Source organism: Delphinus delphis, chromosome 11 (genome assembly GCF_949987515.2).
Source record: "Delphinus delphis chromosome 11, mDelDel1.2, whole genome shotgun sequence".
Taxonomy (NCBI): domain Eukaryota; kingdom Metazoa; phylum Chordata; class Mammalia; order Artiodactyla; family Delphinidae; genus Delphinus; species Delphinus delphis.
Window position 1 is genome coordinate 5,266,794 of NC_082693.1, and position 70,668 is coordinate 5,337,461.

The following is a 70,668-nucleotide window of genomic DNA, read 5'->3' on the forward strand; positions in this document are numbered from 1 at the left end:
TCCTCCATTGCCCTGTTAGTACAGACATTTTCTCCACAGAGCTACATATATCGTGCCTTCCCCCAGTTCTCTGTTGTCTAGCCACCGAGTCAGAACTAACAGTGAGAGGATGGAAGTGGATGAGAATTGGGGCTCTGAGCTATACCAGTCTGACTTTGCTATTAGAGCACTGGGAACAACAACAAAAACAAAAACAACAACTCTTGGAACAGCCACACATGAATAGGAAAAGTCAGCACACAGTCAAGCTTCCAGTCACATCACGAAATTGGAAAGCAGACAGTAAGACACCCTCATGTACCCAAAAGTATGGCCAAGGAGATCTGATCAATCTGCAACAAAATTAAAACTTCAACAGCAAAGATGGTACATTCAGCTATCATGGTACTGAGGGAGAGGCTCATTTATTTCCAGAAGATTCTGATGTGAAACTAAAATTGACCGGGCAAAGAGGGAGGCGAGGTTGAACATTAAAAGTTAGCCCAGCACTTATCACTGAATTCTCCCTTTTAACCACAGAGGATCAGAAAATGGGCTGTCTTCTCAGTCCAGTGGGATTTCCTACCTCTGTAGAGCTGGAATAGTGAACCACAGAAGACTCCAGAATATACTTTTAAAGTCAATGAAGTTGCTGGGATGTTCGTGCTCAGCTCAAGATCTTGTTTCCTCCCCTCAGCCTTCCGTGTACCTCCCCCTTGTTGGGAATGGAGAGTGACATCAGAATCACAACTGGTGATATCACTGTCTCCATGGCAACAGTGCTGAGGCTGCCAGAAACTGAGTGATCAAAGGCCAAGGGGAGGGGTGAAGATACATTCCAAGGCTCGGATGCTTAGTTTGGAAGGACTGGCCTTGCTTTCTCCAGATTAATTTTCTCATTTAAGTGTCTAATTTTGGTAGGGGATATGGGAGGCGGAAGTTATGCCAATGGATTCCATTTAAAAGAACAAAGAAAGTATTACACATGAACAACTCCAGATGGGTGCAGAGAATAAGAAATTAAGGAATTGAGGGTCTACTAAATTTTTTTATGCAAAGCCCATGGAATCACTTCATTTTGTGGGGTCCAGCCTGGACTCTTCTTGACTATAAGCATCTTAACTTTTATATAAAAAAAAATTCTGAGATATTTTGCCTAAACTGACCATCTCTGGGTTATAATAAATCTTAGATGGTCAGATGCAGTAGCACTACTCCATCCTCTGCAATTCTCGACCTGAGGAACCATACTGAGATTGATCAGACCAAGAGCGTTTGGTTGGCCATTTCTAGGCTTGAGGAGACTTTAATAGCAGTACACTCTCTTTGGAATGTTACCTTAGGTACTCTTAATGACTCTCTGAACACCGCTACAGGATAAAGATTACAATTGTTAATGAATTCAAAAACGACTTACTGGTTTACAAGCTTCCTTCAACAAGGTTATTTATCTACTGATAATCTTTTATATTGTTTCAGTTTCTTCATCTTTAAAATAAAGAAATTGAGCTTGCTGATCTCTTAAGATCCCCTCCAGCTCTAACATTCTGTGATTTTGACACTTGAGTGCGATGTGAACAGAACACACGTACACTCATACAGCACTTTGCAGCTGACAAAGCGCCTTCACGTCCATGTCACTTGATCCTTCCGGTAGCATTCTGAGGAAACAGGACAAGTGTTCTCTTCCCTGTTAGACAGATGTAGAAGCTTACCCAGCTCACAACAGATACCTGGTAGACTAGAACTGGGCTCTAACGTTCTGAGTTTTTGAGTTTTAAGTCGATGCTGTTTCAGCAATATCATGCCACCTTGAAAGTAGTATTGAGAACGTGAAGCACTCTTTGACGTGGAGATGAAACATAACTGGCAATATTACACAGGTGTTAGGATGCGGCCAATGATAATGGGATCTATCAATTCATCAGAATCAGGAAGGTATGTTTTTATTCATATCGACTCCAGAATCAAATATTAGCAAAATGTAAGTGCTGAGTGAACATAGGATGAGACCAAGAAATGTGATAGTGTAGCATTAGTAAACTTCTCTGATAAAATTTCTTCAAGAGTTTCTTTCCTCTTCCAATTCACTGTGGAAGATGACGTTTCAGTAAGCGGAGGGGGTGGGGTAGAGTGGGACCAACCAACCTTACAAGCCTAATAACAGGCCACTTCTGATCACTACATGTCTTTTGTCTATCCCAGCAACGCACATTCCTTTCTTCCTGAAAACACAAAGCACTGAAGAAATGACCGAGCCTAGAAAGATTCCCCCGAACGAGTCTGTTTTCTGATAAGCCCTAGGGAGATGTCTCACGACAGGTTGCTGATCGCTGTTCCTACTCAGGGAGCTTGGGAGGTTGCCCCGAAGAAAGTATTCAAAAATGCAAATCTTTCTGGAATTTCCATAAGCTCTGGATACTATTATACTTTCTGGAACAATGTAGACTCCCAACGGATCCACAGTTTAAAAAAAAAATTGCAAACCTTTGCCCTAGAGAGAGCCATCTTAAGTTTCTTCCTAGAAAAATGTGCAGATGGCATACACGCCCACTAACTCTTACATGACACTTCAGGAAGTTCGCAGACTTCCTGAAGCCCACTCCTTTTTCTTTGGCCACTCTATGCGGCCTGCAGGACCTTAGTTCCCAGAACAGTGTTCGAACGGGCACCGCCTGTGGGTGGCTGTGTTGGGTCCTTCCGTGGAAGCACGGAATCTTAACCAATGGACCACCAGGGAAGTCCCCTGAAGCCCACTCCTGGGTGGCAGTCCAAGTTAAGAATCCCTGGATTCATGTCAGGTGGTGAGATAAAGGCTATGATAAATCAGAGTAATTAAAGGACAGGTGGAATGATAGAAGACGTCAGACAAGTCGTCTCCGAAGTCACCAACCCGCAAAGACTTGAGCTGGTGACACGCCAGGAAAAAGGAACAGCAAGAGCCAAGGCTCCGGACGGAACCTGCTCCGGTTCCACGACGGCATCCTTTCTCATCCTCACTTTTTCTTAGTCCCCGCCCCCTCCAGTCCCCTGGGTCCGAGTTTTCTCCTTGAAGAGCGTCCCGAGCGCAGGGGCCACGCCTCCTCCTTCCCCACCTCACCGGGGCCGCCCCATTTGACACTTTCAGGGCACGGTGAACTGAGAGTCGCGAGAGCTGCGGTGCTGCCATTTTGCCCTTGAGTCAGTCCCCGGTCCACTGTGAACTTCAGGTTCCTCGACAATACGAGGTTATCTTTACGGTGCACTCCAGACCGGGGATTCCGACACCAAGACTCCTTTCTTTCTACTTCCCCTCCTCCCCGTCTCCCTCGCGTCCCCCCAGCCCCTCCAGCTCTCTCCCCAACACTCTTCCCGCCCACTCTTCACCCTCACCTCGGACCCGCCCCTTCCGTTCCCGGTTAGCGCCTGCGCAGACAGCAGGGAAAGATACCTTTTGACCCAGCTTAGTGGCCGTAGGCGGCCGAGCGCCGGCGGCGGGGCATTGTGGGAGAAGATGGCAGCCGCCGTTCACCCCCGAGTTGTCAGGGCCCTGCCAATGTCACGTAAGTGTCACCGGGAACGGCGTCCCCGGATCGGGAGTCCAAGATGCGGATCTAAAGTTTCGGGAGTGGCTCCGTGGTGCACCGGTCACGCTGAGTCCCTGGGCACCCTGGTTTTTCTAGGTCCGGAGCTGCCTCTGTCCAGTTCCTCTTTTTTCTCCCCTTCCCCGGCTCACGTATTAAATTGTGCGCCTGGGAAGGGGTCTTCGCTGGGAGAACGTGAGCAACGCGAAGGGGAGAGGAAAAAGGGGGACATGTGAAAGACCGAGAAAGTACTGATAGGGTTGTAAGCGTTTGGGATTATAAGAAATATTGGGGGGAAGGCGGGGGAGGAATCTGAAAATGATGGGGGGAAAAAAGGGTAGTGGAGAAAAGGTTCTTCATGAATTGACTTTATGACGTTGCGCAAGCTCTTAATCGGCCTCAACTTCAGATTCTGCGCATCACAGTGGAAATGATCATACTACAACGTCAGGGAGTTTCCGAGAAGATTCAGTGAAGTAGTATTTATAAAAGCACTTTCTAAATCAAAACCATTCCTACAAATGTGCAGGCGTTGAGGCCTCGGGGAGCGAGGGATGCTCAGGACAGAGAAGAATCAGGACATTGGTGGAAAAAAAGGAAGAAGAATAAAAGAATATCTTAGGATTTGTCTAAGTGTAGTTTATTTTCCCTTCTACTCTGATCGGATCTGCTGTGGTCCTCAAGTTGAAAACACGCATTTGCTCTTACACTCACTAAGAGAGGCTAGAAAAGCAAGGAAATTGGGAATATAGTTACACTTCATCATCATTATTTCACCCTCCTCTCCTTCACAAACATGCCCTGCATCAACCTCCAGAAACTGCATTTTTCCATAGTGCATTTTAGTTATTACAGAATATCATTTGCTCTCAAAATTAGGTGCATGTCAGAATCATTCTTAGAGCTTTATAAAAAAATAGAAATGGAGGGCTTCCCTGGTGGCGCAGTGGTTGAGAGTCCGCCTGCCGATCCAGGGGACGCGGGTTCGTGCCCCGGTCCGGGAAGATCCCACATGCCGCGGAGTGGCTGGGCCCGTGAGCCATGGCCGCTGAACCTGCGCGTCCGGAGCCTGTGCTCCGCAGCGGGAGAGGCCACAGTAGTGAGAGACCCGAGCGCTACCAAAAAAAAAAAAAAAAAAAAAAAAAAGAAATGTAGACTCATTGAAGAGCTATTCAATCAGAATTTTTGAGACTGGCTCCTTGTACCTTAAATTTTAAAAAGCTCCACAGGTACTTCTAATGTTCAGCCAGAGGTGAGAGTCAGGAGTATTTGGAGGATTCTTTTTTTTCCATCTTGGGTAGAGCGCCTCCACGCCTCTGGGCAGGTGGTTGGTGCACATCACTTATAATGGATGGTTTCGTAGCGCTCACTTCTTTGCAAAGACATTTGCTGGTTCTTGTTAAACTGTTACATTGGTGCCACATAGTGTAGGTTGTGAATGGTAATAACGACAATTTACTGAGTTCCTGCTGTCGGCTAACCACAGTTCTAGACATTTTCATAAAATTTTTTCCTTTAACATTTTTTTTTTAACTTGACACGGTAGCTTGTGCTCTTTACCACCCTGCTTTACACTCTCTGGTAAAGTAAGCTTTTGAGTAAACTCGGGAGAGGCAAGTCTAGTGTGTAACATAATCAAAACACTACAGAACTGTATAAAACATATATAGTGAAATGTGGCGAGACTATTAAGTACCACAGGAAATCAGAAAAGGGAAAAAGTAGATCATCTGAAGTAGGGAGGGAAGATTGAAAGGGCAGTGGAGAATTGCAGCGCTTCCATTGATTTAAAAAAAATTTTTTTTTAGGGTTGTTATGATCTGGAAAGTCAGAGGGGTTGGACATTTTCCTGGCACTAGCAAGGACAAGGGGGTGAGAATGGAGGCAGTGAGATGACTACCTGAAGATCTGGAATAGTAGGAAAGGAGGTCGAATACGTTAGATGGGGTCAAATAATGGAGGCCTTTGAAAGCCAAGCAGAGTTTAGACCAGTGGTTTTCCAAGTGGATTTTGCAAGAGGAACCAATGGTGTATAAAAATACAGCATTAGAACTTAAAGAAAAAAAGTTTTCTGTAGTAGTAACAATAGCTAACACATGGTTCAAACTATATAGCAGACACTGTTCTAAGGGCTTTCATGTGTGTTGCAAAATGTGTATAACATTTTCGTACTACATAGAACGTGCATGTAATTCACAAATAAATACTTTAAAAAAAAACCCTTACGCGGTGTGGAAGCAAATATGTTTGGAGGCTATTGGTTTAGATACTAACAGTAGGAAACCAAAGTAGGTTTAATGAATAAAGGATATTATTTTCCTAATGGTGTTCCTAATAAATGGAAGAAAATGGAGAGGCTGGAGCCAAAGAGGGTAATAACATATTTATTGAGAACCTACAGTGTGCAAGGCACCGTGACGTACTTACCCATTTATTATTATTATTATTTTTAATTAATTAATTTATTTATGGCTGTGTTGGGTCTTTGTTGCTGTGCGCAGGCTTTCTCTAGTGGCGGTGAGCGGAGGCTACTCTTCGTTGTGGTGTGCGGGCTTCTCATTGTGGTGGCTTCTCTTGTTGTGGAGCATGGGCTCTAGGCGCGCAGGCTTCAGTAGTTGTGGCACGTGGGCTCAGTAGTTGTGGCTCGCGGGCTGTAGAGCTCAGGCTCAGTAGTTGTGGTGCACGGGCTTAGTTCCTCCGCGGCATGTGGGATCTTCCTGGACCAGGGCTCGAACCCATGTCCCCTGCATTGGCAGGCGGATTCTTAAACACTTAGCCACCAGGGAAGCCCTTACCCATTTATTATTAATTTTCGTATCAGCCCTCTAAAATGTAACTTTCATGAGGCCAGGGACTTTGTCTTTTTTACTATGTTAGTCACAGTTTCTAGAATAATGCTTGGCTGGTAATTGTTGCAAAAACAAATAACCACGTGAGGTTAGTGTAATATTACTTTCTGAGGAATTTCAAAGTAATAGTAAAATACTCCTGGAATTCTTAGTGTGTGCTTTACACACATTGACTCCAATCCTCATAACAGTCCTTGCAGATGTTCATACCTAGACTCCAGTAATTCTTCTCATTTTATTTGCTCTGTCCTTTATCCTGTGCCCTAACTTCCTTACTCATCATTCTAATCATTCCCTTTCATACATTCTCAACTCCCCAGCCCTTATCCCTTTGACATAAAAAAATCAATGCTGATTAGAGCAAGCTTTCCACATATGCTTTCCACGTATTTCCTGCCTGCCCCTGAGCGGCTGAGGGCTAAGCTAAGGAAAACTCCAAACGAATTGAGTGTCCTTATTTTAAATCCATGAATGCAAATCTCAAGTGGATTTTCAGCACATTTTTTCTAGGAAATTTGCTTTCCCTTTCTCTATATGACTAGTTAACACTGCCAGTCTCCTAAAACTTTTAACACGTGCTTCTGTCTTATTCTTAGCTTTACAGAGAACGGAAAGGAATCAGATGGGAACAATCTTTTTCCCACCATGAAAATCTAATAGCTGAGCTGGGATGATTCTCTGCTTTCCCCCCTCTTACAGTGTATGAGCTTCTCCTGGTCTGATGGAAGGCCAGTTCCCTCATTTGGCCTTTGATCCCATCCTCCCTTCCCTCTTCCTCCCCTCTCCTGAGTCATTAACATTTCCCCTCTACTGGGTCGTTCCCATCAACATCTAAATATGTTATAATATTTCAAATTAAAAGAACCCTTCCTTGTCTTTCTGTTCCTCTAGTCCCATTTTTCTTTGTCCCTTTACATCGTATCCCCAGAGAAGAATTTTCGATACTCCTCTTAGGACCTCCCTGCCGCACTCTCCTAATCCAATCAAATTGCTCTTGTTCAGGCCATTTACAGCCAACATTTTCTAGATCCTAGGGTCCTCTGCCCTCCTCTTACTTCACTTTTCAGCAGCATTTGATAGAGTTGACTATTCTCTCCATCAATCACTTTCTTCTTTTGGCTTCTAGACACCATTTTCTTTTGTTTCTTTCCTCTCACCTCACTGGGCCACTTTTCAGTTTCCTTTGCAGGCTCTTTGGGTTAGTCATGTAACCCCTCTGAGCCTTGGTTTCCTCATCTGTAAAGTGGCAATAAAGATAGTGTGAAATAAAATAATATCTATTAAGCGCTAAGAACGATGCCAGGTGCCTTTGTAAGTTTAGCTGTTATTTATACATTATTATTTTGTTACTATTATGTGTCTGATCTGCATTGTTTGTTTCTAGTCTCTATGGTTGCAGTAACTATTCGGTAAGCTAGGCTTTTTCTCCAATTCCATACTTTTAGATGGGAAAATCAGTGGTTTCTGGGCATAGTGCCACTGGAAAGTCAGCTCTAGAAAGCAGAACAGACTTATTGATACTTTCTTAGTTACTTACTTATCTACTTTTGATGATTTTCATTAGTTTTTTATTAAGTCTGAAGTGTACTCTTATTTTTATTTTTTTAAAACTAATTAATTAATTTATTTATTTTTGGCTGTGTTGGGTCTTTGTTGCTGTACGTGGGCTTTTCTCTGGTTGCAGTGAGCAGGGGCTACTCTTTGTTGCCATGCGCTGGCTTCTCATTGCTGTGGCTTCTCTTGTTGCGGAGCATGGGCTCTAGGCCTGCGGGCTTCGGTAGTTGTGGCGCACAGGCTCAGTAGTTGTGGCTCGCAGAGTTAGTTGCTCCACGGCATGTGGCTTCCCCCCAGGGAAGCCCCTGAACTGTACTCTTTTAAAAAAATAATCTCTAGGCTTCCCTGGTAGCGCAGTGGTTGAGAGTCCGCCTGCCGATGCAGGGGACATGGGTTCGTGCCCCAGTCCGGGAAGATCCCACATGCCGTGGAGTGGCTGGGCCCGTGAGCCATGGCCGCTGAGTCTGCGTGTCCAGATCCTGTGCTCCGCAATGGGAGAGGCCACGACAGTGAGAGGCCCGCGTACCTCAAAAAATAAAAATAATAATAATAATAATAATCTCTTACCTCTACCTCCAACCCATATCATCAACTCTGTTTTTCATTCATCATCAGTTTTACAGTCTGTTCCAGGTACGTCTTTTGCTGTTCCCTGTGCTGGGCTTATTCATTCCCACCCCTACGTTGTTAGATGTGTTATGTGTTTCACGTGCAAATCTATCTTTCCTGTTATTACTCTTTCAGATCTTTCTCAAAACCCTTTATTCAGGAGTCCTTCCTCATGATTCTCTAACTTATGGCACGTTTACTTTGCATTCTCTCTGCTCCTTTCATGTAGAGATTTATACTCTCTTAATTTGTAACTGTTTATTATTACCTTTCTCAACGTGATTTATCTTTTTAGGTAAACTATATCCTATGGGGCAGGGAGTTTGCTTTCTAACTTTTATACATTTCCTTATGTCCTATTGATTGTTTGTTGCAATAATTTGGTTTATTATTGCTGTTGTTACTTAAATTATAAAAGTTAAATTTAAACTGTAACCTAAGTAAATGAAAATACTGATAGCAAAATAATGTCGTGTTTCTAGGAAAAGAAGCTGTTTGAATTCATGGTCAATTTTATGTATATTCTGGGGTTCTCTTTAAGGTTCTTCTGTTACTACAATAGCCACATCTGTGTTTCGTGGCCCACCCCAGCGCCAGCTTCATCCTGCACTCACACCTCATGGGAAAGGTGGGCGTTCCTCAGTCAGTGGGATTGTGGCCACTGTGTTTGGAGCAACGGGATTCCTGGGCCGCTATGTTGTCAACCACCTTGGTAAAGTTCCTTGCGTTCAACGTACTCCAAAGCCATTTATTACAGTTGCCTAATGAGAACTGTTTCTTTTCATTGTAACGGTGTTTTGAATTACTCCTATCTTGGATTTATGTGATTTTGGTCTGCTGTATGTTATGAACAGGCCCAGACTTCCTATATCGGACGTTAATACAGGAAAGGGGGCTCTGAAAAGTTATGACATCTCTAGCATGGCAAAATATGTTTCTTACTAAAAATAGAATCAGTTCACCTATCATACTAGAATTTAAATGTCACAAAATCACTGTTGTATAATGTAACCATATTATGTTAACGTTGACCCTTGTTCCAATCCATTCTTTTTTAGGTCGCATGGGGTCACAGGTGATCGTCCCCTACCGGTGTGAGCCATATGATACCATGCACCTTCGCCCAATGGGTGACCTGGGCCAGATTATCTTTCTGGTAAGAGCCCCTGTTACTGACTATTGGAGTTGATAAATGTAAATTACTGAGGTCATTTTTAGCATAGAGAGGCAGTATAATAAAGCAGCAACTTCATCCCGGAGTGGACGAAGGGCATCCTCCATTCACAGGCCATTCTTGTAAACCCTAGTCCAGCAGTTAGCAAACATTTTCTCTAAAGGGCCAGATAGGAAATATTTTAGGCTTTGCAGGTCATAGGCTCTTTGTCATGTTTACTCAGCCCTGCCCTTGTAGCCTAAAAGCAGCTACAGGTAATATATAAACAAATGGCTGTGTTCCAATAAAACTTTGTTTACAAAGCTAGATTGCAGGCTAGATTTGCCTGTGGGCCATAGTCTGCCACCCTCTGCTCTAAACCTATGCTGGCCAGTAGCCATCAGCCATGTGTGGCTCTTGAGCCCTTGAAATGTGGCTGGTGTGGATGGAGGTGCGCTGTAAGTGTGAATTACACGTCAGATTTCAAAGACTTGGTTCGAAGAAGATAATATTCAATATATTGCTAATAATTTTTTACATTTATTACATATTGAAATAGTATTTTGGATAAATTGGGTCAAATAAAATATTATTAAAATGAATTTCACCTGTTTCTTTTTATTCTTTTAAAAGTGGCTAAGAGGAAATTTAGAATTACATATGTGCCGCGTGTTATGTTTCTCTTGGGCAGTGCTTCGACAGAGAAAATCACAAGTAGGGTGTTTTATAACTTGGTTGGCTTGGATAGACTTGACTTCCAGCACTTCTTCCTGAGCATTCACTGTCGTTATTCTTCAACCTGCAGGTTCTTCCTTTAGGCCAATAGTTAGTTGCCAGCAGGGTAGGGGGAATTGTGTGGGGAGAACCTTCAAGGGAGTGATGAGAAATGTGTGGGCCCTTTTGGCTGTCCCAGTGACCGGAGACCATACTGGTTTATTAGGCAGGGGCCAGGGATGCAGAGCACCCTACAGTGCGCAGGTCCTTTCCACAGAGAATGACGCTGTCCCAGTGCCTGCAGTTTCCTGTGGAGAAACAATCTATTTTATGCACACAGATTATTTGTGACCTCATTAAATTTTGACTTATTTTTAATGGCATTTTCATTTATTCTTTACTGAAGGTTCACAAGCTAAATATAATATTTATATTGGAAATTTCTTATTTCTGAAGTGTTTTTCTTTTCCACAATCTTCTTTCTCAAGTATCTGCTTGGTGTTACAGTTAGAGGAGCCTAGCCTTTTCCTAGTTCTCTGTGACTGAAGATCATCAGTCATCCTGTCAATCCTCAAAACTGACGTATCTCACAAGTGATGGATGAAAACTTTTACCGGCTTGCAAATGTGGAGTCATGGAATTAAGCTGAATGACATGTATTCCATGCTTTCCATGGGTGTTTATTGTGTCTGCTCCCTTCCTGGCGTTGAGCTAAGCTCTGAGTGTGTCTTGTTGAACAAGACCACAGGGAACTCAGTCTTAACAGGGCGTACAGACACAAAGTGCATAACTTTGAATACGGTCATGTTTATGAAAGGGGAAGCCCAGGAAAGTTGTAACAGGGGGGACGCCTCAGTATATTGTTGTTGTTTATTTTTGAGAAGGAGGGACCACATGGGGTGTGGGGTGCCGATCTCCCCACTTTAGTCTCTGTTGGAAACTGCCGTCTGAACAGCCGTTTGGTTCACCAGCCTGATCGTGCCCCTGGGCCTTTATTCCTGGGAACTTGGTTTCCTTTTGACTGCTCCTCTCCGGGCATCACTCTTGGGCCATTCACGCAGTTATGCCGCAAGCTCTTCCCCTCTGAGTCTTCTTGGGTTCACCCTTTCCCGCCTGTGTCGTCTTCTCTGAAAAGGCCGTGTTAAGCTCATTATGTGCAGAGCGCTTTTCTCGTTGAGCGTGTTGCTCGCTGTGCTGCAGATTTTCTGTATATTTCACTTACTCGTCATAGCAACCCCGTGGGGTAGGTCGTATTTTCAAGTTTTGCATGGCGTCTGGAGAGAGCACTTGTACACTGATAGTAAATGGCACGGTGGAATCTGCGTTCCGTCTCTCGTACTGCGTCCTCCACAGTCAGTTGTCACCAGCGCTGCCTGGCGAGGGCTTCATCTTTTTGCTCTTGAATCTGACTCCCGTAGCCCTCCCTCTCTTTTCTAAATTGCACAGGCATTCTGTTGCTCGCTGTCTCTCCTTCTCCCCCAGCCCCCCGCTTCTCTTCCGTTCTCCCCTCTTTTCTCACTCTCCCTCCCACCCCCCTCACTCACAGATACAGCTAAGAAATCCATACTACTTATTATCTTCCTTCAAAATGCTTTCAAATTTTATTTTCATTTTAACATAGAAGATGCTCTGCCTTTGTCTGGGGGTCTTTAGTCCCTTGTCACTGTTTTGGACGAGACACGTTGATCTGACCTAAGTCCTAAACGCCTGCTCACAAGTGCAGGTCTCCACCGAAGTCTGCCATCAGCTCACCCGGAGCTGATAGGCAGGTCACTTCTCTCTGAGTGCTGTTTTCATGTCTTTAAAGCAAAAATGACCAGATCTGGGATTATAAAGAGTAAAGAGTTAAAAAGAAATAAGAAAATAGTCATGAGGATTCCCAATTTAACGTTAACCTTTGAGAGACACCCCTCCTATCTTCCGTCTGACTGGTTGGTGCTAACAAGGGAAAGTCAGTTTGCCTCCCAAATGATCCTCGGTTCTTTGGCTGTATTTCATTCAGGAAGGGAGACTGGATTGCTAGATTCCTTTACAGGCTTCTGCGGGGCAGTTGGGAGGACAAAAACTGCTCTGCCCCGTGAAAATGAATAGTGTCTTTTCTAGTTCTGTCACCTGCTATTACCTGAATAAAATGTGCTTTGACCTCTTTGTTTCCGGAAGAGCCAGAGACTCAGCAGCGTTTCTGTTGTAGTCAGTGGAGCCGGTGTGAAAGGGCACCGTCTCGCGACGACAACAGAGGGCCCGTTGTGAGTCTTGCTGATGGGGGGAGCTACAGACGTGTTTTGTGCCAGGGCGCACCCCTGATGTTTTCATGTGGCTGGCTCCTGCTGTTATAGGAATGGAACGGGAGAGACAAGGACTCGATCCGAAGAGCTGTGGAGCACAGCAACGTGGTCATCAATCTCGTTGGGCGAGAATGGGAAACCAAGTAAGTCTTTGACCCTCGTTTCTCCTTTGCAAAGCTGGCTTAAGGTTCAGTAGACATTTGTTGGGCACGTAACATGCCAGGGATTGTAGTTGTGACATTTTTCATTAGTTCACCAATGAGTATTGACTGAACAACCTTTCCACAGCCAGTGACCACCCTCCCCACCTAACCCCAGTCCTCCCCCAGCCGGGGATTCAGTTGGTGGTAAGTCTGGTATACGAAGCAATAAAAAGCCACTGCGATTGTGCCAGTGATTATGCCAGTCATCACCGGCTGGGGTGGGGTCAGGAAGGAGGGTTTTCCTGTCCCACTGACCGGCAAGCTGAACACTGGGTTTTCTCGCGTGAACAGCGTTCTCGATCTATTCTCCACGTTGTTAATCAAAGATGGCATGAGTACCAGTTTGAGCAGTTCTTTTTAGCCCTTGTGTGGGTCGTTTATCAACAAATAATGTTGGAATCCTGTGCTTCCGCAGCACTCTGTTCACGCCTCTTTCTTCACATTTATGAGAGTTTGACTGAGACTCATTTAAGGACGTCTGCCTCATCACATATTTTTAAGTTCTTTGATGACTTGGAGGGTCTTATCCAACTTTATAGCCCCCGTGATGACCAGCAGTGCTTTGTACAGGGCAGACACTTCGTTCGTGTTGTTGGATCTAATTGGTGACTGATGCGTTTTTTTTCTTTTTTTAACATGGAACGCTCCATGAATTTGCGTGTCATCCTTGCCCAGGGGCCATGCTAATCTTCTCTGTATCGTTCCAATTTTAGTATATGTGCTGCCGAAGCAAGCACTGATGTATTTTTTTAGTTTCCTTGTTTTCCCCTGAGGAGAGCAAAGGCCTGGGGGTGAGCAGCGATTTCCCCTCCAGCACCCAGCGCTTCTCCCCTCCCCGCCCAGTCAGTGCAGCCAGATGTTTTTAAAGGGCCTCAGCCTTGGGATTCCTTGAGGACAGAGAATAGTATGCATGCTGATTTATGACTTACAGTAAGCCTTACATTATGTGTGGTAATGGCAGTGAGGAGGCCTGTAAAATGTTTTTAAAATATTAGTTTTGACTTTGGGTGAAATCGTTGCTACTTAAAAGTGTAACTGTTGATATTATGAATTCCAGCAATAGTATGAAAACCGGCTTATCACAGTATGCTTTGGAGTCCTGAGTCAGGTGTTCTTAACCGATCCCTATTTTTTCCTGCTAGAAACTTTGGTTTTGAGGATGTTTTTGTAAAGATTCCCCAAGCAATCGCTCAAGTGTCCAAGGAAGCTGGAGTTGAAAAATTTATTCACGTTTCACATCTGAATGCCGATATTAAAAGCTCTTCTAAATATCTGAGAAATAAGGTAAGTAACAAGTTGATTTGGGAAGTGGTTCACAGAGCTAGAGTTTCTTAGCCCGTTGGAAACGTGAGTTTAAGTGCGAAAGGTTTCTCACTGATGTACCCAGAATCAAGGGGGATTTCTGATTCTCCATATCCAGGATGTGATTTTTGTGTGGCTGAGTTGTAGTGAGTGCCTTCTGTTGCAGGGAACTGTGCTAAGCGGCCTCAAAGATGGCTAGATCATACTATTACCCACCCTCCAGGGTGTAAAGTTTCTTGGCACATCATAGAATTACAGAGTAAACACAAAAGGTAGAGTATGCTTCCTGCATAAGAGTCATACCTGTGTCAGCCACCAAAGTTAAAGGACCATCCTTCTTTCTCTGACCCCTTGCATAGTCATGATCTTATGCCATGCTTGGAGGGGTAATGTGAAGGCTGGGGGTGACAGGGTAAGTATTTGCCAGGGAAAATGGCTGTTCACATTGTAGTCAGGCTTCTTGGACTCCCAGAAACCCCACTGCGGTCCAGATTGTGCCTAGGGATTGAGCAGCCTGGTTTGGAGTCGGTCTGTAACCTGCAATGTTTTATCATCAGGGACTCAGTAGGGATTGTGGTGCCCGGGAATGCCTTCAGCAGTTGGTTCCTGCCGTAAGGAGCCTGCTTTGGGTCAGGTTGATAAGGACCGCAGAGCTCCTTGACACTGGCTCCAGCTTTTGGTTCCACTGCATTCTTTAGTTGACCAAATTATTTGTTAAGCACCTACTGTGTGCTCCATGTTGTAGTAGGCGCTGGGGATACAGGGTAAATAAAACACACATGGTCTTAGCCCACATCTAGTTTCTAGTCCATTGAGGAAAATAATTCCAGATGCACTAGGTGTTGCAAAGTAGCCTTGGGGAATCTTTACAAAAACAACCTCAAAATCAAAGTTCCTGGAAGGAAAAAATAGGAATTGGTTAAGAACACCTGGCTCGGAATTTCAAAGCGTTCTGTGATAAGCTGGTTTTCTTACTATTGCTGGAATTCATAATATCAATAGTTACACTTTTAAGTAGCAATGATTTAACCTGAAGTCAAAATTAATACTTTTTAAAAATTTTACAGGCCTGCTCACCGTCATTACCGTACTTAACGTAAGGCTTACTATAAGTCATAAATCAGCGTACACACTATTCTCTGTATGAGAGCGAGGGAGAGGGAGTGAGAGAGTGAAGCCCGTGCCTGCCTCTGCCCTAGCTTTCAGAGAATCACCCGCATTCGCAGTTGTCTGGAGGGGGCGGAGGTGGGGTAGTCAGTGGTGAGGGTGAGGGAGGGGTCGGTGCCCAGCCCGCAGGCTTAAACCCCTGCGTGGATGGCGCTCCTGTTGAACAAAATGAGGAACCCTTGAGAAGGACCGGGTGCTGGGGACGGGGTTCTCAGCCTTAGTGGCCCATTAGAATCATGGAGGGGACTGAAAAATCCTGATGCCCAGGGCACCCAGACCAACGGAAATCACAGCTCTGGGGGTAGAACTCGGACATCAGTATTTACACCTCCCCCTGTGTAATCCCAGCGTGTAGCACAAATTGAGAGGTGTTATTTGTGGAGAATGGAAGAGGATGACCCAGTTTTGGACTCAGGTTGCAGCTCAAGTGCATGTCAGTCACCCAGGTCCCAGTGGAGAATGGGGTTTAAGATCCTGGAGCTCCGAAGAAAGAGCGTGCTTGGGGATATGAACGTGGGAGTCCCCACTGTTTGTTGTTAACTGAAGCAACACGAGGGGACCAGGTGGCCTCGTGGGGATGAATCGAGAGCAGAGAGCTGTGGACAGCACCCAGAGGAGCACTGACGGGGGGGTGTGGGGGAGGAGGAGAAGGGTGCTCCTGCAAAAAGCAAACAAGAGGACTGAGCAGGGCAGACGGAGGGGCAGGAGGGACGCCAGGAGAGTCTGAGGTTACAGAAGCAGGGAGAAGATGAAGAGGTGAGTCAGAGCTGCAGGGTCAGCCGGGGTCTACACCGCAGGTCCTCGGTGGGCTTATCAAGAGCAGTTTGAGCAGGTGTCGGGGCAGCAGTGAGTGAAGAGCAGGCAGGGGCGGAGGCAGCAGGGACAGTAAGACAGCACTGTTCTCAGGTGGTTTACTAAGAGGAAGGAGGGGGCAGGAGGCTGGAGGGGCATGTGGAGTTGGAATTTCTTTTTTCTTTTAAGGTAGACGATCTTGACGTTGAAATGCTGGTGGGAAGGTGCAGGTAAGGGGAGCCTGACTGCAGATATGTAGGCTGGAGTAATGGGCAGGTTTCTGAGAAAGTGACAGGAGGTGAGTTCCTCCACTCTGGTCAGGAAGGAGGAGAGAATGTTGCTTCGTGCCCCTGGCTTTGTAGATTCAGCACTGGGAACACCAGGTGGTTTTTCTCTGCTGCTGTACTTTCTCCTTGAATTAGAAGATGAAGTCATTTACTGGAAGGAAGAGGGGAAAGTAAGGGAGAAATTTGAATAGAACAGAAAAGGTTTGAAATTTGTCAACTGGAAATGTAAACTAATTAGAAGGAAACCCTATTTCTGGGAAATGTTACGAGCCCGGTTAAAACTGGGGACAGGAATTTATGTGTTACCAATTGATGATTTGTACTTGTTTATTTTCCTGTAGCTCTGAAGGCAGCAGGAGTGCATGGCTTAAAGAAGGAGGCTAGTGGGTTCTTCCAGGACTGGGATTTTGCCTGGTGGGTGGAGTAGAGGACAAGGGGACAGGTAGTCTACAGTATCGCTAAGAGAGTGATGGACAAGTTGGGCCATGGAATCTAATGTGGGGCAAGGGACGTTCGGAGGGATTGGTGTGGAGGAGGGCAGACCCAGTGGAATGGGGTCCCCGAGAAGCTGAAGGAACACATCTCAGGAGCAGAGGAGCAGAGAACAGGCTGGCGGCCCAGGAGCTGGTCCTCTGAAAGCGGCACGTCTTCATGTAGGGCTCAGAGGAGGGGCACTTGGGTTGTTCTGGTCTGAGGCCTCCAGGTGGAGAGTGGCTGAAGTGGGGTGAAGACGAGGTCCCTGGAGTTGAGAAGCTCAAGAAACGGAGGTCCAAGTCCACCGGGGCTCTGATGTCACCCCCAGCGGGTGCGGGTAGGCAGGATGGCTGAACCAGGTGCTGGTATCTGCACCTTGTCTAGGAAGTGAGTCTACTCTGATTTTTCTTCTTTCTTCTTCCACATAAACTTCCTTAGAATAAATATGGGAAGAAACCCAGCAAGAGCTATAAGAGGTGGAGCGTTTTTATGTGTTAGTATTTTTTAAAAAATTTCCGTGTAGACTTGTCTCCTCCTTACCATGAGGAATGTATTCCAAATCCCCCAGTGGATGCCTGACACCGAAGATGGTACCAAACCCCATATATACTTCGCTTTTTCCTGTATGCACATACCTGTGATAAAGCTTCGTGTATGAATTAGGTACAGTAAGAGAGTAACAACAATAACTACTAATAAAGTAAACAGCTATAACAATAGACTATAATAAAAATTTCACGAATGTCTATGAATGTTTCATGAATGGCCCCCCGTTCTCTCACTCAATGTCTGCTGACTGTACTCCCCCTTCTTCTTGTGACGATGTGAGATTCACGTGCCAGCAGGCCTGAGCAGGATGACATGAGATTTCATCACGCCGCTCAGAACAGCACACAATTTAAAACTTACGAACTATTTCTGGAATTTTCTGTTTAATATTTTTGGACCGCAGTTGACCGCGGGTAACTGAAATTGTGGAAAGCGAAACTGAATATAAGGGCGGGGGCGGGGGGTGACTGTAGCTGAGTGTTATGAATAATATGATTCCCTTAACCTGGAGGAAACACGACCTTGAAATATGCGTAGCGTCCCCGTAGTGGAAGGAGTGGGAGCTTCGTTAACTCACCGCAGAACTCTGCTGTGTTTGGTTGTTAAGGCTGCTGGAGAGAAAGAAGTGAGAGACGCATTTCCAGAAGCTACCATCATAAAGCCATCGGACATCTTTGGAAGAGAGGATAGATTCCTCAATTATTTTGCAAGTAGGTCTTCTTCCTTAATAGTAGGAGGGGGAATGCTGGTTAACCAGGTTGAAGTTAATCACAAGCAAACTATGTTCTCTGACTGGAAGATGGAGGTTGAATTTTTTTCTCCTCGAGTTGCCTTTTTCTCCCCAAAGGTTCTCTTTTTCCAGTCAGCATGGTCCCTCTCTTGATCTTCGTCACTCTGTATCAAAAGAAGCAGCTTAGATGCCTGGAAGGAGCGTGGACTTGGGAGTTCGAGACCTGACTATGAATTGGGTCCTGGGACTGACCAGCTCTGGGACTCTGGCAGGTCTTTGAATTCCGCAGCTTCTTCATCTGTTAAGATGAACATGATGATGTCCCCCTGAGGACCAGTGTGCTGGTTAATGGAGTAGCTAGCTTATGTTACAGCACCTGGCATGGGGTCAGTGCCTCATTTGTACTTGACCTACGAAGCCCCGGTTTTCTTAGTGCTGCCTCACTTTCAGTCTGTTTTCCAAGTCACTTAGGTGTTGGTTTTGAAAGACAAAGAGGTAGCATCCTACTTTGTCAGACACATGTGATAGGTCATAAGAGTGGGGTCCTAACCCGCAGGATTAGTGGCCTTAGAAAAAGAGGAAGAGAGAGATCATCCTCTCCCTCCCTGTGTGCGCTGAGGAAAAGCCATGTGAGAACGCAGCCGGCTGCCTGTAAGCCAGGAAGAGCGCTCTCACCAGAAACCAGATCAGCCGATACCTTGATCTTGGACTTTCCTGCATCCAGAGCTATGAGAAAATAAATTTCTCTTGTTTAAATAAGCCACTCAGTCTGTGGTATTTTATTGTGGCAGCCCGAGCAGACCACACAGTCTTAACCATTTCTAAGTGTAGAGTTCAGTACCGTTATGTATATTCACGTTGTACTGCAAACAATCTCCAGAACTCTTCTCATCATGCAAAACTGAAGCTCTGTATCCATCAAAAACTTCCCGTTCCCCCCTCCCCACAGCCCCTGGCAACACCATTCTACTTTCTGTCTATGAATTTGACTACTCTAGGTACTTCATATAAGTGGAATCAGACAGTGTTTGTCTTTTTTTGTGACTAGCTTATTTCACTTAGTATAATGTCTTCAAGGTCCATCCATGTTGTAGCATGTGACAGGATTTCCTTCCTTTTAAGCTGAATAATAATCCATTGTATGTATAGACCACATTTTGTTTATCCATTCATCTGTCAGTGGATACTTGGGTTGCTTCCACCTTTGCATTATTTTATCTGATTAATGCTGATGAACACGGGTGTACAGATATCTCTTTGAGACTCTACTTTCAGTTCTTTGGGATGTATATCCAGAAGTGAAAATGCTGGAGCATATCATTCTATTTTTAATTTTTGGAACTACCATGTGTTTTTCCTTAATGTCTGTACCATTTTACACTTCCACCAACAGTGCACAAGGTTCCAATTTTTCCATATCCCCGTCAACACTTGTTATTTTCTGTTTTTTGATAGTAGCCATCCTAATGGGTATGAGGTAATATCTGATGGTTTTGCCCTAATGATTAGTGATGTTGAGCATCTTTTCACGTGCTTGTTGTCCATTTGTATATCTTATTTGGAGAAATGTCTATTCATGTCCTTTGCTCATATTTTAATTGGGTGGTTCTTTGTTATTGTTGAATTGTAGGAGTTCTTTATACATTTTGGATAGTAACCCCCTTCCTGTCAGACATATGATTTGCAAACATTTTTTCATTCTGTAGGTTGCATTTTTACACTGTTAATTGTGTCCTTTGTTTCACAGAAGTTTTTAATTCTGATGTAGTTCAGTTTATCTATTTTTACTTTTGTTGCCTATGCTTTTGGTGTCCTAGCCAAGAAGTCATTGCTAAATCTGTTGTCATGAAGCTTTTCCCCTGTGTTTTCTTCTAAGGGTTTTGTACTTTTAGCTCTTAGATCCATTTTGAGTTAATTTTTGTGTATGGTGTGAGGTAATGTTCACTTTCATTCTTTAGCCTGTGGATATTCAGTTTTCCCAACGTCATTTGTTGAAAAGACTATCATTTCTCCTTTGAATGGTGCTGGCACCTTGTCAAAAATTTTTTGGCCAGATGTGCAATGATTATATCTCTCTATTCCATTCCATTGGTCTATGTCTGTCGTTATGCCACTGTTTTGATCACTACACACTGTTCTGATTACTGTAGCTTTGCAGTAAGTTTTGAAATCGGGAAGTGTGAAACCTCCAACTCTTTTTCTTTTCTTTTTCAAGATTATTTTGGCCATTTGGGATGTCTTAATAGTCCATATGAATTTTAGAATGGAGTTTCCTGTCTTTCTGCCAAAAACGCCATTGGGATTTGGATAGGGATTGCATTAAAGCTGTAGGCTGCTTTGGGTAGTACTGACATCTTGACAATATTAAGTTTTCCAATCCATGAACGTGGGATGTCTTTCCATTTGTGTCTTTTTAAATTTCTTTCAGCAATGTTTTGTAGTTTTCAGTGTGCAAGTCTTTAACCAACTTGGTTTAGTCTCTCCCTAAGTATTTTGTTCTTTTGGATGCTCTTATAAATAATTTCTACTTTTAAAAGTTTTTTTTAAGGGACTTCCCTGGTGGTCCAGTGGTGGGGACTCCACACTTCCACTGCAGGGGGCACAGGTTCAATCCCTTGTCTGGGAACTAAGATCCCAGAATCCGCATGGCGTGGCCAAAAACAAAAAGAAGAAAGTTTTTTTGAGAAAATCTTTTTTTACCTTTACATTTAAGCCACTTGGGATTTTGTTTTGGCTTATGGCACAATGTGAGCCATTTCTTTCTTTTTTTTTTTTTTCCTTCAAAGAGTAGAATGATTATCTCAGCGTCATCTATTAAATACTTCCATTCTCTACGTATTTGTGGTACTGCGTTCATCATACACTGAATTCCTATTTTCACCTGCATCTTTCTCTGGGTTAGTTGTATTGCTGATCCGTTGATTAGAATAGGGTGCAGGTAGAGTGCAGTCTTGGGAGTGGCCATGTGCTTAGCACTGCAGAGTGGAAGACAGGTAGACAAGCCACCTGACTACTTTCCCTTGTTCTTTGTGTCCCTAAGTATTTGGCCCTTTTACTTTCTATGTTTGTTGTGTGAAAAACAAATGGCTGCCCCTTGTAGGACCATTAACTGCCTCAGAGTCAGCTACATTTATTTCCTTATTTTTACCACGCAAAATGGTTATGCCAGCTTGGGGCACCTGGAGATGCGTGCGTCTTCAGGCAGCCTAGGCCTTCTAAGAATGTTGTCTTTCTTCTGCCAGGTATTCGATGGTTTGGTGGTGTCCCTCTTATTTCCTTGGGCAAGAAGACAGTGAAACAACCAGTATATGTAAGTACCCTGGATAAAGGAGCTTTCTCTGAATTCAAGAGTCAGGTGATCAGTTTTCCAGTTTTATCCTAATCCTGTAATTCCATCATTTTCATCTTTGTCAGCTTGCTTTGACTGGTTGCCTCTCAGTTTACCTAAGAGGTACATGTATTCTCTGTCTTCACTTGTTCATTCAAGAAAACTGTATTGAGCCCTTAATGTGCTAGGCACACTGCACGTCAATGGGAATATTGAGATGCTAATGACACAGACACACGTTGCTGTCCTCAAGATGGTCAGAGGCAGGTCAGCAAAACAATCGTCATGAAACGTGATAAGTGCTATGACAGGAGAGGGTTTTACGTAAATAGGTCAGAGGACACTTACTCCAGACTTGAGGGTCAGGGAAGGCCTCCAAGGAAAGGACATCTTACGTGAGACCCTAAAGATGATTCACATGCAGAGGGAGCGGTGTGTACAGGGGCCCAGAGGTGAGAGAGCATGTCGGAGTCCACGTTGTGTTGAACCAGGGTCTCTCAGCTGGGGCACTGTGGACTTCCTGGGCCGGTAACGCTTTGCCGTGGCGGCTGCTGTGGAATGTGTGGCCGCATTCCTGGCCTCCAGCCACCAGGTGGCAGTAGCACCCCCCAAGCTGTGACAACTAAAACTGCCTCCAGGCATTTGCCAATGTCCCTTGGGGGCCAAAATCACCCCTAGTGAAAACCACGGGGTCTGAAATCATGTAAGATTATTATTATTTTTAAAAGTCAAAATGGTAGAATATTGGCAGTTCCGTGTGGTTTGGACTAATGCTTTGTGATAGCACAGTGACAGCGAGAGGAGGAGGAGGAGGGGGTGAGGTTGGAGCCGGTGGGAGAGGCCTGGATGCCCGCCAAGCTAACGCGCTCCGACTGGAGAAGGTATTCAGGTGACCCTCCCATGTGGAGGTTATTTGAGCTCTTGAGATGTGGGTTCTTTTAGGAGCGTTCTGAAAACAGACAATGACGTCATCTTAATCTTATCATTCTGTTGTTGTTGTGATCCATGTGGCCTGCTTTCCTTCCTTCCTCCCTCCCCTCCTCCCTTTCTTCCTTTCTCTCCCCCATCTCTCTCTGTTTCTCTCTCTTTCAACAGTTACTTAAACATGTGTTATAATTTCTTGTAGATTGTGGATGTCACCAAAGGAATTGTTAATGCAATTAAGGATCCAGATGCCAGAGGGAAAACTTTTGCCTTTGTTGGGTAGGTGGCTGGAGTTTGACTTTAAAATAGCGCAGCCTGTTAAAATGAAAGAACCGTGATTTACAACAACAATGATTTCTAAACCTGTTGCTCACAGGTCTGTTGGTTACATGTTTCAGTGTCTTTCTTGGATGATATTTATTCCAGAAACCTTACTGTCTTGGCCCTGAGGCCAGTATATCTCAAAGAACCATCCAAAGGCCATCATTATCAGAAGCTCCTGAATGCTTATATTAAGTCCGAATTGAGGGAACCTAGGAGTCCGCTTGAGTAAATGATTCTTCTGTCACCAAAGTCTGAGAACCCCTGCCCTAGACTGTTATGTAGCCATAGTCCAGTGACTCCCAAGGATGGTTTTGTGCAACTCCAGTGATGTTTTTAATCTATCAAAGGATAATCAAACAAAACACTTTTAGGGAATAAGTACAGTTGCAAAATCAAATGAATTTTGCTAGATCATCACGATGCCCCAAAAGGTTGGAAATGGCTGGCTTAGGGTACAGTTTCTAGGGCTTTGCAAGACTGATCATTTGTTATATGCTCTCTTTGTTGAAATTCGCTCTCAGGAAAAATGGGGCACAGTTAAGCTATGTGACTTACCTGAAATTATTCAATCATCTCACAGCTAGGTTTAGGACCTTTTTACTGAATTAATTAAAACTAAAACACTAAGACCCGGGCTTCCCTGGTGGCGCAGTGGTTAAGAATCCGCCTGCCAGTGCAGGGGACACAGGTTCGAGCCCTGGTCCAGGAAGATCCCACATGCCGTGGAGCAGTAAAGCCCGTGCGCCACAACTACTGAGCCTGCGCTCTAGAGCCCCTGAGCCACAGCTACTGAAGCCCGCGCGCCTAGAGCCCGTGCTCCGCCACAAGAGAAGCCACCACAACGAGAAGCCCGCACACAGCAATGAAGAGTAGCCCCCACTCACTGCAACTAGAGAAAAGCCCACACACAGCAACGAAGTCCGAACGCAGCCAAAAATAAATAAATTAAAATAAAATAAATTAAAAAAACAAAACGAAACACTAAGACTCAATCTGCCCAGTGGAAAAGTACCGAATTCACCTAATAATTGGCCCAGAATCCTACTTGCTTCTTGAGAAACGACATTCTTCTCTCCAAGCCAGGAGACATGGTATATTTTCCCAGCATTATGGATTCATATATTGTCACATTTCACTATCACCATCGATTTAGTTTAGTAAAGTTTTTTTTCAGTGCAAAAAACTGTATTGTGTTTCCATGTCAACCAGCTGCTGGAAGATGTATGTTTCCCTGAGTTCCCAATTTAGTACATTAGTGTGTAATCAGTTATATACTCTAGGAAAATTATTTACAAAAAAAGTGTTCAGCACGGTTTCCATAAAACACTAGGCTCAAAAGATACCAGGTTCTAGTCAAGAGATATTTAGACCAGGATTCCAAGGAATAGAGGAGCAGAAATGGTTTTATAGACTTTGCTTACTGCTCAGTGGAGATGCTCTGGGATGAGTTAGCCATTGTCCTCTTTACCTTTGCCCAGCCAGTCCAGCCTCTGTGCCAGGCGGCAGTAGGTCATACTTATCTGACACAGTGATGGGAAAAGTAAGATACACAGGGCAGTGTAGGCATTTTTCCTCACAACATTGTAAATGTGTGTGCACACTTCTCTTCAGCCCCAGGGAAAACTTGGTTTATTTCCCTGAGGCTAAGGCAGAGGCATGACTTTAATTTTGCCCATAGTTTTCTTGTAGTTATTAGTTACATGATCTTGGTCCATTTTATCAATCGTCCATTAAATATCTATTGATACACACATACATACACAAAACTGAGAACCAGTAAACAAGTTCAGCAAGGTTACAAGGCACAATATCAATATATAAAGATCAATTTCCATATATTAGCAAATGAACAGTCTGAAAATAAAATAATTTTATTCACAGTAGCATCAAAAAAATAAAATACTTAGGTATAAATTTAACAAAAGAAATACAAGACTTATATACTGAAAATCACCTAACATTGAGGAGGAAAATGAAGGAAGACCTAAGTAAATGGAAAGACATTTCATGTTCATGGGTTGGAAGAGTCAATATTGTTAAAATGGCAATTTTCCCCCAATTGATCTGTATATTCAACTCGATCTTATCAAAATTTGAGCATGCTTTTTTGCAGAAATTGACAAATTGATTCTAAATTTATACGGAAATGCAAAAGACCCACAATAGCCAAAACCATTTTGACAAAGAAAAATAAAGTTGGAGCACTTAAGCTTTCCAATTTCAAAACTTACTTGAAAGCTATAATTATAGAGACAATGTGGTACTGGCATAAGAATAGACAAAGAAGTCAATTAAACAGAATTGAGAGTCTAGAAATCAGCCTTTATGTTTATGGACGATAGATTTTTGTCAGAGGTGCCATGATATTGCAATGGGGAAATGATAATCTTTTCAACAATGGTACTATCCACACGCAAAAGGATGAACATAGATTCTGATTTCACAGCAGACATCAAAAAATTAACATAGATCCAAGACCTAACCGTAAGGGTTAAACTATAAAACTTTCGGAAGAAACGTTTAAAAATCTTCTAGACCTGGGGTTAGGCAAAGATTTTGTAGATACGACATCAAAAGCATACTCCATCAAAGAAAAAAATGGATAAATTACACTTCGCTGAAATTAAAAACTTCCGTACTTCATAAGACATCATTAAGAAAAAGATGAAAAGACAAGATCATCAGCTAAAAGGCAGGATGGGGTGGGTGAGAGAGGTATATGGACAATTTGAGGATGGAGGAGAAGATAGGAAGCGCTGCCTGAGAGAAGAGGAAAAGAGCACTCCTGGGAGCGCACAGTAGGACTGCGAAGCAGAGCTGAGCCTTCCCCTTGAAATTCATGATCAGAAATGTAAGGGGAAGCCAGTTAGCCCAGGGCTGTTTTCTCTGCAACTGTGTCTTGCTGGGGGTTCAGGCACAAAGAAGGCAGATACTTGGATTAACCCGAGAAGGGGTTTTGCTGTGCTAGGATAGTGGAGAGGTGCTGGGGACAAGGTTTTGCTGAGGATATTTGCAGAGGAATGACTACAGTATGGAACCATGAAATCTAAGCTGGGAAGGACACGGCCTTCAGTGTACCTTTCTCTGAGCAGGGGCACATAGACCAGTCTTTGAGTCACAGTTAATGGAACACAAAGGGCTTTAGAAGAGCTGAAGAGCAAGTGTATGACATAGTTAGTTTGCCCAAGATACCAGTATTGCTTGTCATCATGAAGATTGCAGTTGTTCTTTGGCATAGCATGTATTGTATGCAGTGATTTCTGGAACTTGAAGGAAGCTATCTGAGGGCTTTGTCTGGTAGTTCCTCTAGCTGGCATTTTCTTCTTCTTTTTTGTTTTTTTTTTTGTTTTGGGGTGGGTTTTTTTTGGTGAAAATGTCAGAATGATGAGGTTCTCACAGAATTGCCTTAATTCAGCTCTCAGCTGTCACAGGCTTTCTAAGGCAAAGAGATTAGGAAATGGGTGAAGAGATATTAAAGTGTATTATAAGCAATAATAGTTACTAAAGCTAGGTTATACTGGTACAGAACTATTCAGATCGGTGGAATAGAACAGGAAGTCCAGAAACAGTCTCAAATATATGTAAGAATAGAGTGTGATAAGGGTGATATTTCAAAATTTGGGGAAAGGGTAGATTTTTCAGTAAATGTTGATAACATCTTTATCCTATATCAATACAAAAATACATGGCAGGATGACTTATTTTCTGGGTAAAAAAACAAAGCATTAGAATAAATATGTGGACATTTATTTATGTCACTAGTGACTATAGAGGGATTTTCTAAACATAAAACCAAACAGTGAAGTAAAAGAAGTCAGTAGTTTTGATTAAATGAACTGTTTAAACTTCTGTATGCCACAAGACAATTAAACATTAAAAGGCAGTAATATAAACAATAAAAGACATTTCCAACTATATCATTAAAATATAAAAATTTTTACAAACCATTCTTATAGAAAGAGACTCCAGGAGGAAAGAGAGAAAAGCAATAAATGTAAATGGCCAAAAATATATGAAGAAAAAAATTAATCTCTAATATTAAAGTAATGCTAATTAAAATGTTGAGGTACCTTTTTCTACCTGGCAGATGGACAAAATTTTGTTTGCTCATTTTTTTATGACTAAACTCATTTTTGGTGAGGGGACCACTAGCATTTTCTATTAAGTTGATATAAACTCTTTGGAAGGGGTTTGATAAAAGCCTTAAAATGTCAAAATATACTTTGAGCTAGTTCTATTTCTGGAATATATTACAGATACATAATTATGGATATATAGAAATATTTGCAACAAGAATGTTCATTAAAACATTATTTTAAAAAAGAAAAATATTTTTAGTAGCCTAAATATCCAAAACCTGAGAATTGGTGATAAAATAATTATGATTACCTGCAATACAATACGGGCAACCATTAAGCATGCACTAGAATGTTTAGTGACACAGAAAGATGATTGGGATTTAACGTTAAATGAAAAAGACATTACAGAATATGATGACCTGTGTGATCTTATATTTATAAAAGCAAAAAAGGTATAAGGGGATGAGGGACCTCCCTGGCGGCTCAGTGGTTAGGAATCCGCCTGCCAATGCAGGGGACACGGGTTCGATCACTGGTCCAGGAAGATCCCACATGCCGCGGAGCAACTAAGCCCGTGTGCCACAGCTACTGAAGCCTACACCTAGAGCCCATGCTCTGCAACAAGAGAAGCCACTGCAATGAGAAGCCCGCGCACTGCAATGAAGAGTAGCCCCCGCTCGCTGCAACTAGAGAAAGACCACACGCAGCAACGAAGACCTAATGCAGCCAAAAAATAAATAAATAAAAATAAATAAATAAATGAAATTTTAAAATAAGTTAAATTAAATTTAGATATAAGCGGATGAGAAGTTAAGTTTATTATTATATATTAAGTTTATTAACTTCATCTTTGGTGGGTGGTTTTTCTTTGTGCTAATCTGTATTTCCTATAGTGCGTATGTGTTTCCTTTTTCATAAGAAAGATGTTATTTTTGTAAAACTAAGAACGAAAGTTTGTGAGGAGCAAATAATCTGAAGAACTGTGAATTTTCTGTTTGTAGGCCCAGTCGGTACGTCCTCTTTGACCTGGTGCAGTACATCTTTGCCGTGGCTCACAGACCCTTCCTGGCATACCCTTTGCCACATTTTGTCTATCGGTAAGTAAAGCGCTACTTTTTGTGCCTTCTAGAAAAGAGCTAACTAGAGACTTCGTTTGTAATGCTCCCACCCAGGGGTTAGAGGGAGTACGTCCATTGCGGTGAAATCTGGGAATCTCTAACCAGGAGGTGCTTCTGTTATCTTGACAGTCATCTAGGAAAGAGCCAGAGGAGTCTAAGAAAGGGAATGTTGATTTGTGGGTGAGAAAAACACTGCGTTGGAAGGTTGAATCTGCAGGTCTTCAGATTCTCCTGTTAGAAGCCACTGGGTTTAATTGGCAGCGTCTTGCTTGGCAGGTCATGTGAAGGAGCAATCAAGTTGCCTTCTGTTTCATCCACTCACCCAGGAGGGGAAAGGGGCCCTCCTTCATTAAGGCAGTCTGATCCCGGGGTTGGGGAAAGGAGCCAAGTCAATTCAGCCGCTTCCTGCAGTTGCCTTATTTGCTCTTCCTGCTTCTTGCTTCACTTCTCCCCTCTGTAGGTTTAGCATCTTGGAATGATCACACACTGAGGTCCTGGTCAGGGAGACTTTCACATCCAGTTTGCCAGAGATTGACTGATGAAGCAACACGGCAGCTCACTTCTTCATTCGTTTGGTCATTCAGTCATTCAACAAACATTTCTTGTTGCCAACTGTGTCTTAGGCAATGTACCAGGCACTCAGGATGTTACAGTAAACCCTCAAAAAAGCTTCTGGCCTAACAGAAGTATCAGAGAGATGACAGTTAGAAGGCAGTGTGATGGTAATGTTTATTGGGAGTGTTCCGTCTTTCAGGCTGCCTCTTCATCTCATTTAACACTCGCGCGACTCCGAGGTGAGCGGGGCAGAGTGGGGACTGAGTGGAAGAGCAGGGCTGAGGAGTATCTCCGTGTAAAGGACCAGCGGGGCAAGAGCAGTTTGTCAGGGGGGCCAGAAGAGAGTGACCGGAGGCTCAAGTGAGAAATGGAGAGACTTTGGCCTCCTGGGCACCAAAGGAAAGGGCGCGCTTTAAGGAGGGAATGCCGTTTAAGGAGAGGAGCTTTGCTATTTTGTTCACATCTGTGTCTTCAGCACCTAGAACGGTGTTAGGCACACAGTAGGCCTTTTGTTAATGTTTATGGAATGAAATGCTGTAGAAAAGTCAGGTAAGATAAAGACAAAAGGGCATGCACTGGAGCTAGCGGTGAGGTCATTTGTGGTGGGGGCCTCGGGGCAGTGGAGGGGTATCAGCCAGTTTGCAGGGAGCTGCTTTCGTGGTTGTGCCTACGCCTGAGGCTTCTCCTGGAGCTGCGTATGCCCATGGTGTGGCCCCCGAGGACCCGAAAATACAGACTGGAGGTGATCTGTTAGCGTAGGACCAGAGCAGAGGATTGTAAGCGGTGTGTTTTGTTTCGTTTTTGTAAGCCAGCGAAGTGGCCTTTTTTTTGCCATTGGAACAGGTTCTGAGGCTTGCTATGTTCCTGGAGAAATTCTGACCAATCTTCAGCTTTCTTTTTCATTTTTTTATACCTCCCTTTGGAATGATGTTTTTCAGGTTTTTAAAAAGCTGCGGAACCCTGGGTTTGATGACTTTTGACCTAAAGGCCCATTAGGACAATCAGATAAGAGCAGAGCCGGCCTGGCCGTAGGGATGGTTGCTGCTCAAAGCACATGCTCCCAGCTCTGCCTCCAGTCCTCTGTGGGGGCCCCGAGGAATTCCTAGGGGCCTCCCTGTCCTGAAGACACGTGAGACGGAACTCAGGTGGCAGATAAGGAGACCCCGGGTTTCAGTAGGGTGAAGAGATGGTGCTGAGGAAGCGGGAGGCCCCTCTTGTCCGGGTTTTCTCTTGGCTTCCTCATTTGAACCGTAGATCTTAGGCATCTCCTTACTTTTGGATTTTTGGTTCTCTCGGGTCCCCTACTTTTAAGCTCACGCTTTCTATCTTGCATACCACCTGGCTCGCCCTGTGTCCTTGACAGAAGCCTGTTTGAACGTCTGGGGCTTAACTTTGATTGAATGTGACAGGTGTCACTGAGCGTTGGATCTTTTGCGTTTGTCTTGTTGCTGAGGCAGGTGTACTGTAAGCTTTTCCGATTCACTGTCCCTCTGGTGGGCGCCTAGGAGAGCCACAGGGAGGTGATGCGGCTGTTGGCGTGGAAGGCGAGGCGACCTCCCAGGCACTGGGGCGACCTCCCAGGCACTGGGGCCAGGAGGTTCGGATGTTTGTTCGTTTCTTTAAAAACCTGCGGTGACTTCCTGGCTCCCCGGCAGCCTCCCGTGCTTGCTTGACTTGAGCATCGAGCAGAGACCCTCACCACGTGTGCCATGTTCATTCCTCTTTCCAGATGGCTAGGTCGACTCTTTGAAATTAGTCCGTTTGAGCCCTGGACCACGAGGGACAAAGTGGAGCGGGTGAGTATGAGGTGATGAACACTGGCCCGGGCGGATGCCGGGCAGAGAGCCGTGGAGATGGGTGAGTGAGTGTCGAGCCAGCTCCCGGGCTCGCCTGGCTCAGCTCCACGTGCTCATCTGCCGTCCTCGTGCACAAAATGCACCCAGGCCCAGGCTCTCCGGGGTCCTATCTTTGACATTTTCAATTTTCCTTTCTCCGCTGGATCATCTCCATCCACGTACAGGCAGACAAGCCTTAACGCTAGCTCTGTGTGTTTTTAAAGGCCGAAGTCCCTCCCTGGGCCCGTCGTGTCTGGCCGCTGCCCTGTTTGTGTGTGTCCGTGTGCATCAGACTCCTCAGAAGAGCTGTCTCTACCCGTGGTTGACAGCTTCTTACCTCCTTCTCGCTTTAACCCACTCCTGGCTTTTATTTCCTTGTCTCCCCGAACCCGGCCCTGTTCCCGGTCACCTGTGACCTCTGTGCCGCCCACTCCAGCGGTCAGCACTCTGACCTGCCCTCACCCAACCTGTGAGCCACATTGGTCAGAGGCGCCGCTCCTGTCCTCTTGAAACCCCGGTTTCCACTTGCGCTCTCCACATTCTCTTGCTTCTCGTGCTCACTCGGTCTCCCTGGTTCACCCTCCGTCCCTGGTCTCTGACGGTGGGGACCCAGGGCTCTGTCCTCAGCCCTTTCCTGTCCTTGCTCTTTCTCTGAGCGACCCTCATCTCGCCCCGGGCTCCGGCTGCTGTCTGTGAGCTCCTGGCAGCAGCTTCAACTCCAGCCCTGGATGGCCTCCCCGCCCACCCAGTGGCAGGCCTCACATCTGTTTAGCTGTGTAATAGTTATCCGAAACACGGCTCGTCCGAGAGTACAATGGCAAACCCGCTTGTCTCCTAGCCCCTCTCAGCTCAGTTAATGATATTACTGTTCTCTCTGTTGCTCAAGCCAAAAATCTGGAAATCCTCCATGACTTCTTCCTTTCCTCACCCATCTAAACAGTACTGCCCCATCCTTCCTGCTGTGGTAGAAATGTTCTGTCATCTCTAGTGTTCAGAAAGTAGCCACTAGCAACAGTGACTGTGGAACGCCTGAAATATGGCTAGTGTGACTGCAGAAATAAGATGTGAGTTTTATTAAATTTGTGTTGGACAGCACAGGTCTGGCCCATCAGCAGGTATTGATGGGAAACCAACTGTATGCTCGATCTCACCTCCCTCTTCCTACCTTTTTATTCAGCTTTTTATTATGAAAATGTTTATAATAGCATTGAAAATTCTCCACTTCCAGAAGGGTAGAGGAAATAGTCATCTCCACTCTACCCACTCTGATCCAGGAGGGTAGCTCATTCCTTCCGTAGCCTCTGGACCAGCTCCCGCTGCCTCTCGTCCCCTGCAATGCGCTGATCCCTTTCCATCTCGCTGTCTCCAAGCCGGTCTCCCTCACTGATCGTTTGCCCACTGTGTGTAGAAGTGTTTGTGTCGAAGTGTTTCTAGGGAGGTCACAAAATAAAATACACACGCTCTGCCGTCTCTCCCTTTGAAAATCTCTTGGCCTTTTACCGACAAGCAACAGCCAGGGTGTCCTCTGAATGTTAACTTAAAAGCTAAAATGTTAGCAAGATGGAAACACAGTCCTTGGGGAACAGATGTGAGCAGGCAGCTGTTATCCCAAGGTGTCCTTTCTGCGTTCAGGAAAGATCGGGCGGGAGAACTGGCGGCCAGGACGCTTCCGCGTGTCTGACGAATGCACCTCTTACATGTGTCGCTGAGGAAGTGTCGGGGCAGCCGGTGCTGGGTTTGGGATTTGATCTGGGGAGGCAGCTTGACGGCTCTTCGGTGGAAGGATGGCAGACGTGCTCGGGTGGGAGGAGGGGGGTGCACGCGGCTCTGGGTGTGGACCGAGCCTCTTCGGTGCTTGCGGCTGAGCCGGGGCCTCTGGAATCTCAGGGCTCACCCTCCTTCCCTCCAAACAAGGTGGGTTTGGATTTTTAGATCTATAGTCAGCATTAGTCAGCCAGGTTGAGTAGAGCTGGAGACGAAGGTTCTTGGATTGTCGCGGAATAATCTCGATTCAGCAAAACCGAGGCAGAAAGCTGTGCTCGGAGAACAGGCCCAGGGGATGCTCGGGACGGGCTGGTTTTGCCTCAGCCCCTGTTTCTTTACTGAGCCTCACAGATGTGACGACCTGTCTGCTCCAGCCCAGACTGACTGCTGTTTAACCCTCACCGGAGCCTGTGTTTTGTACTCGCGGATAGACCTTGAGCTGACACTTGCCTTTCCCTCCACAAGCCCTTTTCTGTGGTCTGCTTTCAGTGGTTCTGGGCATCAGCCCCTGCCCCGTATCCTTTGAACCCAGTGAAGTCTCAGCAGCGGGACTCAGGCCGGCTTGCGGGTTGGAGTGTTTGCGAGGCCGGCACTCCGTGTCCCTGGCCGCTTTTCAGTGCTCTCTGCGCGTCTTGTTTGCTCACAGGTTCACATCACAGACATGACCCTGCCTCACCTGCCCGGCTTGGAAGACCTGGGTATTCAGGCCACGCCCCTGGAGCTCAAGGCCATCGAGGTGCTGCGACGTCACCGCACGTACCGCTGGCTGTCTTCTGAGATTGAAGATGTGAAGCCGGCCAAGACAGCCACTGTTTAGTGGCCCCTGAGCTGCCCTTGTTTTTTGGTGTCATTCGGGTCACTAGCGACCAGGCCACCTTTGGCAGAGAATCCTGTACATAGTGCATAAGAGCCCCTATTAAAACATCTGAGATCAAATTCTTTGCCAACATTTTCTTTCTTGATTTACAGAGGGAGAGATTCAGCCATCTAGAATTTGAGCGTTATTTTCTTTAAATTTATATATTTAATGCTGACACATATATATCTTATTCTCTGAAATCCTGGAAGATTTGAATGTCCTTCTGTCAGGCCACTTGTGAATGTTCCGGAAGATGAGAACCGCTTTTTAAGGTCAGAATATTGTGAAGCCCCCGTGTGATATATGATGCCTTTTAATAAACGCTAATTGAGAAAAGACACAACGTCCCATAACTAATCTGAACTTATCCACACTTTGGGTATTTTTAAACGTTTATCTTAATGATCTCTACACACATTTAAAATATAGGACATGGAAAACCGTTGTCCGTAGCCATGGACCCTCCGACTACCTGCAATAATTCCATAGTCCTCTGCCCCGCTCTGAACTTGCCGAGGCCTCTGCCCGCCTGCGGTTAGGACAGCCTCTAGATGGTTTCAGACACGTGGGTGCACAGGGATCCCCTGCCGTGTGAAGGAGCGCCAGCGCTTCGGAATTAGGACTGTTTGCATAAGTTGTCAGCCTCACAGCCGAGATCCAGATGCACAGTTGGTTCCGTGTCGGCAAGTCCCTCAGGACAGTATGTGGTGAAGCTAACGCACCACCTTCCTCGGCGGCCCAGGGTTGGTCATGGCAGCCGACTGCAGTGCAGCGCCTCAGTCCGTGGGGTGGGAAGGTCAGTGAAAGCCCTGTGCCTTTACAGTAATGTCCGCCTCAGCCTTGCGGAGTGCGGAACGTGAGTGCCTACGTGCGTTCTCTCCCTGCCCCCTCTGCGTGCTCCAGAACCTTTTGTCCCCGGATGGACAAAAGTGTGATTTCTGGACCAGAAGCGTCAGCAGCCCCTGGGAGCTTGTCGGGAATGCAGGCCCATCCTGATCTGTTGAATCAGGATCTGCATTTTTAAAACGTCCCTGGGAGATTTTTGTGCACAGTGGTGTGAAAAGCACTGATGTGCAGAAACGCTGCATCTCAGGAGTGTGACTCCCGTTACTAATTCAAGCGGTGGAGCCCCACCCCAGACCTGCTGAGTCAGAACCTCTAGAGACAGTGATGCACGTCAATTAAATCTCAGTGAAACTGGAGGAAAAAAATAAAACAATATTACGTGATGAATCTGAAAAAAAAAAAGAATCTGATGAAAGGGCCTGGGAGTTTTATTTTCCTTAAACACGCCGGTTTTTCCTCACGCACACTAATATGTGAGAATCAGTCTTCTAGGGAAAGGAGTCCAACCCTGCTTCCCTTTTTTTCTTCAGTTAAGAGATATCTTGTTGGTTTGGAGGATACTTCTGCCAGCCACAAGCCAGCCAGCAGGCACACAGATGGGTGGATTTGATTTGAAAACATGATAATTGTGTGATGTACAGTATCTGTGTGTTCTAGCAATGCTATTTCTCATCGGTTTGTATCCTAACTCATGATGTTGCATACTTGCTTTCTCTAAAACCATAATTTACCCAAGATGGTTCTTTCCTGTCACACCCGATGCCCCCTTTTTATATTTTGTAATACATCCTTTATTAATTATTCTTTTATGAAAGTTGTATTATTATAACCTATCTAACATGTAATCAAAACATAATGCCTTATCTCATATAAACAAGGCATTGAAGGAGAATAATACACCCATAATAAAATAACATGTACTCCAGTGATGATGTGAGCACAGTTGCACTGAAGGGCATGGTGAAGTGGTCAACTGCTTGCCTTCATGTGGGCAGTCACCATAGGCACACAGGTACACTGGCCTGATGTGGCCAGAAGAGTAGGTCACCCATGCATGATACACTAGCAGCTAATATTTATTGGTCACTAAATGCCAGGACTGTGATGTGTGCTTTACCCGCACCATCTCACGAAATCCTTACCACAACCTGTGATGACCCAAAAGGGTTAAATCAAGGTCAAGTTCACACAGCCACGGAGTGTTGGGGTGAAGGCTGAATCCAGGCTCCCTGACGTCAGGGCTGCAGAGAGGGTCCGTCTATCTTGGCCACTTAACTGCCGAGAGCTTCATTGCTCTTCCTGAGGTCAGCTTCTGCATTAGTGAGCAGCTTCTTGTAAAGTTCAGAACAAAACAAAATCTAATTTGCCCTAGATTTATATAGTAAATCACATTCTTAGAAAACTCAACATATATTAACCCCGTACCAGAAATCCCTTATATCTGTCAAACAGTTAAATTTGCAGTTCAGGTGAGTATAAATGGGTTTTTAAGTCACGTGAGATGTTTCAAGTCTTGATTTGTGTGTTCTGACTTACTGTGCTATGTCCACCCCCACTAAATGCCCACAGTCCCCTTCCATCATTGTGATAAAGGTTGCACCCACAGATTTCCGGGGTGCCCTCCAGGGGCTGTGTCACACCTGCTGAGAACGACCACTGGGACCCCTGCCGGGGACATCTTTGAAGGTGTGTTGCCATTGTGTCTTGGGAGCTGGGTTTAGGCAAGGTGACCATGGTTTGGTTTTGTTTAAAATTTTTAAAAATTATTTGTTTACTTTAAATTTTATTGGGCTATAGGTGACTTACAATGTTGTGTTAGTTTCAGGTGTGCAGCGAAGTGAATCAGTTATACATACACATAGATCCACTCTTTGTTTAGATTCTTTTCCCATATAGGCCATTACAGAGTATTGAGTAGAGTTCCCCGTGCTGTACGGTAGGAAGGTGACCATGTTTTAATGGTAAACCATGGTCAACGCCTGAAACACCATTTGAGCAGAGTGTGGTATTCCCCTGACTTGCTACCAGCTGTGCAACACACGGCCCTGTTGGCTTTTCCGTCGGGCCCAGGGCACCCCGTCGTCCAGCCAGCCTTCCCTCTTTACGTCTGATTCTCTCCCCAACGGCACACTCTTCAATAGAGGACACGCTTGAGGTTCAAAATGCAAAAGGCCACCGTCGTATCTGTCCATCTCTGAGCGCTAACTTAGCCGGTAAATTAAAACGTGGACTTGCTGTTCGTCATTTGCCACAAATTAGCACAATAACCAAGCTTTCGGTGGGGGGCTGTTTGGGGTTTCACTTCACGTCAACCAGCCCTAAATGAGGTGGCTTTCTTCTCCATCCCTCCCCTTATCTCCTTCCTTCCAGAAGCTCCACGTTCTCTGTCTTTTCAAGAAAACTCAGCTTTTTCGGTTCCTCAGCTCGGTCCCAGGAAGCTCTTCCAAGATCCGCTGTCGCTGTCCTGGTCGCTTGTTCACACGGGACAATCACACCCATGTCTCCAGCACACGCATGTGATTTCCTCAGCTCAAACGATTGTCAGAAGTCCCACCGTTAAAGAATTTCATCCATTCAACTAGTAACAGAGAAGTTAAGGGAAGATGCAGCCCTGAAGTCAGGGAGCCCGGATTCAGCCCTGGCTCCAACACTCCCTGGCTTTGTGAATTGACCTTGATTTAACTTTTTCAGGTCGTCACAGGTTGCGGTGAGGATCCCGTGAAATCCTGTGAGTAAAGCACACATCACAGTCCTGGTGTTACTAAGTCTAAGCTCTCTGCTCGCCACACAACAGGCCTGTGAATTGGTGACAAGGTGTGGAGGCAAGGAATACGACTTTATTCGGAAAGCCAGCAGACCCAGAAGATGGCAGACTAGTGTCTCCCAAAAACCATCCTATCGGGGTTTGGATGCCAGTTTCTTTTATAGCACAGAGAGGGGGAGGAGATGAGGAAGTAAAGTAAAAAGGTCATAAGTTTTGCAAATATACCCTGGAATGGCCCCCCTCTTGGAGGGAATGTGTTAATTTCTTCTTTCTTGCAGCCATCCACAGGTAGACAGGTCCGGATGTTTCCCTAAACAAAGGCACTTTGGTTTAACATTCAGGCAGAGGAGCAGGGTTCCCCGAGGCAGGCCGTTATGTAGAGACAGTATCCTTTTAGTGAACAGAAGCTGCGGAGAGCAAAGGTTCAAGTAAAAGAAACAGATCCAACGTGTAGCCTGATTTGACTTCACACTGGCATTTAGTGAGCCATAAACATTCACTGCTGGTGTACTTACCATGGGTGGCCTACTCTTCTGGCCTTTCTTGTGCCAGCTGACGGGGATATAAGGAAGAAGTTGCTTTCTACTCAATGAATTCATTGTTTAGTGGCAGGAAACAGACATATAAACAGTAATCATTGTTAGATTTTTCAGTTTCCCGAAGGGCAGTTTATCAGTTGAGAAATTTTCAAATTATGTAATTTATTGAAGCAATAAATAAAACTAACCTTTAAACTTTTAAAATTTCAGCCCACAATTCTAATTGTTTATAAAGCTAGTGAATTTAGCAATTAGTTTTAAGGGTTTCTTATAATTTAGTTACTTGAATTTTCTTAGTTATTTTAAACTCATTTTTAAATTTAATACATTTTTGGCTACGTTTTGCAACTGACCAATATACAAAGCCTTCCCACATATTGAAAAAATTGTAGTGAAGCTAATAATTATATAGATATTAACCTTCAAGTCTGGCAATCATGATACTATTTACAAACTTAGCAAAATTCTCATCCCTTTCAACTTAAAAATCTAAGTCTGAATTAATAAAGTACACATTTGAAATTGGAATCTTAAGATAAATTTGTCAGACTCCAAAATGCTCAATTCTTTAAAATTACAAATACTTTCAATAGCAAATATGTGCAGTTATCCTCAAATTTAGCATAAACATGAATCGAGATTTGAATTCGTTCTGTGTATTTAATTTTAAGTCGTCTGGAGGTTGAAGACCTTTTCCGACTTAGGAAACAATTGTACCGTCCCAAGCTTTTAGGAGTTCCCTTCTTAGCGCATGGAGATCGCATGGGACCAGGGATGTGTCCTGGGCGCAAGATCTGGGATACACATGTCCAGGGTGATTCTTTCCACGGCGAGGAGGGATGAGTTGAGTGTCCATCTATAGGGGCTCTTCCTACAGGGACTTCAATTCCTGCTCTCCTAGGGGTGCATTTGTGGCCCATGTTCTCTGGATTCAAGGTGCATATGACCTGATCATCAAAGCTGATTTCAACCGCCCCTCTTATCATGACATTGTCATTTATACTTTACTTACATGTATTTATCCTGTGATCCTACTCTAAGTTCCTAGTCCAGATTCTAAGTTCCTGTCTTCCTGGGCCCTCCTGTGTATCTCCCTTGGCTTTGCTTGACTCTGATCTCCGGTGGCCTTGGCCTGCAGCAGCTTGTAGCAGGATTTCGGTTCCCAGCCAGAGACTGAAGTCAGTCTGCGGCAGCGAGAACACTGAATCCTATTCATGAGACCAGGGGCCAGTGACAAGGCCCTGCCTGTACAGCTTTGCAGAAAACGAATTTCCACAAAGAAACAGAAAGTAGCGAAACAAGTAAAGTGTTTATTAGGAGGAAAAAAGAGTATGTGTGGATAGACACACGGGTGGGCTCAGAGAGAGAGTCGTGCCCGCGTGGTAGTTTGAATCGCTCATATGGGGCATTTCTTCCAGGTGTCCTTTGGCCAATCATCTTGCTTTGCCTGGTTCTGAGTCCGTATTTGGTTTATCTCAGGGTCTCCCGTGTATGCGAGCATATCTCTTAGCCAAGATGGATTCTAGCGAAGAGGCCTATGGGTCGGGTGACATCACTCCCTTTTCGACCTCCAGGAAGGCTTTCTGCACATGTATAGTCGGGAAGGTCTCCTTGACCTCGAGAACGAGAACTATGTGGTCTCTATCTAGGCGGGGCTTAGCTTCTCCTCTTCATCTTGGAGTATCTGTCCACAGGGGACAGACTACAGCTGTTCAGCCTGGGGCCCACCTATCTCCTGCCTCAGCTCTAAGGTCACATTGACCTTTATCCTAAGGACAAATAGAAGTTCTAGAGTGGGAATGTGTATGGCATACCTGTGAAGGGCTCTGAGAGCTTGAAGAAGAAAACCACCAGAAATGGATTTCCAAAGCTGTCTTGAGGGATCACCAGGGGACAGGTGTGAGCTGGTGTGTGAGTGTTTGGGTGAGGAGGGAGCTGTCACTGAGCGTGAAGAGAACAGCGTGAGCGATGCACTGGGGGCTTGAGAGATGCACTGGGGTGTGAGAGTCAGGTGGTTACAGTGTGTTGGGGGAGGGGAAGGAGAGAGGAGTTTAGCCCTTACCTTGGGGGTGATGCCCAGTGGTTTAGCAGGTAAGCTCTATGCAAAACTCCACCTCTTAGCTGGGAGACAAATCCCTAACCTCTCTTTCTCAGCCTCAATTTCCTTGTCTGTAAAATGGATGTGATGATAATAATACCTACAAACACCTACATCGGAGGACTGTGGTGAGGAATTAAATGAGATGATGCTGAGTGCTGAGCCTGGCACACAGTGAATACTAGGTAAATGTTAGCTGTTATCATTTAAGTAGCAATGCCGTGACTGAGTCCATACATTCATTTCCTGACTTAATAAGTAGTAGCTGCCTTTCTTAAGGCAGGGAGGGATCCCTGTTTTCAAAGTGATGGCAACAGCAGCTTAATGAAGGTAACTTATCCCATTAGTAAGTAGTTGAGCTGGTTCTGACTTAAGGACCCTCAGGAGAAAGACATGCTCATGATCTCGGAGAGACAGTAGTGAGTGGTGGCTTGAAGCAAGATCTTAGCTCCCTGCTGAGGAATCGAACCTGGATAGCCTGGATGAAAACCAGGAATCCTAGCCACTAGACCAGCAAGGGCTAGAGGCTAGAAGCAAAGTTTCCCTGACTCTTACCCCTGCTTGAAAGCAAGCTTGTTTCAAGGAGGCAAAAACTGTAAAAACAAGTACAAAGTTTATTATTAGAGACACAGCACAACATGTGGGAGAGCTCACGGAGAAACAGTTTCTTTAGTTAAGACAGAGCAGAGCAGAGATACACACCGGAGAGGAAGGGTGTGGGCATCCTCCCTAATGACGAGGAACGCAGTAAAGAGACGGTTACATCGTTTATACAGGGCAGTTCTTCCGGGTCTTTGTTTACCTTTGGCCAATAATCTCATTTCTTTTCCACGCCTGACCTGCCCTAGGGCACTCCTCAACATGTCTGCGCAACTTTTTTCGTGATGGATGCCAGCCCGGAGGCCTATGGGGAGGTGGGGGGAGGCTTGTCACCACCTATTCTGGGGTGGAGCCCCCGCCTTTTTGACCCCTAAGGAGCCTTTCTGCGCATGTGCAGTGTCTCCCTTGCCCCAAGGATGGGAAATACGAGACCTCTTGATCTTTTGCTCAAGCAAGGTTTTAGCCCCTCTCTGTCCCTGCCACGACTGCTATCTTAAAGTGTCCACAGGAGACAAAGTCCAGCTATTTACCCCGTTCCTGTTGTTATTTCCATCTCGAAGTACACACAGGAGGCTGGTTGTAACTATCTAGCCTAGAGCCCACCTGCCTCCTTCTTCAGGAAATGTAAACAGGAGGCCAGTTGTAAATGCCTAGGCTGGAGCCCATCTATCTCACGCCTCAGACACAGTGATGTAATTCTGGAAGGCTGTGGGGAGCCTGGGAGGTAGAAGGAATGGAAAGCAGAGTTGAAGACAGGCCTAGGCACCTACTCGGCACTCTATAAATATTTGCTGAGTGAATGAAATCGATGAATGAATGGGGTGGGGAGATTCTTTCCTTATTCTTAGGTGAAAACTCCATCTGACCCCAGATTGTTCTGGTCTTGTTCAGGCAATAATCATTTCAATTTTGTAATAAAAGCCCAAGATATAATAGGCTCTATTTGGTCATCAGGACGCCCAGTGTTGTGTAATCATTCAAATTCTAGCTTGGTACCCTAACTCTCTTCTCTGCCCCCCAGCTGGGGTCCAGGAAGATAGTGTGGTTGGTACTTTTTTCAGCCTTCACTTATTTTCATCCCCAGTTTGCCAACAGAGGCTGTCCTCTCTCTGGGACTGGGCCAAGGGGGGGCGGGGGCGGCGGGGATTGGGGAAAAGGGTACAGTCTTATGGGGTGAAGATCTTTGCTGACTTCAGATGTCTGAAGCAGCAGGTGTTTGGAGCTGAGTGTTGTGAGGTATTTTCACAAAAATGATGGTTTGGGTGGTAATTGAAGCTGTAGAAATACATGTTGCAGAGGATACAGTATCATATTAATAAAACATCACCCATTAACACCTTAGCACAAATGAGGGTAGCTACACCTCACTGATAAGCATGTGAATAAGGATGAATAATTTATGGAGATGATGTGTGTTGGGAGCGTTGGGTGGAAGCTGCCCTAAGAAATTTGAATTACGGGACTTCCCTGGTGGTCCAGTGGTTAAGACTCTGCCCTGCCAATGCAGGGGGCGCGGGTTCGATCCCTGGTTGGGGAGCTAAGATCCCGCATGCTGTGTGGCGCGGACAAAAAAAGAAGATATTTGAATTAAAGAGCTGTAAGGTAATTTAGAGATTATCTATGCCAATCTGTACATTTTATAATTGAAGGAACTGAGTAAAAACGAGAGAAATGACAGCTCTGTAGGATCCGGGTGGACAAACGCTTCTGAGTCCAGGCAGTCCGTAAATAGGACAATGGGAAACAGAAGCATAGGGGAAAATTTGTGCTTCCGTGGAAAACTGCATTGCCTGGAGTCTAGACTGGATGAGGTCCAGGTTAGCTGATTTTGATTCTAGGGAGATGCTTTACAACTCTGTAAGCTGTAGGTAACCAATAACAATGCTGTTGACTAAAAAAATATACTCAACAACCTAAAAGTTGGGAGTTACGTTTTATTTGGTGGGAATTTTTCGGGCTTCAAGCCCAGGAGGCAGCATCTCAAGTAACCCTGAGAAAACTGCTCCAAGAAGGCAGGGGGGAGCGAGGATATACGCGAGTTTTGCAACAAAGGGCAAGTCGTAGGAACAAAAGGTTACTGTTAATAAAAGAAAACTAGACATTTCAAGTTAAGGAATTTAGCGCTTTTCTATGTCTGGGAAGATGCAAGAGTCTGGGTTCACTGAGATCATTCCTTTGATATGCACCTCAGCTATCTGGGGCGAGTATCCTGCGTTTTCTCATCCTGAGTTTCCTCGGGGCTCACCGTGGGGAGTGGCTGCAGTCTGATGGCTGCTAGATGGCAGGCATGCTTTGTTTCCTTCCTGAGTTCCCTCAGGGCTCACCAGCTCACTGTTGGAGGGCTGCAATCACTGATGATTATGACGTCGTTGTTTACTGATAATGACAGGCAATATTCTGTTTATCAATGCAAAGTAATTCTTGTCTATATACATGTAAGTTCTACCATGGAGTTTCAGCTGACCTGTCTCCCCCAGTTTTGCCTCCAATGGCATGTTTATTTCAAGATTCCTGAGTTTGTTTTTGTTTTTTTCTTTTCAAGATTCCTGAGCTTTGGATTCTCCTTTGTACTGGTTGTAACACCTCACCATTCTCCTCAGGAATGAATTAAACACAATCTTTAATGTGTTCATTTTTATATCTGCCGGAGAGTCATGACTGTTACCCTTGCTTCACAATTATCCTTTACTAAAAGGACAAAAGGACTGTGGGGAATATGGGCAGCTCCCAGCTCCTCGCCAGCTCCCTCCAGAAGAGTATTTCCGGATGGGGAAGTTGGTCAATGATACCAGATCTTCAGCTTTTCAAGGAAAGCTGAAAATTTTTCAGCCTTTTTTTGTAAATGTGTGAAAGCTCTTTATTTTTATTTTATTTTTTTTTGTGGTACGCGGGCCTCTCACTGTGGTGGCCTCTCCCGCTGCGGAGCACAGGCTCCGGACGCGCAGGCTCAGCGGCCATGGCTCACGGGCCCAGCTGCTCCGCGGCAGGTGGGATCTTCCCGGACCGGGGCACGAACCCGCGTCCCCTGCATCGGCAGGCGGACTCTCAACCACTGCGCCACCAGGGAAGCCCTGAGTTAACTTTTGGGTGTATCAACTGGAGGTGCCTGGGGAACGTCCAAGTGGAAATATCCAAAAAGCAGAAAGATATTTGACTAATAAACCTATGAAAAAGGGCAGTATAATTAGTAACCAAAGAAATACAAGTGTAAATGGCAATAAGCTATTTCCTGCCTATCATGTTAGTAAATAATAATAATATTTTATACAGAATTATTATTATTATACAGAGAATAATTATTATTATTCTCTGAATAATAATTATTATTATACAGAATCTGCACAGATCAGTGATATGGTAATCCTCCATACTGCTGGGAGGGTGAGAGGCGGTGGTATATAAAATGAAATGAAGAGCGCTTTGGGAATATGTACGAAAATAACACTGCAAGGGATTTACCTTAGGGAAATAATCTTGAATGTAGGCAAAGAATTAAATTTTGCTTCAAAGACGTTTATTGTTGCATTGTTCATAGTTGTAGAAAATTGGAAGTAACTACCAACCAGCAAGGCTTGGATGAATGACTGATAAAATTCCATCCTGCTATTCGGAATAAGGTTTTTGAAGAGTACTAAATGGAAAAATACTCAACTATATCACTAAATAAAAAAAAAAGCAAGTTAAAACTTCACATGATCCCATTTTTATTGTTAAAAATGTTTTTAAAAGGGACTGGAAGGAGGTAATCAAAATGTCATCTCTGCTTCTCCCCAGGTGTTGGGATTACAGGCGTTTTAAGTATTTGTTTGATTTTGCTTCTCTTTATTTTATAAGCTTTCTGTAATGTTTGACTTATATAATAATAAAACTAATAAATACAATAATAGCAACAAAATTAAATTGTAAAAAGCTGTCACAGCTATTTTAAAGAGCATTGCCAGAACATGACGGTATTTAAACACTGATGCCAGCATGGACCAGGTAAACTGAAAACGGAAGGACAAGCCTGGAGTACGAGGACAGGGTTCATCATTCGGTTGAAACTGGAAACAATTTTTTGCTGGTATGTATATACATTCGTGTACTTTCTATGACAAAGCTCTAATCAAAAGTTGGTCCTCGGATAAGCATCAAGTATTTATGCCCAAGAGTAAGTAAAAATTCTTTGAATACGGAAAGAAACACGTATGGTTGGAGATAAGCAGAAGCTTCTGGAAGTATGGTTTTCTTCACAAGTATTCTAGGAAGACCGTCTTCAAACATTAGAATATTGAAAGAAACACGTATCGTTGGAGATAAGCAGAAGCTTCTGGAAGTATGTTTTTCTTCACAAGTATTCTAGGAAGACCGTCTTCAAACATTAGAATATTATTGGTTTCAATATTTTGGGGGGAGAACCGCCTAATACTTTCTTCAATAGATATCTCCCTTCTGTGACAGCTTATATATGAAACAGATAAAAGCAAGATACTCCATGGGGGCAGGAAGCGGTGAGGGGGATAGAGGGTCTGGGGCTCTGCTAGCCTGTTGTCCACCTTCTAGCCTTACAATCAGCCGCGAATGCATCTGTATGGGGTCCCTAGTCTTCTCAGAGGTAGTTGGAAAAACCCGTCAGAGCAATCGGGTAAAAAAGCTATGCTCCCTGGAAAGGTAGAACTAGCCCAAAGAACTAGGAGGGAAGTGAGCTGATTGCAAACTGCCCAGACTAGGGAAGAGTGGACCAGGAAGGCTTTATCTCCAACTGTGGGCAGTGAGAGAAGGGACACAGGAGAGGAGAATTCAGTTCTTTCCCAGGACCCACTTCAGCCCTGAAGCACAGAGCTTTTCCAAGAGCTACTCTACCAGTTTGAAAGCCCTGCTGTCACTTGCAGAATGAATCAGCTCGATTTAGAATCGAGCTGAGATACCAATCATAGGCACACATGCACACGATTAAAATTATGTGTCTATTTTCTCCTACTTAGGCACATAAGGGGTGAGACAATTTATAGGTTGTAGCTCCAGAGGGGTGCAGGGGACCCTATTCCTAAAGAGCTAGATATCTGGCAAAATCCCTAATTAAGATTTTTTTTTTTTTTTAACTTTTTTTTTTTTATTTTTTTTTATTTTTTATTTTTTATTTTTTATTTTTTATTTTTTTTTTTAACATCTTTATTGGGGTATAATTACTTTACAATGGTGTGTTAGTTTCTGCTTTATAACCTAATTAAGATTTTGCAAACATGTCCCTCCCTCCCCTTGCCCGTTCCCCCCACCAATAATAATCCCATTGTGGCAACATTAAAAATGGCTAAGAGAAATCACAGCAGTAGTTACAGCTGTCCCAGAAGCATCCCATAGCCCAGGCTGCCTCCCACCCATAGGGGAAATAGTGTTACCGAACCTGGCTTTGGGTCTCCTCGATCAACGTGCAGCAAAGCCAATCTACTGACACCAGGTTGTGGTGAAGGAAAGTACAGCGTTTATTGCAGGGCCGAGCAAGGAAAAGAGGCAACGCATGCTCAAGAGACCCAAACTCCCTGATGGTTTTCAGCAAAGGGTTTTTAAAGGCAACGTTTTGGGTGAGGGTTGCAGCTTGTGGTCTCTCTTCTGATTGGTTGTTTTTGGTGGTGTTTTGAGAATCTTAATCATTAAACTTCTGGTTCCAACTAGTCTGGGGTCTGTGTGCTTGTGGTCAGCATGTAGTCACCATCTTCCACCTGGGTGGTGGTCTCAATTTTTGCAGAACAACTCAAAGATCTGTGTCAGATGGTTACGTACATCCCTTGAGGGGAACTAGGACTCTGTTTTATCACTGAACTATTGCTTAAGCTCTCATTACTTTTCTTGCTTAACTGCTTTTCCTTTGTTCCTGCATTGCCTCACTTCCCTAATTAGTAACTGCTTGAATCTGCTCTTGGGAACTCAAGGAAGGCCTAGGAGACCAAAGCCTTTTTATACAAACAAGAAATGGGACATGGAGTGACTTTGGCACTGGGGAGGGCCCTGCAGGGTCCTGCTCGGTTCCAATAACAAAGTCCATTCCTCCCATCACACAGAAGCACACGCACACGCACGCCACCACCAGTGGCATCACCACCACACATGTGGAATCTGCCCATCACCTGTGGATGCTTCTCTCACCACTTCTCTTCTGCCTTGAAGATGTTGTGCACCATCCCAACTTTGGACGAAATGTGATAACCCGTCTGGCTACTGCTAGACCTAAGTCTGTAGCTAAGACCTTCCAGAGAAGGAAGAACAGAAAGAGAGCACCAGGGCATCCTTCCAAACATTTATTTAACAGCTTCTCTGGCTCTCTCATGTTTCTCCAGAGACTTCAGAAAAAGAGAAATTTCCTGGAGTTTCTAATTGCCTTTATTTTTATTACGAGGAGGCATACGCTTTAATGGCATCATTAAAATCTTTTACTTTGTTAATTATACAATATCGTGAATATTCATATAAAAATCTTTTTATGGACAGAAGGTTTCATTTTTCTCGGGTGGTACCTAGAAGTGGAATAGCTAGATCTTATAATTAACTTTAGGAGCGAGGGTCCTATAAATGCCAATTAGGTCATGTTGATTGTGTTATTCAGATCTGCCATATCATGATTACTGGGATGGGAAGAAAGACGCATAGAGGGGCCCTATGACCTCCACTCCCTGGTGTTACTCCCATGATTAAATTACGTTACGTGACAAAGAGGCTTTTATCGATGCAATTGTAGAAGAGACCAAAATATGGCGCCCCAGAATACGCCTCCTTGTCCTAAGGATTATTTTGAACTGATTATTTTGAGAAACAGAAGACACAGGAGAAGCTCTGAAACTAAAGTGGAAGTTACCCTTTTACAGGAGGAGTTTACATTTACAAAGGAGATCTCCGTTTGTAAGAGTTTCTCCTTCTCTGTACCTGGAAGAGAAGGATGACTATAAATCACAAGAGACTCTTATCAATGGGTGAGGTACCAGCTTAAGTCTGCATAACTAGTCTTACTTTTATTTACCTTACTTTTCCTGATCACTCCCATAACTGGCCTCCCCCACACCCTTCTTTCTCTGTTCTTAGCTGAAGACCATGATATTTAAGCCTGAATTCTAAGCCCATTCCTTGAGGATTCCTCATTTCTCTGGTTATCTCTCCCAAGAGCTATACATGAAATAAAGTTTAGTTTGTTTTTCTCTTCTTAATCTGTATTTTATTATAGTAACCCCAGAACTTAGAAGGCTAGGGGAAAGGTATTTTTCTTCCCCTACACGTTTAAAATGACTTATCAGTTGACCTCAAGATTAGGGAGGCTGGGCTTCCCTGGTGGCACAGTGGTTGAGAGTCTGCCTGCCGATGTAGGGGACACGGGTTCATGCCCTGGTCCGGGAGGATCCCACATGCCGCGGAGCGGCTGGGCCCATGAGCCATGGCCGCTGAGCCTGCACGTCCGGAGGCTGTGCTCCGCAACGGGAGAGGCCGCGGCAGTGAGAGGCCCGCGTACCGCAAAAAAAAAAAAAAAAAAAAAAAAGATTAGGGAGCCTATCCCAGTGGATGTGCTCCATTTACATGAACTCTTTAGAATCAGACACTTTTCCCTGGCTAGTAGGGGAAGAGGAAGTCAGAGAGATTTCAAGTGTGAGGAAGAGGTGCTGGCTTTGAAGATGGAGGGGCCCAGGTGGCAAGGGAAGCAGGTAGCTTCTAGTTGCTGAGAGTGGCCTTGATTAACAGCCAGCAAAGAAACAGGGACCTCAGTCCTACAGCTTCAAGTAACTGAATTATGCCAACAATCTGAACGACCCTAGAAGTGACTTTTCCCAGAGGCTACAGAGCCCAGAGTAGCTGACACCTTGATTTTGACCTTGTGAGACACTTGGGAGAGAACCCATTTAAGACCACCCTGGCTTGTGACCTACAAAACTATGTTGTTTTAAGCCACCTCTTTGTGAAAATTTTTTATGCAGCAAGAGAAAACTAACGCATGTACTAACTTTTTGTTCCAATTGTTTTATCACTTATTCTCTCCAGGATTGTAGATTTGCCTATCTATCTTTAGTTATGACAGTTTTTGCTTCATGTATTTTGAAGCTCTAAGGTTCACATACATGTAAGATAGTTATGCCTTCCTGACTGATTGACCCTTTTGTTGTTATAAAATTTCTACTTCATCTCTGATAATACTCCTTGTTTGGAAGTCTTCCTTGTCTGGTATTAATATAACCACACCAGGTCTCTTCTCTCCAAGAAGATATAACAATGCTTAATGTGTATGCAACTGACAACAGAGTGTCAAACCACATGAGGCAAAAACTGATAGAACTGCAAGGACAAATAGATTAATGCGCTATTACACTTGCAGACTTTGGTGCCCCTCTGCATATACTGAACAGATCTACCAGGCAGACAATCAGTCAGTACATAGTTGAACTCAAAAACACCATCAATCAACTGGATATAATTGACATCTATAGGATACTTCATCTAACAACAGCAGAATACACATTCTTTTCAAGCTTGTGTAGGACGTTCACCAGGTAGACCACATTCTGGGACATTAAACTCACCTTCACAAATTTAGAAGACTAGAAATCTTACAATACATACTCTTAGATCACAGTGGAATTAAAATAAAAAGATAGCTGGAAAATCCCTAAATACATGGAGATTAAACAACATAGTTCCAGATAACACAAGGATCAAAGAAGAAATCTCAAGAGAAATTTTAAAATGCTTTGAACTAAATTGAATTGAAAATAGAATTCATCAAAATTTATGAGATACAGTGAAAGCAGTGCTAAGAGGGAAATGTATAGCATTAAATGCACATAATAGAAAAGAAGAGGAAGAGTCACGTGGTGAACGAGTTGGGGAAATGGTGGCTGTAGGAGTGAGCAGGCTTGGGGTGGAGGGGGCAGCACAGAGGAAGCATTTATGACCTTCTACTGTGAGGTGAAACAAATAAAGAAGAGAGATTCCGTTCTAAAGTCCAAAAATGAGATTGAAAGATTGACCTGTCCTGGTTCCTCCTACTTCAACTTGAACCCTGATGTTCTTCAGATAGATCCTGAAGTGACAGATGAAGAAATAAGAAAGTAGTTTCAGCAGTTATTCATATTGGAGCATCCTGAGAAAAAAGAGGGTGATGCTGATGGAGCACAAAACCCTTTTGAAGCTGTGGACAATGTTTACAAGTTGCTACTGGACCAGGAACAAAAGACGAGGGCCCTGGATGTAATTCAGGCAGGGAAATAATACCTGGAACACACTGTGAAAGATTAAAAAGGGCAATTAAAGAAGGAAGGAAAACCTACAAATGTGGAGGAGGATGATCTCAAGCTGTTCAAAGAAGCAGTATACAAACAGACCATAAAACACATTGCTGAGCTGGAAATTAAAAGGAAAGAGAGAGAAATGAAAGAGATGCATGAAAGGAAATGAATAAGGGAAGAAGAGATTGCAGCTCAAGAAAATGGTTTTTAAAAATCATTTTTTTTCTCTTTTTTCTTCACATTGGATAATTTCTATTGATATGTCTGGAAATTTATGACCTTTTTGTCTGAAGTTGCCAATTTGCTATTAAGTCCACCCAGTAAATCTTTAATTTCAGATACTATAAATTTCAATTCTAGATTTCCCATTTGGTTCTTTTTTAGAGTTTCTAGTTTTTCCTTGAGATTTCACCATCTCTACATTCATTATGTCCATCTCTTTCTTTAAATTCTTGGACATTTTTATAATAGCCATTTTAAAGTCCTAGTGTTTGAATGACTATATCTGAGTCATCTTCTGGTGGGTTTCTATTGACTTGTGTTTTAATGGGTCACATTTTTCTGCTTCTTCACATGTCCAGTAATTCATGATAATATCCTTGACATTGTGAATGAATCCTTGTAAAGCATCTGGTTTATATTGTTTTCCTTTAAAGAATGTTGAATTTTGTTCCAACCGTTAATATACTGGAAGCTTATTTTGATGTTGTTGAGACTTGCTTTTGGGCTTTGTTAGAGTGGGTTTAGAGTGGCCCTTACCCTAGGGCATGGTTCTTACACGTAAGCAGTGGTCTTTCTATTGTCTTAGCAGGATACCCAGGGTGTTCACTAAGATGTCTCCATTGTGACTCAGCCAGAATTCCTGTATCTGCTAAGACTGTGTGACCTCTAGCATCTTTGTTATGTCTTAACCCTGTAGCAGTTGTGCTAGGCTAGACCTTGTGGAGTTTCTTCCTGGGCTCATTCAGTCTATCCCATGTCTGGGAATCTGGAGGGAATCCTCGGAGATCATCCTCTTTCTAGGTAGCTCCTTTAATTTTGGTACCCTGCACTGAAATTTACAGATACTTTAGCAGCTCCCAAATTTAGCTCTCTGACTCCTCAGCTCAGGTGACTATCACTCTCTGCCTGGGGCTGACCATCCTATGCCATAGTTGCAAAATTGTCCCCAGATCAAGACATGGGGTAAATGTAGGACTCAACTCATGCTTCCCTCTCTCAGGGATCACAGTTATTTGCTGCCTATTGCCTGAAAACAGGTGTCTCATATACTTTGTTCAGTTTTAGAGTCTTGGCAGGAGGGAAACTCTGATTCCAATTACTCCATCATAGCTGGAAGCAGACGTTGATTCCAGAAAGCCAAAAAAAAAAAAAATTATGGTGTTTTTCCATCTATTTTCAGCTGATTCTTCAGTAAATTTGACGTAAGGTAGAGATACCCCTTTTGGAACTCATCAAATTAACCTTCATTTGCCTGAAATTCCAGAATATCTTTTTTAAGTGCTTCTTCCAATTTTTTTTTCTAATGGATAGTTTCACCTTGAATTATTTAAAGTCTCACTGGAATGCCTAAATGAAACAGAAACTGAGCTGTTGCTGGCAGGTGGCAGCTGGTAAGTAACGTAGTGCTTCAAATCATCATCCACGAGATAACATTTGAAGAACTGAATTTAAAGGCTTATGAAAGTGAATCGCATAGACAAGTGTGGGCTGCCTAAAAATTGCGTCTACTCTAGTTCTGATGGTAATGACCAAGACTTCCCTACCAGGTCACTGATGCAACTCACAATCAGGTGTGGTTAAAAAAAAACAACCCAAAACTCATGTTTTGGTCGTGATTCCAGTTCCCCTCTTCTTTTGCTGTTTTGTTCTGCAATCTGTATTGGTCTATTTTCCAGGCTAATTTTTTTCCCTTGGGCCAATTCTGCTCTTTTATAGATACTCAGGGCTGGTGAATAATTGCAAAGAATTCTGTTGCTCTGCCATTTCTCCAAGTTAAATGTTTATCAATTTTATTGACTACACCATTGTCTCTTCCTAATTATGTACAAATGTATTAGGTTTTATGATGCTAATTCTGCAGCAAGATTCTCTTTCCTCTGTTGCTATGGTGAAAAAGATTTGTCTAAGCCTCTTGATTATTGGTGGGAAAGACCACCTTTAAAGTGGGTTTGTTACTCAGCAATTTTGCTTACCTTATGGTTTTTTTGGGGGTCTTACTATGTGATACTCTCACTCCTGGCTGAGCAGCTGAAGTGAAAAACTATTGTCATGGAACCCTTGTTTCTGCATCATATATAGACTTTAGCATAATGATAAATATATAGGCAACCAGTCCAGGAGGTCAGGAAGGACGTTAGGAAATAGATATCTGTGCAAAAGAAAGACTCTGCAGATTATCCGTACTAACCCCCAAAACTATAGCATAAAAAAAATGTGATTAAAACACTGAAACAAATACAACCTGATCCAGAGTAGATATCACTTAACCTTCTGATTCTCAGTTTCCTTATCTGTGAAATGGGGTCATAATCCTTGCATCAAAGGATGGTTATGATGGTGCCTAACACTGGCTGGCCCATAGAAGGTGCTTACAAAATATTTATTTCCTTTTTCCCTCCAACACATGGTCACAATCCACAAATCAGCTTTTTCTTAGCCACTGTTATCAACCCTATTCCTTGTCAGATGAATGAATCCTCTGAAATTACACAGATATTTGTAACCGATTAAGAAAGGGTACAGTTTAATCTCTTGAGAACACATTAGACGTTAAGAATGGCCACTGAGCTTGAAAGAATTTAAAGTTCATCTCTCAGGCTCCTCCGCTTTAAATATTGATGATCCCCAGGCTTTAGCCGAAGGCTTCTATCTGCACGTAACTTGAGTGATTTTATCCAGCTCTTATGAAGTCAACCACCATGTACACGGTGATGACCCCCAAATTCACATGTCTCCAATCCCGATGGTTCAGACTCAATGTGGCCAAACTTAAATGTACCCATTTCTTCTTCTCCTCTCATGTGAATGGTGTTATCGTTCAAGCAATAATTATAACAACAAGAACAGCTATAACCACCAAGGCGGTAGCAATAGCAGCTCACATTTACTGAGAACTGCTTCCATTCTGAGCATTTTATATACATTATTGCATTTGACCCTCATAATAATACTATTGTAAGATAATAGAAATATATATTGGTCTCTGTTCCCAGTTCCTGGCACAGAGCTCGTGAAACCGTTGTAAAGTCCTAAGTGATAAGAACACTAGGAACATCTTTTGTTCTGTGGAGGTGACTCTGGGTGAGCTCCTGTATGGGGCTGGTCACCAGAAAGACCAAGTCATGCTTAGAAGCTTGGAATTTTCAGCCTCACCTTCCATCTTCCAGAAAAGGGAGAGAGTTGAACAATCGAATTAATATTTCATCATGCTGGTATGAGGAAGCCTCCATAAAAATCTCAGTAGTATGGGATTCAGGGAGCTTCCAGGCTGGGGAACACATCCACACTGGGAGGGTGATGTACCCCAGCTCTGTGGGGACAGAAACTCCTGTGGTCAGGACCCTCCCAGATCTCCTCTATTTATGCCTTCGTCTGACTGTTGAACTGTATCCTTTATTCTGTTCTTTGCGGTTGGCATCTGAAGTGCGGAGCAGTCTTGTCGGACTGGGCCCTTGCTGTGTGGAATCTGATTATCACCAGGTAGATACTGTCAGAATTGAATGGAATTGTAGGACACCCAGATCGTATCACAGAGAATTGCTTGGTGTGGGAAAAACTCCCACGCCTTTGGTGACCAGAAGAATCAAAAATGAAGTGTTCTGTGTGATAATAATGTAACACAGGAGACACACAGTAGGGAGCCCCAGAAACCCACACGTACACTTCTGGTCACTGAAGTTTTCATTGTGAATCGTGCTGTAAGTAGAGAGAAAGAGACACACAAGAAGTTTCCTTCTTTACAAGTGCCAAGACAATTTAATGGCGGAAAGAATGGTGTTGGGACCATTGGGCATCTACATGCAAAAAGGTGAAGTGGGTGCTCAAATCACATCAGACGTAAATATTAACTCAAAATGGTCATAGATGTAAGAGATAAAATTATAAAACTCTGAGAAGAAAACATGAGTAAATCTTGAAGATCAGGTGTTGTTAGGCAATGATTTTGAGATATGACACCAAAAGTCTAAGTGATAAAAGAGATGATTGAAAATTTTCAAAACTGAAAATTTTTTCTTGCTGCAGATAATATCCAGAAAGTGAAAAGACAGATCTCTGAGTGGGATAAAACGTTTGCAAACCATATATCCGATAAGGTACTTGAATCTAGAATATATAAGTAACTCTTACAAATTAATAATAAAAAGACAAATAAGCAAATTAAAAATGAATAAAGTCCTTAGATATTGCTCCAGAGAAGATATACCAATAGCCAACAAGCACAGGGAAAGATGGTCACATCATTAGTTATTAGGGAAATGGAAATTAAAACCATGGTGAGATAATACTTCACACCTACTGGGAAGGCTATCATCACAATAAGGTAATGACAAATATTGTCCAGGATGTGGAGAAATTGAAACCAACATTTATTACTGGTGGTAATGTGAAGTGGTGTGGCCACTTTGGAAAACAGTACAGCAGTTCATCAAATTGTTAAATATAGGGTTACCACATGACTTAGCAATTTCACTCTTAGGTGTGTATGTTAGTAAACTGAATATGCCAACACAAAAGCTTGTTCAAGAATTTTCATAGTGGCATTAATAACAGACCAAAAGGAGAAACATCCTAAATGTCCAACAGTGGATGAATGGATAAACATGTGGCATACCCATGTGATGGAATATTACTTGACAATAGAAAGAAATGAAGTACTGATATATGCTATATTGATGAACTTTGAAAACATTAAGCTAGGTGAACACAAAAGACCACATATCGTATGTTTCCATTTAAATGAAAAGTCCAGAATAGGCAATTCTATAGAGATAGAAAGTAGATTAACAATGGCCTATGGCTGAGGGGGGATGGGGTTGGGGAGAAATAGAGTGACTGCTAATAGGTATGGACTTTCTTTTTAGTGTGATGAAAATGTTCTAAAATTAGATAGTGATGATGGTTGCTCAACTCTGTGAATATTAAAAACAATGAATTGTACATTTTTTTAATTTTGTTTTTTCCCTCTGGAGAGTTTAAAAAAATTTTTTTACTGGGGTATAGTTGATTTACAATGCTGTGTTAGTTTCAGGTGTCCAGCACAGCGAATCAGTTATACATATGCATAGATCCACTCTTTTTTAGGTTATTTTCCCATATAGGTCTTTATAGAGTATTGAGTAGAGTTCCCTGTGCTATACAGCAGGTCCTCATTAGTTATCTATTTTATATATAGTAGTGTGTGTGTGTCAGTCCCAATCTTCCGATTTATCCCTCCCCCATACACTTTTAAATGGGTGAATTTTATTGTATGTGAAATATATCTTGATGAGGATGTTAAAAAAAAGAAGAGGTCAGTGCCTAGCATACGGTAAAGCATTTAATAAATATAAACTCTGACACTTAAAAAATGTGTTAAGCACACATCTCTGGACAGTTGGCCACCTCGCTTTAGTGGTGAAGGAGAGCATTGTGTCAAAAATGACGGAAGGTCTGAGAACATGGAGAAAGGGTGGTGGCAGTGGCAGATATAGGGGGCGGGGAGTAGACATTGGGAGTACAATTAGCCTCTAGCACAAAAAACGTAAATGCAGAAATCATTATTTTATGCACGGTACTTAGCAAAGTCCCGAGGATGACCCAAGTTCCCTGTGGCTGGGTTTTCCTACCCACCAGAGCATCCCGTGAATTTGCCTGGAACTCAATTCTCCAACTTAGGACCCAAAGCCCTTCTTACCATTTCTGAGTTCATCACGCTTTTCTCTGCTCTCCCTTCTGCATCTCATTTCATCTTCCGCAAGAAATCCTATGTCTTTCAGTATTTTGTGATTCAGAAAAACAGATTTCGCTGGAAATAGAGGGAGTGTCAGGGAAGGGTCATTCTTTTCCTTTTCTTGATAAAACGGTTTACCCATATCCAGTTTCCTTTGTTTGTGTGTGTGGCCATTTGCCTTTTCAAACCTCTAAGCGCTTGTTAGGACATATATTTCTCCCAACAGTAGCAGACCTTGGAGAACATCAGAGCTGCACGGGGTGTTTTATTCTGACATCTAGAGGCCACGCAGTGGTGGTGCGCATGAATGCGTATAATGAGAGATGGAGTGTCAGTCTGATGCCCTCAGCACTGGTCCAGCACCCTGTGTATTCCTGGCACCAGAGCTTGACACTGTCTGAGATCAGAATCAGGCTCTGTCATTTCTTAGCTGGTAAACGTGGGCACATTACTTTAGTGGGGGTAATCATAATACTTACATGGTGAGGGTTAAATTCCTGAAACATCAGGATAGTTTGTGATACAAAGTAAAGCCATTGTAACTATAAGCAGAAGCTTCATGTCTCTGTGTGTTTGAGAGCGAGAGAGAGAGAGACAGACAGACAGACAGAGAGAATGAGGAGGGGGCAATTGGCAAGGGGGAATAAATTGAGAGAGAAAAATCTGAAACCTATTGTTTCAGGATAAGAGTTAAAATTGCTTCATCAATGACAATTCTGACTTTTCTCTTTTCACTTGGATTTAAGGTTTCTTGTGCCCACTGTTCATTTTTCTCCCTTAAATGCCTGTGGATTGGAAAACTCTTTTAGGAAAATGGAAGGAAAGTTGTATTGGGATTTTTAAATGTTTAGCTACAGAAAATAAAGTCTGAAGACAAGCTAGATGGAACCTCTACATGATGCTGGGAACCAATGAGGTGACATGGAGGAGAAGGATGAAGAAAAGATGCGCTTCGAGTTTATCATCTTAGAAGATGGTACCATTTAGTCCCCCCGGCAGCCCTTTTGTGGCTGAGCCCCTTGAGGCTCAGGGAGGGGGCAGGCTTCCCCCCCTCGCTGCCGGGGGTGCAGGGATAGATTGGATACAGGCGTTTGGATTTCAAAGCCTGGCTGTTTTTCACTTTGCTATTCTGGATCGTAGAGATGGTGAGGGAGGGGAAGGTGTGGGTTCCGAAGTAGAGGAAGGGGTGAAAAAAATTTGAAAGTCAGATAAGGGGACTGCCCATCCCCCCCCAACCCTGGGTGTTAACTGAACCAGCAGGACCTGAGTTGCTCTGGGGGGTCCCACAGACATGAGTGTGGTAGCTTGCTAACCACTGCTGGATGGGCTAATAGCTCCCAGAAAACGCAACTCACTTGGACAGCCGTGAACAGAACACACAGGAGCCATTGTGTCGATCTAATATCACTAGACAGTTCAGTCATCTACTGGCATAAAGAATACATTTTAAGCCACATATTAGAATGCGTGGGCTGCCAGGCGTCCATCAGGATGACAAACATTTATAATTAGGTCATACGTCATGGTACCTCTTGGTCAAGAATTACCTGGATTAGTACCAATTGCTGTGTAATAAAATCGTCACAAACTTAGAGGCTCAGAGCAACATCCAGCTATCATCTCACAGCTCCTGTGGGTCGGGAGCCCCTGCCTGGCTCAGCCGGGTCTGCTGTAAGGCTGCAGTCAGGGTGCTGGCCAGGGCTGGGTTCTCATCTGGGGTCGGCCGGGGATACGTCTGCTCCCAGCTCGTGTGTTTGCTAACAGCGCTCAGTTCCGTCAAGTCTTCCAGACTGAGGAAGCACTCAGCTCTTTCTGGCTCTCAGTCGGGAGCCACCCTCAGTGTCTTGCCATGTGACCTCTCCCTTTGGTGGCTTGATTCTTCAAAGCCAGCAGGACGGTGCCTCTCCCAGCAAGATGGACACTACCTGCTTATGTAACGTAATGACACACACGTAGTCGTGCACATGCTGTCCTCTTTGTCATAGCCTGTTGGTTAGAAGGAGGTTTCAAGCCCACCCTCAGGGGAGGAGATTAGGAAGACTTGTGAATGGCAGGAGTCAGGCCTCATGGGGGCCCCTGAGAGTCTGTCCACCACATTGCCTTACATCCAGCACCAGGGCAGAGAGCAGTCATGGGAAGCTAAGTCCAGCGAGACTGGCCCAGGCCATGGTGTACCTCAGGACTTCTGCATTTTCCCTGGGGATAAAGGAGCAGGGGTCCTCCTCTGGTCCCTTCAGGAGGACTTCCTGAAGGAGGTAGGATTTCTGGCGCTGTCTGAGCGACAGGAGAGAAGCAGTTTTGTAGACGTCTAAGGAAGATGGTTTTATATGAATAGTTTGGGGGTGCGTTGAGATGGGAGTAGGAGGACTGAATGTACACTCTTTAAAAAGCGGTTCCAGGGCTTCCCAGGTGGCGCAGTGGTTGAGAGTCCGCCTGCCGATGCAGGGGACACGGGTTTGTGCCCCGGTCCGGGAAGATCCCACATGCCACGGAGCGGCTGGGCCCGTGAGCCATGGCCGCTGAGCCTGTGCGTCCGGAACCTGTGCTCTGCAACGAGAGAGGCCACAACAGTGAGAGGCCCGCGTACGGCAAAAAAGAAATAAAAAAAAAAGTGGTTCCAGAGTGTGGTCTCTGAGTCAACACGCTGTGCACTTTCCAGCCATGGGTCCAGCCTGCCCAGGCGATTTTGCTTTTTTCTTCTCTTGCAGGTGTGGCAATGCAGTGGGAGAATCAAGGTCTTGCCCTGTTCCCGGGTTGCCCACCTGGAGAGACACCACAAGCCCTACTCCTTGGACCTGAGTATTCTCTTGAAGCATAATGCCCTGAGAGTGGCTGAAAGCTGGATGGATGAGTACAAAGACATGGTCTACATGGCCTGGAACATACCTCTCCAGGTTCGTCCCGGACTTGAACAGAAGCAGAGATGGATGAAGAAGGAAGAGGTGGTGGTCACGGCGGGAGATGGGAAGGGATCAAGCGGAAGTACCATCCCAGCCCTAAAGAATTTAAGTCAAGTCCCGGTAGGGTGAGGATAGTGACGTTAGCATTTGTGTCCCAGGACTAAGTTCCAGGCACTCATGACGCATCACAACGTACCTCTGGCCTCAGGCTTATTTTTATTATTTTAAGTTTTCAGATGAAGAAACTGAAGCACAGAGTGGAAAAGAAGTTGCTTAAGGTAATAAGGTCGTAAGAGCAGAGATAGGATTCAAACCAAGGAAACTTCTAGATTCCACGTCCTTCATCCGTCATCTATACTGGGGGATTCCTTGTGGGGCAGGGTTGGGCATGGATCCACTGTCTAAAGAGGACATAAACATGGCGGTTGGGGTGTGGGATGGTGGGAGCAGACACCGGAATCCTGTTGGATGCACGTGAACGAAGATGACTTTCTTGGCTAAGGTCACATCATTTGCCCTAGTCCTCGAGGCCGGCATGACATGCCGTCTCTGTTCCCGAGCTGTGGCTCTGGGCTGAAGCATTCTTCCACTTTGATTGGCCACAGATACCACTTCTAGAGAATCTCCAAATCTTGCTGCCAGAATATTCCTTTTGGAGGCCTTTTCTGGACGTGATGAGGAATATTTTGTGTCTGGTTGATGTGAATATTATCTCCAACAGGAGCAGTCGGCATCAGCTTGCTAACGATGAGACGTAAACCCCGCTACGCAGGCCTTGCAAGTGCCTTTGCAACTAGCAGATATTCCTAGGGGTCAAGCTTCTTCCACTTTCCCTGGAAAACTATAAATGATTAAGGATATCTTACAGGGAATTAGGGAAACACTCAGTTCCCTCATGCATTATCCATACCCCTTGGTGGAGTCAAGGGTGTTGCAAGGTACAGACATGTTCCGTGTTTTATTTGCAGAGCTCTGGAATCGATTTTGGAGACGTTTCTCCCAGAATGGTATTCCAGAAGAAACTGAAATGCAAAACTTTTGACTGGTATCTGAAAAATGTTTATCCAGTCCTGAAGCCAGTCCACAGCACTGCGGGCTATGGAAGAGTAGGTTTCATGAAATTGCATTTCAGATTTTAAATGTTTGGATATAAAAGACCACGAGACCTGAATCATCTCATGACTGCCTGGGCAAGGGTTTCCAAAACCCATCCTCCCCGATTCCCTACCTACCCCCAACTCCTTCCTCAACTTCTTACGCTTGAGCCCTCTAGTTTCCCTTCCTCTCTTGCTCCCCGGTCCCCATCTATTCCTCCTCTCCGCCTCTGGTTCCTTACTTTGCAAACCACAGCCCTTGCTCTGACCCTCACAGTTTCTCAGCCAGTCAGGGCGTGTGGCCTCACCCACCTGACTGCAAGTGTAGGAGCCCCTCCTTTATATATGGTCTGATGCTCTGAGGGGGTGCGTGTTCCCAGGAAGTGGGCATCACAGCAGAGCCTCACTTCAGCTTAGAAAGTAGCTGCTGGGATCCCAAATTCCCACTCCCTTTGGCATCCTTAGAGTACCGGGCAAAATGCAGGGCCTGGGGAGGCTTGGGGACCCTCCTTCTCTGCCTCCTTCCAACAGTGTTGCCTTGTGTTTTGCTCCTTCAGATGAAAAACCCATTGGATGAAAGTGTCTGCCTGGACCAGGGAGCTATTCCAGGCAACAGCCGATCATGTATTACCTCCATCGGTACAGTTCCCAGGTATCTTCCCTGCCCGGCAGGGTGAGTCTGTTGTGGCTCACCCCCTGGTAGCCTTTGCCAGATTTGGACTTGGCGTTAGATGATGGGGAAGCAGGTGCTCAGCATCCCTGGTAATGGGTGAGGATGAAGCCTGAACCCGTGCTTGTCACTAAGCACTTCCAAGTTCATGTGAGCAGTCATTGCGTTTCAGGTACAGGGAGGATAGGAAGAAAGGCTGTGCTCTGGCACGTTCATTCTCCGTGGTCATATCTTCATCGAAAAAAACCTCCAGTCTCTTCCTTTTCCCCTCCTCCCACCGCCCCTTCTATCCACCCACTGCCCCTTGTATGCCCTGGAAGGTGGACAGGTGATGCTACGTGTGGTTCCTTCCATAGAGAAGGAAACAGAGGGCTAGAGAAGAGAGAGGCTGAATGGAAGTCCCTCCATGGGGTAGGAGAGGTCTGGTACCACGTGGAGGGGGCACCCAGGGGACTTTTTCCGCCTATCACGCGACTTTGCATGTGGCCCTCACAGGAACTTTTTGAGGTCTGCAGGACAGATTGAATTTCCATTTGAGAAAAGAAAAAAATGGAGATACAGAAACAACCTATTTGTCCAAGCTCACTGAGCAAGGCGGTGAGAGACTGAGAATTTGAAAGGTTTCCTGACAACAACCCCTTAGCTGGGACTTATAATGACAGCTTCTGAAGTTCAGTTGTGTTGTTTTTGTTTTTGTTTTCAAAGATAAGCTCCCTCATCTATGCAGGAATTAATTCTATTGGAGCCTTTGTATGGAAGGAAGAAGGCTAGTGTCCCTCCCTCATGCCTGGTCTTTCTAGAATCAGCTGGGGATGAGGGGTGGTCAGAGAAGGGTGCAGAGGTCACACTTTGTTACCCACGAAAGTTCAGTGGTCCCCCCGTGGTGACTGGGTGTCTAGGGAACCAAGAGCAGTCTTTACGCCCTCTGTAATGTCAAGGGCATCCCCACTGAGTCTCCATGGCAAGTCCCCTTGTCCTCTTGCAGAATGTCTACTACCACCTAACTGGGGAAGTCTATGTGGGACCACTGATTGCTGAGACAGACATTGATGACTGCTGCCTGACACACCCTGGCAAAGGGGAGAAACCTACTTTACAGCCATGTTCCAAGGCAGTCAAAAATAGACTGCACATACACTGGGATTTTAAACCGGTGAGTCAAGTGTTGTTTTTTTTTAAAGATGGATATATTAAAATATAGTCTGAGAGGTTCCAATTTGATCTAGTAGTGTTTTAGAAAGATTAATTTTGTAGCAGTGTATAGGGAAAAGACTAGAAAATTTTCTAGTCTGGGCATGAAATCCTGAGTCTGTTGACTAAGGCGTGGTGGCCAAGGGGAAAAGATATTGGAATGTGTTGTAACTTAACAGTTAAGAGTTTGCCTTCAAATCCTAGTTCAGTCACTTTTAGCTATTTTCTTATCCTCTCTGAGACTCAGTTTCTTCATCTCTAAAGTGGAGATGATAGTTTCTCCTTTACGAGCCTGTGGAGATGATTAAATGGGATAATATATGTAAAGTATTTAGCATGGTGCCCGGCACATAGAAAACGTTCAATACTATTAGCTGTCGTGATTAGCCTTATTATTAATGATAATCAGAGAGTCTGGAACACTAGGATGAAATTCGACAGGCACTGATGTAAAAGCCCTGATTTACCATCATCATCAATTGACTGAGAACAGGGTGGAGGGAATCCAGCAGAAGTCACATGACAGTGGCATGAGGGACATGGCTGACCACGTCTACATGTGAATTAACTGTGTGTTGGAGCTGCATTCCTAAGCCACTTTGGCAGGAATGGGATGTCCTGAGGGAGAGAGGCGGGTAATGCTTTGTTTGTGAATGTATCTCGGAGCATCTTGGTGCTGTGTTAGCTTAGGTTCACATTGTAAGAGACATGGACAGTCTAACAGTAATTGCTCACTTAAAGGTAATAACCCCTTGAGGAACGCTATGGACTGTCTCCAGGAAAACATATATAGGTACCTATGTGAACAATTGTGCTAATGTTTTGCTGAAGTTATTTTTTTGTCTACGTTCATTAGAGATAACGGTCTGCAGTTTTTTTGTTTTTGTTTTGCTACTGTCTTCGTTTTTAGTATCAGGTTGATACTGGTCTCATAAAGTGCGTTGGGAAGTGTTCCTTCTTTATGTTGATAAAATTAGTCATGTTGACAAATATTACAGAAGAGACCAATTTCTGGAAGAGATCGTCTTTCATTGGTGTTAGTCCCTCTTTAAATTTTTACCAGAAGTCTTTAGGGAAACCATATGGACCTGGATTTTATTTTCAGAACCTTTTAAATTATGAGTTGAATTAAAAAAAATGATATAGGGCTATTCAGATTATTTCGTCTTGATTGAGTTTGGTGGTTTATGGTTTCTGAGGAACTGTTCCACTTCTTCAAATTTATGAGTATAAAGATATTTGTAGCATTTGATTCATTTACTTATTTTTATTTAGATATAATGGACATATAACATTATATTAATTTCAGGTGCACAGCATAATAACATGATTTATATGTATACTGCGAAATAAGCCCCGCAGTAAGTCTCGTTAATGTTCATCGTCACACACAGCTACAATTTTTTTTTCTTGTGATGAGAGCTTTAAAGGGGTTTTTCAATTTAATAAATTCCCTTAAACATTACAGACTGTATTTATAAATTTAATTTATAATATAAATATATAAATATTTATAATATTTATATAAATATAATATATAATATATTATTATATATAATATATATAAATATTATATTTATATAATATATATAAATATAAATATTTAATATATATAAAAATATAATATAAATTTAATACATTAAATTTTCTTTTTTAAGAACTTCAGTTATCTTGACTTTAAGCTGAATGATTTCTTAAGTTCTGTTAAATGTTTCAAAAGTGTTTGCGATCCAGTAAATTTCAACATACAATCACAGATTTATTTAATTACACATTTTAAAATTGGTATCAAAAGGTTAATCTGTAAGACAGTTTTTCTTAAACATTGTAAGTACTTAAAAATAGTAAATGTACACAGAGTCTTTAGCAATTATTATGTGTTTGATTCCTTTCACATCTCAACTTTATCCTAAACCTCCAGATAGTACTTATGCTAAAGAAACAATGATGACATCCCAAACATCTTGAAGGTTGTCTTTCCAAGAGAATTTTGGAAGATCACTTACTTTCTTAGCGGGTTGAAGTTGCTGATAGAATAGACATCTTGGCTGGTGTGAGATCTGGAGCTGCGGGGCATGCAGGGGAATTCAGCCCACCACTCTGATGTCCAGGCTGGGTCCCTTTGTATGATCACTATGTCAAGAATTCCAAAAGTTAAAGAGGGAGACACTCGTGTCGCTCACGGTGCATTACCTGATTTCAAGTCAGGTTTAAGTCCCTTCATTCCATCTAATCTCTTCATACCCATCTTATCTCTTAGGACCACAGCTCTTTCAGATGTGAAAATGATGTTTGTTGGAATCTTGGGTCCCTTTTGTGCTCTGTTTTCTTTGTAGACACAAATCGCACATTCATTCTACTAAAAAGTTACCAAAGATGTTTCCCAGAACTGAGAGGGAGGGAAGGCTCGATAATTCCTTTGTTGTCTTCCAATTCCATGATTAATGTTTTGAGTCAACCAAAAGAGGTTCTGACCTCTGAAAACCACAGGCGAGATGGTGCCAGTGACTGAGAAGGGACTTGTTTGGAGACAGGCCAGTTTGAGGTATCTGCACTTTCACATGAGGAACACGGAGGGGAGAGGAGAGACAAAGCTGATATAATGGAGAATTTGAGTGACAGTCATTGTTCAGAAGTTTTCTGGATAGCGTGACAGCAGAGGATCTCTGGGAGAGGTCGTGAGAAGGAGGAAGCCACTCGTAGTTGGGTTTGAGAAGTGGCCAGGAAGAGATCCCTGAGGGACGGCCCTCACGCGTGCTGGAGGGCACAGCTCCAGAAAGGTCTGACACTAGCCAGAACCCCCAAATTGATCAGGCCCCCTTTTAAGGTGCTAATTCTCTCTCTCTCTTTTTTCAAATACATTTATTTATTTATTTATTTAGGCTGTGTTGGGTCTTCGTTTCTGCGCGAGGGCTTTCTCTAGTTGCGGCGAGCGGGGGCCACTCTTCGTCGTGGTGCGCGGGCCTCTCACTGTCGTGGCCTCTCTTGTTGCGGAGCACAGGCTCCAGACGCGCAGGCTCAGTAGCTGTGACTCACGGGCCCAGTTGCTCCGTGGCATGTGGGATCTTCCCAGACCAGGGCTCGAACCCGTGTCCCCTGCATTGGCAGGCAGATTCTCAACCACTGCACCACCAGGGAAGCCCGCTAATTCTAAGACAATATTTTAATTTAAGGAATAATATAGAATGTAGATCAAGAGTAATATAGAAAATATGTTAATAATTATTGCAAAATATTAGGAAAGATTAAATGTCCAAAAGTAGGGGAGATTTTTGTTCATCCCTTGAACTGAATATTATATAGTCATTCAAATGATATTCTCAAAAAGTGTGTTTTCTAAAAAGTGAATGACACTGGAAAACGCACATGATATTATGTTAAGTTTCAAAAACAGGGTATAGCAGCCAGATAGACAACGTTGTCTTAAGCTAAAAAAACGAGCACATGTTCTTTTTGTACAAGTGAAAAAGAATCAAAAAATCATTTCAAAAGTGGCAGGCCATGCCCCTGAAATAAAAACCAAACCCAAAATGTATAAGACCCAGATGAACACACGTAAGAGAATCCAGAGGGGGAGAGTCTGAAGACATGTAAGGAATATTGCCAAAGTACATGTCACATGGAAGTGGAGAGAAAATAGAAAAAAAAAAAGACCATTGGTTTTATCTGCAAGGTCACAATAAATTGTAACTGCCAATATTTACTGATCACATATTATGTACCAGACATTGGATTCAGCATTACCTAATTTAGTCCTTACTCAAATCTTATGAGAAGTATCACCATTACCTCTACTTTACCTATGAAGTAACTAAAACACAGAGAAGTCGAATAATATTCCAAGGTCACATAGCATGTAAATATCCAGGGTTCAAACACAGAATCTTATCCACTGTTTTTGCCTCACTGCTTGGGAAGTTTGATTCTGAAAGGGAGAAAAACACTGAATCCTGGTTGAAAAAGATGATAGAGTTAAGGAACATTTTTTCACCTCGAATATTTGGACATTTGGATGTATTTAAAGTCATAGAAAAGGGATCTGCCAAGAGGGAGAAATAAGAGAAGGATGTTAGACAGGAAGGGTGTTTGTTTCTCTGGCATCGAGGATGGCTGGGCTCCAAGCACAGGGGGCCGATAGTAGAGACAGAGGCAGGGCAGCTCCTTTGAGACCACCCCTGAGCAGTACCCCGAGATTGCTCATGGCATTGGGGAGGGGCTAGATTGGCTGGGAACAAGGTCTTCTTGACAAAGGGAAAAATAAAAGCATTTAGTGAAAGTGAGGGACAAGGGCTGGGGCAGAAGGAAACAGCATGCTAAGGAGGCTTGGAAGAGCAACCCTACGGAGTAAGCCAAGTTCTGAGGCCAGACTGCTCGAAGCACTTTTTAGGGGCCAGGCCTGCTCAGTTGGTGGACCCTCTCCAGGAGCGATCTGTGGTCTGGGAATGGGGCCCAGAGAAAGGAGCGGTGGGAGTGATGCGGGCAGTTCAAGAATAGGAGAGCATAATTCCAAAAGAGTCATGTACCACAATGTTCATTGCAGCTCTATTTACAATAGCCAGGACGTGGAAGCAACCTAAGTGTCCATCGATAGATGAATGGATAAAGATGTGGCAAATATATACAATGGAATATTACTCAGTCATAAAAAGAAACAAAACTGAGTTATTTGTACTGAGGTGGATGGACCTAGAGTCTGTCATACAGAGTGAAGTAAGTCAGAAAGAGAAAAACAAATACCGTACGCTAACACATATATATGGAATCTAAAAAAAAAAAAAAGGTTCTGAAAAACCTAGGGGCAGGACAGGAATAAAGATGCAGATGTAGAGAATGGAGTTGAGGACACGGGGAGGGGGAAGGGTAAGCTGGGACAAAGTGAGAGAGTGGCATGGACATATATACACTACCAAATGTAAAATAGATAGCTAGTGGGAAGCAGCCGCATAGCACAGGGAGATCAGCTCGGTGCTTTGTGACCACCTAGAGGGGTGGGATAGGGAGGGTGGGAGGGAGACGCAAGAGGGAGCAGATATGGGGATAAATGTATACATATAGCTGATTCACTTTGTTATAAAGCAGAAACTAACACACCATTGTAAAGCAATTATACTCCAATAAAGATGTTAAAAAAAGTACAAAAGAATAGGAGGACAGCCCTGAATGACCGATGCTGGATGGATACACCCAGGGAGGTGGGAGATGGTGGACAGAGGGAGTCCAGGGTGGCCAGGGACGGGGGCAGGTGAGGTTGGGGGAGCAGGGTTGGTGGGGGCCGTTGGCGATTGGAAGAGATGAGAGGAAGGGAGGTGGGGTCAGAGAGGGAGCAGAGATTTGGACGTAGAGCTGCAGCCCTGCTTGGTGTCAAGCAAGCACGAGGTGGGGAGGGGTCATCGAGGAGGAGCTGTGAGATCCGGGCTTCTCACCAGACATCCACATGGATGCTGTGAGCTCTGAGGGTAAAGGGGACCACTTCACCCAGATACTAAGGTAGACTCCTGCAAAGGGGTGGAGAGGGGCATGGGGAGGGAAGAGTTAGGAGAATGGAACAGGACAGATGGCATGACCGTCAGTGTCAAGGTGAGCAGATAAGGAGCAAAGAGGCCAGGGGCGTTGCAGGTGGCACAAGGGAGCACAGAGAAGGATGCCCTCCCTCCCCCGTTCCCCGTTAGGATGGGGAGAGATGGAGTTGAACTAATATATATTGCACATCTTCCATGTTAGGTACAGAGCTCAATAAATATTAACCCCAACGTTAACCCCGATATCAACTCTAGACCCATGTTAGAGATGGGGAAATTGAGACTTAGGATAGGTAATTTGCCCACATCTCTCTCTTCACAGTGGAGCAGAGATCCAACCCAGACTCTTTGGCTTTAACGCCCTTAATGTTTCCAGCAGTAAACCTTGGTGAAGCTCCCACAACAGAGGAGGCAGGAACTGCCTCCCTCCCCAGAGAAAACAGGTGGAGAAAACAGGCTGAGAGTCCTGAACAGACCTTATACCCCAGTCCCACCACTGGAGTCCCTTGCTGAGGAGGCGGTGGGGTGGGGGAGAGTTCTGATGGATTTCACGGGCTCAGGGATGAAGACGTAGAAAGGAGGTCGAGTGGAGAAGGGCCACGGCTCTTCAAGCTGCACCCTGTCTGGCCAGCCATGCTGACCTGATGCTTCCAGCTCAGGAGATACGGATGAGAACATAGGAACCCAGCACAGCATATTTACTCCCGGGTCTGGGGTTAGTTTGCGGTGGGACTAGGAGACAAAGCACCGGGTGATCTAACTCAGCACTCGGCTTCGTTTCTCCACTGGATGACTCGCAGAGGATTGAGGGAGCCCTTGGGCTTTTCTCTGAGCACAGCAGGGAGATGATGCTCTACCAGGGCACTTCAATACCTTCAGTTCTTCTCCTTCCATCCAGGGAAGAGCCGTCCTAAACAGACCAACCAAACGATGTCTGGAGACAGAGAGGTACACTTCAGGCGGCTACATGTTTGCTCTGCAGACCTGCACCACACACATGTGGACGCTCCAGTACACGGTCGGAAACTGGGGGTCAAACCAACGCCCAGGGATCCTCAGAGAGCCTGGGTTCTTGCCACAGGAATGGGCTCTGCCCCCAGTGCTGCTCGAAGTGGAGGAGAGGGAGAGAAAGAAGGTGTGTGTGTGTGTGTGTGTGTTCACTGTGACTTCAGCCAGGACTGTCCTGAAAGGTGCAGCAAATCGACCCGTAATCTTAAAAAAAAATCCCTCCATCCATCCCCTCACAGCAGCTTTCTTCGGATTATCCCATCTCTCCCATAACAGAGACTCCAGGGGCTGAGGATAGGAGAGAACACACCTAACGGACCACTCCCACTCTGCCTAGTACATGAGAATGGTGGAAAAATCCAAGTCCTTCCAAGTCTTTCTCTAAGGAGCTTATAACATTTAATAGACTTGATTAGCTGTTTCCTTCTACCATCCCTGAAAATTATGGAGAAAATGAGGCTTGAAACAGAGAGGCATCACTTGTTGGGAAACAAAGAAGGGATTGTAGGTAAATACTAAAGACCAGGGGTCCTTACTGCTGCCCACTGGATAAATCCTTTCCTGTAAGTGCTGAGTTAGGAGGATCTGTCTAGGGGTGCCAGCTTTGGCAAGGTCTTAGGGGCTGGTGGGAGCGAGCATCACGGTGGGAGAGGAAGTAGGATGACCCTGTGTGTGCTGTGTTGTTGGGTTCACCTTTCAAGGATGTCCTTTCTCCAGAGGGTCACCTTTTCCTCTTAGTTTCACGTCAGGGTTACTTGGGTATGATTCTGGGAATGACCAGCCTTCCTTTAAGCATTAGGCAGACAAGACACTGATAATTTAGTGCAGAGTTAAATCAGCTAAGAGTTTTTCAAATAAGAAATGTACAAGTCATAAATATACAGCTTGATAAAATTTTCGCAGTGACCACGCCCATATCAAGGACTAAAGCGTCACCACAATTTAAGATTTTATGGTGCAAAAATTAAGGAAGAGGATAAATGTTAAGCAAATGTACAACTTCTAGCTTCTGCCCAGCATTCACAGCCATGTTTTAATAAAAGCATGTGCCCAACAGAAAACCGGGCAAAAGACACAATATTCTTAAGCAAAAGAAAAAATGTTTAACCTCGCTCATAGAGTAATGCAAATTTAAACTGTACTGAGACCAGTCCTCAGTTAACTTGGTGAAAATTAAAAAATATGACGGCACATCCTGGTTGGCAGGGCTGTGGGAAACAGGCAATCTCATACTTTGATGGTAGGGATGCAAACTGGTACGGTCCTTTCGGGAGGGATATCTGGCAATAGCTAAAAATACTATATGTGCATTTTCTATTTATGCCAGTAATTCCACCTCTAGGTGTTTACAGCTCCATAAATAAGAAAATACTTACGTACAAAACAATTCCTTGCGGTATTGATTGTAATTGTAAAATGTTGGAAACAGACCGTAGGCTCAAACATCAGAGAGTGGTCCACCCAATGGGGTGCAGCTATAAAAAAGAACGAGGACCATTTTTTGAATGGATATGGAGTGATTTCCAGTGTGAAAGAAGAAAAACAGTCTAGAGTATGGGTTTTTAGGTAAGAAATGAGGGGGAAAGATACATGTATCTGTTCATTTCTGGTTAATCTGCACGATAAACCAGAAACTAATGAGATTGGTTACAAATGGGTGGTGGTGGCTGGAAATAGGGTAGAAAGGATTGGCTATAGGAACAGGATAGAAGGGGTGTGGCAGGGGAGTGACACTTTTCAAACTACAATTATAATTGTAGCCTTTTAGAACCACGTTATATTTCATATGCTCAAAACACACATACGGTAAAATCAATAAGGTTAGAGGAAACCCCAAATGGAGTACAAATAAAAACAAGTGAACTTAACTATATTTTGATATTTTAACTGAATGCACATACCCTCTGAGAACACTTAGCATCTAGCATCCAGATCTTGGTTTCTTAATATTTTCCAGTAAAAGGAGTTAGGGCTCCCTGGAGAAATAGCTGATTGTAGGGCTTGGGGACTGGGACATTTTCCCGTATTGGGAAATAAAGAACTTCTCAGAGAATGATGGGAACAAGTCATAGACTGCAGCAGCCAGGTTCCAGGGGCTCCCACTGGCCAAATCTAAGACAACTTGAGCATTAAACTAAACGGTGATTTTATTATATAGACTATAAGCCATAGAATAAAATAAGAATCCCTGAGTCCATACCAATGAGTGATTGGATAAATGGATGGATAGATAGATGGACGAATAAATGAATGAAAGGGGGAAAAGGTAAAGCTCTTTCTGATAGTAGAAAGCCAACTAATAAATGTAGGAGAAATTATGGAATTAGAAATTTATTTGGCAACCCCCATAATTAAAATTGTTTCAGGCAAGAATTATCAATGGATGTTAACACTAGTGGGTGATGAGAAACAGGATACATACAGAGTATCAAAGTAACTCCCCAAAAGATATTCGTTAACTACAAAGGGAAAATAATAATTTCGTGGTGGAGAAACCGGGCAGACACCATCTTAACAAGATGGTCAGTATTAACATCATCAGTTACAGCAAAAATGGATATCATGTGCCTCCTGATATGACGCTCCCAGAAGAGTACTCATTTCTGTGGTATTCCTGCCCACAATATAGAACCTGAATCTATAATCTTGAGGAAATATCAGTGAAACCCAAACTGAGGGACATTCTTCAAGATAAATGGTCTTTATGCTTCATAAACGTCAGTCATAAAAAAAGACAGACTGAGGAACTGCCTCAGAGTAAAGGAGATTAAAGAGACAGGACCGGTGTCCCGACTTACCTCTCGTGTTTGCACCGCCGCTTCTCTTGAATTCTGGCACTTTTTTCAAGAGAGATGCGCCTGAGGCTGTGGTCATGTATCCTGGGCCTGGTGGTCCCTTTGCTCCAGGCCCCAACCTAAACATACCAGCCTCGAACATCCCAGCCTCGAACATCCCAGTGCTCTTCAGAACAAGCGCCTTCCTCATTTGTGCCAAACCTAAGAGCTAAAGGGCTGAGGGCTGGGTCGTAACAAATTGAGATTCTAGAAGTTCTAAATTTAATCTCTTATAGAGTCCTTTTATGTTCCTTGTAATCCAGTTTTACAATAGGAAATGTGCTTTTAGCTAATTTCCTAATTTTAAGGAAACTTGCAAAGTCCTTTTAGAGAGATTAAGTGAAATAGAGTTAGGCCAGTAATGTCCTGGTGAAAATTATCACTAGGATTGGTGAATAAATCAACTTCTCATGACTTTAAGTTGTTATAATTTTAAAA

The 70,668-nt window shown here is 44.0% G+C and overlaps 1 protein-coding gene, 1 non-coding gene and 1 pseudogene across 2 annotated transcripts; 2 read left to right on the forward strand and 1 right to left on the reverse strand.

The window, feature by feature from the left end:
- Positions 1–3,416: 3,416 nt before the first annotated feature.
- On the forward strand, positions 3,417–33,354 carry NDUFA9 (NADH:ubiquinone oxidoreductase subunit A9). Its single transcript, XM_060024144.1, has 11 exons — positions 3,417–3,521; positions 9,096–9,266; positions 9,613–9,710; positions 12,758–12,849; positions 14,052–14,193; positions 18,088–18,190; positions 21,453–21,520; positions 22,665–22,741; positions 27,867–27,962; positions 30,268–30,334; positions 32,784–33,354. The coding sequence occupies exons 1-11, from the start codon at positions 3,473–3,475 to the stop codon at positions 32,952–32,954; spliced, it is 1,134 nt and encodes a 377-aa protein (XP_059880127.1). The 5' UTR covers positions 3,417–3,472; the 3' UTR covers positions 32,955–33,354.
- LOC132434685 (U6 spliceosomal RNA) lies at positions 13,540–13,646 on the reverse strand. Its single transcript, XR_009521400.1, has one exon. It is a non-coding gene; the product is annotated as a U6 spliceosomal RNA (small nuclear RNA).
- A 10,461-nt stretch (positions 33,355–43,815) lies between the features above and the next one.
- LOC132434225 (dnaJ homolog subfamily C member 8 pseudogene) lies at positions 43,816–49,293 on the forward strand (annotated as a pseudogene).
- The last annotated feature ends 21,375 nt before the right edge of the window (positions 49,294–70,668 follow it).

Excerpts from the sequence above, each read along its gene's own strand:
- NDUFA9 (XM_060024144.1), top strand. The coding sequence starts at position 3,473 with ATGGCAGCCGCCGTTCACCCCCGAGTTGTCAGGGCCCTGCCAATGTCA. Across the intron at positions 12,850-14,051 it reads GGGCGAGAATGGGAAACCAA|AAACTTTGGTTTTGAGGATG; the intron begins GTAAGTCTTTGA and ends TTTTCCTGCTAG. Across the intron at positions 30,335-32,783 it reads CGAGGGACAAAGTGGAGCGG|GTTCACATCACAGACATGAC; the intron begins GTGAGTATGAGG and ends GTTTGCTCACAG.